The sequence below is a fragment of the Nicotiana sylvestris genome, chromosome 4 (genome assembly GCF_000393655.2).
Source record: "Nicotiana sylvestris chromosome 4, ASM39365v2, whole genome shotgun sequence".
Taxonomy (NCBI): Eukaryota; Viridiplantae; Streptophyta; class Magnoliopsida; order Solanales; family Solanaceae; genus Nicotiana; species Nicotiana sylvestris.
Genome location: NC_091060.1, coordinates 10,050,654 through 10,122,742, shown reverse-complemented (window position 1 = coordinate 10,122,742; position 72,089 = coordinate 10,050,654). Strand labels below are relative to the sequence as shown.

General features: G+C 39.5%; 2 protein-coding genes and 2 long non-coding RNA genes across 4 annotated transcripts in view; 2 read left to right on the top strand and 2 right to left on the bottom strand.

Moving 5' to 3' along the window:
- The window catches only part of LOC138889238 (uncharacterized), a 2,261-nt gene extending 1,709 nt beyond the window's left edge, over positions 1-552 (top strand). Inside the window, exon 2 of the mRNA XM_070172515.1 lies at positions 1-552. This exon is cut by the window's left edge and continues 44 nt beyond it. Coding sequence (XP_070028616.1) covers positions 1-552 — 552 coding nt within the window.
- A 43,856-nt stretch (positions 553-44,408) lies between these two features.
- On the top strand, positions 44,409-45,221 carry LOC138888973 (uncharacterized). Its single transcript, XR_011406498.1, has 2 exons — positions 44,409-44,584; positions 44,668-45,221. It is a non-coding gene; the product is annotated as an uncharacterized lncRNA (long non-coding RNA).
- A 922-nt stretch (positions 45,222-46,143) lies between these two features.
- LOC138888972 (uncharacterized) lies at positions 46,144-46,820 on the bottom strand. Its single transcript, XR_011406497.1, has 2 exons — positions 46,652-46,820; positions 46,144-46,569 (listed from the first exon to the last, which is right to left on the bottom strand). It is a non-coding gene; the product is annotated as an uncharacterized lncRNA (long non-coding RNA).
- A 1,806-nt stretch (positions 46,821-48,626) lies between these two features.
- LOC104224076 (uncharacterized) lies at positions 48,627-49,679 on the bottom strand. The gene is made up of 4 exons (XM_070172514.1): positions 49,668-49,679; positions 49,475-49,574; positions 48,898-49,174; positions 48,627-48,814 (listed from the first exon to the last, which is right to left on the bottom strand). The coding sequence occupies exons 3-4, from the start codon at positions 49,133-49,135 to the stop codon at positions 48,627-48,629; spliced, it is 426 nt and encodes a 141-aa protein (XP_070028615.1). The 5' UTR covers positions 49,136-49,174; positions 49,475-49,574; positions 49,668-49,679.
- Positions 49,680-72,089: the final 22,410 nt, after the last annotated feature.

Here is a 72,089-nt window from a genome sequence, read left to right as displayed (position 1 = left end):
GTTGAACAAAGTGCAAGTGATGATGTGAGAATTGAAATTGATGAGGGTGAGGAGGAGACTCAAGAGGCCGTGAACCCGTCTAGGGAACACGTCATTGATATGACCGAACCGATGGTGCCAAAAGCCAAGGCACCCTTGCCTAGACCTCCTCCGCCATATCCTCAAAGGTTGGCCAAGCAAAAAGGTGACAACCAGTTTAAAAAATTCATTGAGATGATGAAGAGTTTGACTATAAATGTGCCCTTGGTGGAGGCACTTGAACAAATGCCGGGATATGCAAAGTTCATGAAGGACTTGGTTACTAAAAAGAGATCGATGGAGTGTGAGACAATCAAGATGACACACCAAGTGAGTTCCATTGTACACTCCATGGCTCCAAAGCTAGAGGATCCCGGAGCATTCACAATACCATATACCATTGGAAGTGCCGATTTCGTAAAAGCCCTATGTGACTTGGGGGCAAGTATCAATCTCATGCCATATTCGGTCTTCAAGACCTTGGTTATCGGACAACCTTGTCCAACTTCTATGAGGCTTCAAATGGCCGACTGATCAATGAAGCGGCCTTTGGGGATTATTGATGATGTCCTTGTTCGTGTTGATAAGTTCATATTGCCGGCCGATTTTGTGATCTTGGATTACGAAGTGGATTTCGAGGTGCCTATCATTATTGGAAGGCACTTCCTAGCTACGGGGAAGGCCTTGGTTGATGTGGAACCGGGAGAATTGACCTTCCGTATTAGAGATGAAAAGGTGGTGTTCCACGTGTGAAAATCAATGAGGCAACCAAATAGCACCGAGGTATGCTCGTTTGTTGACATTGTCACGGCGGTGATAGTGGATGACACAAGCGCAATGGAAAATGTTGAGGACCCACTTGAGGCCGTGCTATTGAACATGGATGTTGATGATGATATTGGAAGGGTGGAGTGTGTGAACGCATTACATGGCATGGGCTCGTATTCTTATGAACCGAGGAAGTTATCTCTTGATCTTGAAAATCGCAAAACTCCACCCACCAAACCATCTATTGAGGAGCCACCAGTGTTGGAGTTGAAACCACTTCCTCCTCACCTCAGGTATGAATTTCTTGGTCCTAATTTCACTTTGCCGATTATTCTTTCTTCTTGCTTGACTAACGTGCAGGTTGACGCCACTTTGGCGGTTCTTCAAAAGTGCAAGCGGGCGATTAGATGGACCTTGGCGGATATTCGGGGTATTATCCCCGCGTTTTGCATGCACAAGATAATACAAAGGAGACTCAATGAGGCCATGTAAGAGGTGGGCAAAAAGGAAGTCATCAAGTGGCTTGACGCCGGCATAGTGTATCCATTTTCTGACAGTTCGTGGACTTCTCCGGTACAATGTGTGCCAAAGAAGGGAGGAATGACGGTGGTGACCAATGACAACAATGAACTTATTCCGACTTGTACTGTGACGGGTTGGAGGGTATGCATAGACTACCGGAAGTTGAACAAGGTGACTAGAAAGGATCATTTCCCATTGTCGTTCTTGGACTAAATTCTTGATCGTCTTGCGGTCCGGGCTTTCTATTATTTTCTGGATGGGTATTCAGGCTATAACCAAATTCTCATTGCCCCAGAAGACCAAGAAAAGACAACCTTCACATGTCCTTATGGCACATTCGCCTTCTCTCAAATGCCATTTGGATTATGTAATGCACCAGTGACCTTCCAACGATGTATGATGGCAATCTTCACCGACATGGTGGAGGACATATTGGAGGTCTTCATGGATGATTTTAGTGTGGTTGGCGACTCATTTGGTGAATGCTTGCAAAACATGGATCGTGTGTTGGCCCGATGCGAAGACACAAACTTGGTTCTCAATTGGGAGAAATGCCATTTTATGGTAGAAGAAGGAATTGTGTTGGATCACAAAATTTCAAAAAGAGGGATTGAGGTTGATAAGGCGAAAATTGAGGTTATCTCAAGGCTCCCTCCCCCTACTTCTGTCAAAGGGGTGAGGAGTTTTCTTGGACACGCGGGTTTCTACCGAAGATTCATCAAAGACTTCTCTAAGGTAGTTAACCCGTTGTGTAAATTTCTAGAAAAAGATGCCAAATATGTGTTCGATGAGAGATGTATGGAGGCTTTCGAGCTTCTAAAGCAAAAGTTGACGACTACCCCCATCATTACCGCACCAAATTGGAGCTTGCCCTTTGAGCTCATGTGCGATGCTAGTTATGTTGCGGTGGGGGCGGTCTTGGGCCAAAGAATCAACAAAATGTTCCATCCGGTGTACTACTCAAGTAAGACAATGAATGAAGCTTAAAAGAACTACACGGTCACCGAGAAGGAATTGTTTGCCATTGTTTTTGCCATGGAGAAGTTTCGCCCAAACCTTATGGGGGCCAAAGTGATTATTCATATCGATCACGCCACCCTTAGGTACTTGATGACGAAGAAAAATTCAAAAGCGAGGTTAATGAGATGGGTGCTTCTTCTTCAAGAATTTGATTTGGAGATTGTTGATAGAAAGGGTAGTGAAAATCAAGTGGCGGACCACTTGTCTCGATTGGAGGAGGAAGGGAGGCCTTTGGACGGCCTTGAGATAAGTGATGCTTTTCCAGATGAACAACTCCTCTCGGTTTCAATTCTAGACATGCCATGGTTTGTCGACATTGCCAATTATCTTGTTACCGGTGTGGTTCCGTATGAGCTCTCTTCTAACCAAAGGAAGAAGCTCAAGCGGGATTGTTTGGACTGCTATTGGGATGAGCCATATCTTTTCAAAATTTGCACCGATGGTGTAATTCTCTGGTATGTTCCCGAAGAAGAGCAATTGAGTATTGTGGAAGCTTGTCACTCTTCGCCCTATGGTGGCCATTATGGCGGGGTGAGGACGGCGTCTAAAGTGTTGAGTTGTGGTTTCTATTGGCCTTCTTTGTTCAAGGATGTCAATGACTTTGTGAAAAGATGTGATGAATGCCAATGTGCCGGAGGGATTTCGAAGAAAGATGAGATGCCCCTTAACACGATTCTAAAGGTTGACATTTTTTATGTTTGGGGGATAGACTTTATGGGACCATTCTTAAGTTCTTGTGGCAACACCTACATCTTGGTAGCGGTTGATTATGTGTCAAAATGGGTTGAGGCCATAGCTTTGCCAAATAATGAAGCTCGAAGCGTGGTGGCGTTCTTGAAAAAGAGTATCTTCACGAGGTTTGGCACTCCACGTGCTATCATCAGTGACGTGGGTTCTCATTTTTGCAACCGGGCTTTTGACTCTTTCCTAGCCAAGTATGGGGTAAATCACAAGGTGACCACTCCTTATCATCCTCAAGCGAGTGGCCAAGTTGAGGTATCCAACCGTGAGATCAAGAGTATTTTGTCCAAGACTGTCAATGCAAATAGGACCGACTGGTCGAAGAAATTGGATGATGCTCTTTGGGCTTATCGTACAGCTTTCAAGACTCCGATTGCTATGTCTTCGTATCAGTTGGTGTTTGGGAAGCTTGTCATCTTCCGGTAGAATGGGAACATAAGGCTATGTGGGCCCTGGAAAAGTTGAACTTAGAATGGGATGTCGCTGCAAATCTCCGGGTTGAGCAATTGAATGAACTTGATGAGTTTAGGTTTCATGCTTACTCCAGCTCGTCCTTGTATAAGGACAAGATAAAGTACCTTCATGACAAGTATGCCCGAGGGAAGGAATTCAAAGTTGGTGATATGGTTCTTCTTTTCAACTCCCGGTTGAGGTTATTTCCGGGCAAGCTGAAGTCTAAGTGGATCAGCCCATTTGAAGTGGTTGGTGTAACTCCTTTTGGTGCCATTATCTCAAAAATAAGAATGGTGAAGTTTTCCGTGTCAATGGGCATCGTGTCAAGCACTATTTGGGCAAGATTGATGACAGCCACATGGTGGCACTCATTCATTTGAAATGACTGTGATGGTAACATACGTCGTGCCGCGACGTTAAATCAGGCGCTTCTTGGGAGGCAACCCATGTCTTTTTCTTTTTCTTTGTTTTTCTGTTGTAGAGTAGGATTTTTGAGCTGATAGTTTGTGAAGTGCTGCAGGGATAATGTTGAACCAGTGCAGGGCAAAAGTGCAAAATGGTCAGTCTCTGAATATTGCCTACGCTGCCACGCAGCAAAACAGTGCTGTCCGCGTAGATTTGAGCAGCTGAAGGGTTAAGGCCTAGAAGACCCAGCGCGGCCGCGTGACATTTCTGCGTGGTCCGCGCTGGAGGACCCATAATTACATGCTCTCTGACAAAGTTCCCACGTGGCCGCGCACCAAAGCAGTGTGGTCCGCGTGGATTGAACAGCTAATATGTAGGATGCAAAATCCAGCGCGGTCCGCGTCCCTTTTTGTGCGGTCGCGCTGGTAGGTAGGTACTGGGTCCCAGGGCTTTTCTTTAAATAGAGGCCTTGGGCCTCATTTTAACCTTTCGCCAAATTTACACCTGAGCTATTGTTTTCACTGTTCATCAAGACTAATTGTGCACATAGTTGAAATCTCATTAATCTCTGGTAACAACTATCATTCATTTCAATCATAGTCTTATTTTTGTTTCGTTTAATTGTTTTCTACTAGTGTAACTTCTTACTTTCGTCTTTTTCTTCTTAGTTTAACTGTTAGCTTAGATTTTTGTGTGTTTTTGTTTAATCATGGGCATGAAATCTTTTTAAGTAACTGAGTAGGGACACTTTGGACCCAAAAAGGTGAACAAAAATTGGATTTAATTGAACAAACACCCGGCTTAGTTAAATTAGCCCTGCGCAGCCGCGCAGCGTTTGTGCGCGGTTCGCATGACTCTGGTTAAGAGATGATGAACCTCTTTGCGCCGTCCGCGTGCCAGTTGTGTGCGGTTCGCGTGAGCCCAGCGCGGCCGCGGTCCAAAACAGTGCGGACCGCGTGTGAAGAGTTCAGAGAGGTCAACATTTGGGTATTTCAACTGCGCAGATCGCGTACCATTTCTTTGCGATCCGCGCTGAACCAATGCAACCGCGGTCCAAATCAGTGCAAACCGCATCGGTTTATTTAGAAAGGTATGTGTGGGTGTCAGTATACTGCGCGGACCGCGTGCCTTTTGGTGCGGTCTGCGCCCCTCTGTCTGTGTCACTGTGTCTGCACTCTTTGCATTCAATTGAACTGTCTACTTCACCTTATGTGCTTCTACTAACAATGTTAGACATGTATTCCTTGCAGACAATGGTTCAAAAACGAGCGGGCAAAGAAAAACAACCCGAGAGAGGTGGTTCCTCCTGAGGGGGGAAAAGCAAGCGGATTGTGAAACTCACTCCTAAAACTAGGGAATTGATAAAGAAAACCCGGAAGATAATCCGGGAAGGTGATAGAGCTGCATCTCATTCCACGGGGAGTGAGTATGCACCTTCACGGAGCATTACCTCGGAGTCTGCCCCCACCCACATGTCCACTTCATTTCAGCTCCATGATTCCCCTTCCCCGGATCATGGTAATGTAGCCTCCTCCAAAAGTTGGTTAATGTCATCTCAGACTCGTCTGATGAGTCCGTAGTGAGAGAAGAAGAGCAATACTCCACATCTCCCACAGCTTCATTATCAGGGGAGAGTGGAGGGTATGCTGAGGGAGGTGAGCCACAGGTCGGGGGGATAGAGCGTACTAGAAAATCGGAGGCATGGGCAGACATGTTTGTTAGTATGGTTGCTTTCCACAGATTCCAGGAGTGGTGGCCCAAAAGGAAACTGATTCCGGAGAGGCAGTTCATAGATGCCGATCTTGTCCCTCTCAACCCTCATGTGCAAGCACAATTCCGCACTAGAGAGTGTTGGGGCTTCTTCAAAGAACGTGTTGAGATGGCGAATGAGAATATGGTGAAGGAGTTTTATAGCAATGTTCACCATATAGTTCGGGACTCAAAAGCAACTAAAGTGAGGGACAAGACAATTATGTTTGATGGCAAATCGTTGAATAAATTCCTGGGGTTCGAAGAAGAGGATGAATTGCAATATTTAGAAAAGCTAGCATGAAAGAGGAGGTTCCTTCTTGGTTGGCTGAGCACTTGGCAGCCCCGGGTACAGTCCCAGTCTGGTTGAAAGCACAAGAAAAGATCTTTAGGAATACCCTGAACTTTGAAGCCAAAGGGTGGTTGACTTTCGTGTGCAGTCGAGTTGACCCGTCTACACATGATCACTCCATTCCCCTTCCTCGTGCTGTCTTGGTAGCATCTATCATGGTGGGTTTCCTTCTGAATGTGGGTAATATTATGTCGAGAGTGATTTCTACAGTTGGTCAGGAGACCCAAACAAACTACCCCTTCCCAAACACACTCTTTTTGTACTTCAAAGAATTGAAAGTGAAGAAAAAGAAATATGATGTCAAGGTACCTCCGGTGGCCCCGTACTCATGGTATAGTCAGTTGGGTCCAGACAACCCGAAGAGGGGCAAGAAGAATGTGGCATCCACTTCCACCGCACCTGGCCAGTCTAAGGAGCCAGCAATCATTGAGCAGCCCAGTGAGCCTTCCACCATTCCTGCTACTGATGAGGCATTGCCTCCAGGTCTGTCATCAGCAGCTGGTCCTTCTATTGTAGCTGACCTGGTAGTCCCTTCATCAAAGACTCACCGGTTCACCACAAACCATCTCACCCATTCCCTTGCCAGTTTGAACAACTGGATGTCAGCTGCGACATCCAAGTTGTCTACATTGACCACTACTGTACAGGCACATGGAGCACCAGTTACTGTTGAGATTCCTTCCTCCATTGAGTATGCACTGAAGAAGATCCTGGCCAACCAGGAAAAGATGATGGCGACCCAGGATGCCTTGACTAAGGCGGTTGGGGCACATGGCAAAGCGTTGGAGAAATTGGCTCGGGAGCACAAGAAGCTGAGGAAGCAGAAGGCTTCCAAGGAGTCAGTGACACAGTTGAGAGTGGATGTGGACAAGCTCATGGCGGATCAGTTGCCACTTGATTTACTATTTGGGGATCCAGCTGTAGAGCCAGCAGTAGCACATGTATAGGAGGAGGAGCAGAGGCCGAGGAAGAAGAGGAAACTCCCTAGCACTAAGGGAGTTGTGATTAAGGTAGCACCGGTTCAGGAGAGTCCCTCCACTGCCCCACCAGTTGATAAGCCAGTTCTTAAGCAGACACCTGTCCCAGCAGCACAGCAGCAGCAGGCTGGGGACTAGTCTGAGGTCCGCGCCAGTATAAAGGACTTAGGGGCCACTGACCAGCACAGGGTGACAGATGAGGCTTGAGGGGCCTTTCTATATTCTTTATTTCATTTTGGTGCTTATTTTGATAGTTAGCATTGGGGACAATGCTAGCTTTTATTCGTGGGGGTGTGGCCCTACTATTTTGATTGACTGTTGGATTACTGTATATATTCTTTTACTTTCAACACATTCGTAGTTGTAGATGGCTTGTATATAACTATTCATTCTAGATGCTCTTAAACTCTATGTATATATTCATTTCCCCTAGTTGTATATTCTACTCCCCTTTTGTACATATTCATTCGGTTTTCATTTTTGTTTTCTATTTTTTGTTAAAATTTTTCGTTTTAGTTGCAAAGTTAGGCTCGTAGCCTTTTTGTTTTGTTTTGGCGTTTGCAATAAGTCCTTGTTTTCTTAATGCCACGGTTCTTTCCAAGGGTAGAGTGTTGTGCGAACCAGGTGGCTCTTCCCAATGATAGATGGCGTGACAACCTTCTTAAGGGTTTGAGTCCGTTTTTGATTTTTCTTTTTGATTTTCAAGTTTTTGTAGTTAAGGGTACCTCAGGCAAAGCTTCACTTGGGCCTAGCACATTTGCCTTTGATCCTATGGTCAAAGACATTATGTTGTGTGTAGGATGGTGAAAGTTGTGGCCTTGAGACTCTTGTGTTGACCAAACAATCATCATGTGGTCATTTTGGGCCATTGTGCGCTTGAATCATATCTAAGGTCGTTGTGGACCCTCGACTCCGTCTTTGGCAATCCTTGAGTGTGTGTAGTGAGAATTCGAATCGTGGGCCCAAGTACCGAGCCGATGGTCTAGAACTTGCCCTGAATGTTTGTTGAGGCGAAATCATAGGTGGAACTTGACTTGAGATGTGATTATAGGCTCTCCTTGATCCAAAATGCAAAATTTGAACAATTTCCATGACCTACCAATGAAATAATCCCTAGTTCAACCCTTTTGTGCCTTAAACCTTTTTCTTTCATGAACCAAGCTACAAGCCTATACCCGTTCTTAATGAGACCCTCTCTTGGCACCCAAATCTTCCCTTGAGTAAATGGAAAATGTCTAAGTTTGGGGGGGGGAGAGACAAGAAAGGCATCAATGTGGTAAAAAGGTGCAAAAGTAAAAGAAAATGAAGGCAATGAAAAAGAAAAAAAAGAAGACAAAAATGAATAAGAACCAAAAAGGGAATCCAAGGACAACAAAAAAGTGAAAAAGGTGTGGAAAAGTGGTAAAAAGGAGAAAGGGTTTGAATTTCAAAAGAAAGAGTGATAATGTGTCTCTCTAACCCCTTGAAAGAAGTGAATTACTCAATTGAGTCAAGAAAGTGTGCCAAAATAAATCAAAAGAAGTGTTTAAGGGAAGATTGAACCCATTTGAACAAAAACATGTCCTACCTTTACCCAAAGCCTTCACAATGACTCCTCAAAAGCCCTATATGATCTTGAGATGAGAGAAGCCTACATTAGTGGATACTTACATAAGGGGAAAACATATGGTACTTAGAGCCGGACTTAGGGCCTTTTCTTTGTGAGAGATGAGAGTGAAGTCCATTCACCTCGATTTGTGTGCAAATACTCTAAAAAGGTAAAGTTCACTTAGGGAAAGTCAAGGATGTGTGAGTTTGGGTTCCACAATGACCAAAGAAATTGAGAAATGTTCCTTGATAAAATGTGTCAACTCTTGATGCTCTTGTGTCACACTTGATACACAAGTTTTCAAAGTTTAAATGTGTTAATGATGCATTCGCATTGAGGGCAATTGTTAGTCCCAATAGATTCTTGTTGAGGTTACTTTAGGATAAATAGGAATTACTTGGGTGTTTTCCATTGAGGGGTAGGTCTCATTTTATTTCCTTGAGGACAAGCAAAGGTTTAAGTTTGGGGGAGTTGATAACTGTGATTTCTACATGTTTTATACCCATTCTTACCTAAACTTTGTGCATTAACTGCCATAAATTAGTCCCAAAATGCATATAAGTTGTGCTTGATTGCAGGTTTGAGCGACAAGATGACAAATACAAAAGATCGGCTCAAAAAGGAGTGAAATCTTCCAAGTGTCAAAAGACAACTGAAGTGGGGAACAAAATGACCTGTGCGGTCCGCACTGATGTGTCACGCGGCCGCACAGGAGAGTTCAGAGGCTGGGTTATTTCAAGGTCAACCTGCGTGGTCCGCACTGCTTTGCCACGTGGCCGCGCAGGATAGTTCAGATACCATGCAATTTCCAAGTCAACCTGCGCGGTCCGCATTGCTTTGCCACGCTACAGCGCAGGATAGTTCAGAGACCATGCAATTTCTAAGTCAAGATGCGCAGTCCGCGCTCCTTTCCACGCGGTCCACGCCCAAGAGTGTCAGAGACTCAGTCATTCAAGGCAAAAGCCCACGCGGCCGCACACCTAATCAGTGCGGTCCGCGTGGATGAAGTTCAGAGAGGGTGGGTTTGGACCAAAATACCTTACGCGGCCGTGTGTCACATTTGTGCGGTCCGCGTCCCCAGTGTTAGAAGCAAGATATGAAGACCCAAACCCTTACGCGGCCGCGCGTCATTTGTGCGTGGTCCACGCCAGACCCTCAGGGGTATTTTGTCCGGTTTTTCTTGTGTAGTATAAATAGAACATTTTACTTTTTAGGTGCAGTTTTTTAGTTTTGGTTTTTATCAGATAGTAGCTGAACTCGAGACTTCATAGTTTTAGCCTATTTTGGGCAATTTCTTCTAGTATTAACGTGGATTTGAGTAGATTAACATTGTAGTTAATTATTATGTCAATTTCATCTACTATTTCTTCAACTTCTGTTTCTATTATAGCTAGCTAAACCCATTAGCTAGGGTTGTGGCTCAACCCTAGTGTGGGTAATTAATGGGTGTGATTGTTTAGTGCATGAATGATGTTGGGTATTTGTTATTTGGATTAATCTTATGTTTTCATTAAGATTTGGTGGTTGCAAACACTAAGTCTAGCTTAGTGAGTCTTGACTCTTCTTGAGAAAGAGAGTCTATGACCCCAAGATTAATTCCAACAAGGAATTGGGATGGACCCATGAGAATGGTAGTCCCAATTAACGGGTTAAACCTCGAGAGAGTAATTACCCAACTTGAACCATAAGTTGCTTGGGCAAATTGGCCTACCCAATTGGTCTCGAGAGAGTCAATTGGGCAAAATCACTCTCTCTACCGAGAGGTGTGAGAGTGGGTGCAAAAGTGCAACGGTTATAGCCTAAGTCCCATATTCATCATTCTTGCATTAGGAATCTCTACCCGTTAGTTGACCACTTAGGTACATGCCACGACCCTAGTGCCTTTCTCTATATTGCATACAACTTAGAATCAATATCCTAGCCTAACTTAGCTTTAAACTTGTAGTTGATAATCAAAAGAAAATCAAAAAAGTTAGAAGATCAATTAGGAGCTAAAACATAGTCCTAGACCATACAAACACTCAACTCCAAATTGAAGCTCCCTGTGGAAAATTGACCCCGATAACACTATTGGGTAAAAGTATTATCGCCCACTCTTCCTTAGTTTGAGTCTACTGCGATCACCCAGCTCAGGTCCTAGAGGGGTTTATTGCTACCCTAGTACTCCTAGATGCCCTGGTTCACCTAGTGGGCCTTGTGCAGAGTGTCATCCGAGCAGGCTTACTTCCTGTAGCTGTCTCTCAGGCTGGAGGAGGAGTCCAGACTCCTGCTACTCGCACTCGGGAGCAGATGGCTTCCCAGTTCCAGAGTCTAGCAGTTTAGCCAGTTGGAGCAGTTCAGCCGGGTGTGGTAGCTCAGACTGGTGATGGAGCAGCTATGTTTGCCGATGCTTTATGGAGGTTGGACATGTTCACCAAGCTTTTCTCTATTACTTTCAGCGGTGCATATTCTGAGGATCGCCATGATTATCTAGACAGCTATCATGAGGTTCTTAGGAACATAGGGATAGTGGATACCAATGAGATCGATTTTGCTACTTTTGGCTTGTTTGGATTCGCCAAGACTTGGTGGAGAGATTATTGTTTGTCTAGACCAGTCAGATCACCAGCTTTGACTTGGGAATAGTTTACTCAGTTATTTTTGGAGAAGTTTCAATTTGAGCGTCTCCAGCAGGGTTCTATGACTGTTACTTAGTATGAGACCAGATTCATCGAATTGGCCCATCATGCTCTTATCATACTTCCCATCGAGAGAGATAGGGTGAGGAGGTTCATTGAGGGACTTATTCAGCTGATTCGACTTTAGATGGCCAAGGAGACTGGGAGTGAGATTTATTTCTAGGAGACGGCCAATGTGGCAAGGAGAGTTGAGATGGTTCAATCGCAGAGAGGTGGTCAGGGGTTTGACAAGAGGCTTCGTCATTCAGGCTGATTCAGTGGTACCTCATCTGGAGGCAAAACTTTGTATGGCAGAGGCCATCCTCCTAAGCCTTTTCAGTCAGTACTTTAGGTTTCTCACGGTGCTTCAGGTGGTCGTGGTTCCTATATGCAGTATTCTGATCAGTAGTCCTACAGTGCACTGCCGCTTCAGAGTTTTCGGGGTGGTCATCTAGGTCAGCAGTCTCAGCAACCAAGGGCTTGTTACACTTGCAGTGATATGGGTCACATTGCTAGGTTTTGTCCTCGAGCACCGAGTAGCTCTCAGCATCAAGGTTCTTGTGACATGGTTCAGGCACCGAGTGTTCCATAACCCACCCAGCCAATTAGAGGTGGGGGTAGAGGTGCTAGAGGTGGAAGTAGAGGTGCTAGGGGTGGAGCTCAGGCCGCTAGAGGTAGAGGCCATCCAGCACCAGGCCATCCCAGAGACGTAGTTTTGGGAGGTAGGGCCCAGCCCCAATGTTATGCTCTTCCAGCCAGGATCGAGGCTGAGGCTTCCAATGCGGTTATCACAGGTACTGTTCTAGTTTGTAGCAAAGATGCTTCAGTTTTATTTGATCCGGGATCTACGTACTCCTATGTGTCATCTTATTTTGCATTGTATCTGGTCATTTCTAGTGATTCTTTGAGTGCTTCTATTTATATGTATATACCGGCAGGTGATTCATTTGTGGTAGATCGAGTCCATCTTTCATGTATAGTTGTGATTGGAGGTCTGGAGACTTGTGTAGATTTACTTTTTCTGGTCATGGTTGATTTCGATGTCATATTGGGGATGGACTGGTTATCACCTTATCATGCTATCTTAGACTGTCATGCCAAGATTGTGACCTTAGCCATGTCAGGTTTACCTCGTTTAGAGTGGAAAGGGACTCCTGGTCATTCTACCCGTAGTGTTATCTCTTATGTGAAGGCTCGGCGTATGGTTGAGAAAGGGTGTTTGGCCTATTTGGCCTATGTTCGTGATTCTAGTGCTGAGGTTCCTTCTATTGATTTTGTTCCCGTTGTTCATGAATTTCCTGAGGTATTTCCTTCAGACTTTCTGGGTATGCCACCCGACAGGGATATTTGACTTTTGCATTGATTTGGCACCGGGCACTCAACCCATTTCTATCCGCCGTATCGTTTGGCCCCGCCTGAGTTGAAAGAGTTAAAGGAGCAGTTGCAAGACTTGCTTGAAAAATGTTTCATTAGACCTAGTGTTTCGCCTTGGGGTGCGCCGGTGTTGTTTGTTAAGAAGAAGGACGGATCGATGCGAATGTGTATATATTATCGGCAGTTGAACAAGGTTACAATCAAGAATAAGTATCCGTTGCCGAGGATTGAAAATTTGTTTGATCAGCTTCAGGATGCGAAGATATTTTTGAAGATTGACTTAAGATCTGGCTACCATCAGTTTAGGATTAGGGCATCCGATGTCCCTTAAACAGCTTTCCGCACTCGGTATAGGCATTATGAGTTCTTAGTGATGTCATTCGGGTTGACAAATTCCCCAACAACCTTTATAGATTTGATGAACCGAGTGTTCAGGACTTACTTGGATTCAGTCGTGATAGTCTTAATTGATGATATTTTGATCTATTCCCGTAGCCGGGAGGAGCATAAGCATCATCTTAGAGTGGTTCTTCGGTCTCTGAGGGATAGTCAGTTGTATGCCAAGTTTTCGAAGTGTGAGTTCTGGTTGAGTTCGGTTGCATTCCTGGGTCATGTTGTATCCGCAGATGGTATTCAGGTTGATCCGAAGAAGATTGAGGCAGTCAAGAGCTGGCCTAGACCAGCATCAGCTACAGAGATTCGGAGTTTCTTGGGATTGGCAGGCTATTATCGTTGGTTTGTGGATGGGTTCTCATCTATTGCAGCCCCGATGACCAGGTTGACCCAGAAGGGTGCCCGTATTAGATGGTCTGACGAGTGTGAGGCGAGCCTTCAGAAGCTCAAGACAGCTTTGACTACGGCACCGGTGTTGGTTTTACCCACAGGTTCAGGGCCTTATATAGTTTATTGTGATGCATCTCGTATTGGACTTGGTGCGGTGTTGATGCATGATGGCAAGGTTATTGCCTATGCTTCACGGCAGTTGAAGATTCATGAGAAGAGCTATCCGGTTCATGATTTGGAGTTGGCAGCCATTGTTCATACGTTAAAGATTTGGATGCATTATATGTATGGCATGGCATGTGAGGTGTTTACGGATCACAAGAGTCTAATGTACTTGTTCAAGCAGAAGGAGTTGAATTTGAGGCAGAGAAGGCGGTTAGAGCTGTTAAAAGATTATGATATCACCATCTTATATCATCTGGGAATGGACAATGTGGTGGCCGATGCTTTGAGTAGGAAGTCAACCAGTATGGGCAGTCTTTCTTATATTCCAATTGGTGAGAGACCGCTTGCCTTGGATGTTCATGCTTTGGCCAATCAGTTCGTGAGGTTGGATGTTTCTGAGCCCAACCATGTGTTAGCTTGCACAGTCGCTCGTTCTTCCTTACTAGAGCGTATCTGTGATCGGCAGTATGATGATCCCCATTTGTGTGTCCTCAAAGACACGGTGCAGCACAGAGGTGCCAAGTAGGTTACCTTAGGTGATGATGGAGTTTTGAGATTGCATGGTCGAATTTGTGTGCCTAATCTAGATAGACTCCGAGAGTTGATTTTAGAGGAGGCCCATAATTCCCGGTACTCTATTCATCCTGGTGTCGCGAAGATGTATCAGGATTTGCGGTAGCATTATTGGTAGAGAAGAATGAAGAAGGACATCATTGTATATGTGGCTCGGTGTTTGAATTGTCAACATGTTAAGTACGAGCAATAGAGACCTCGGCGTTTGTTCCAGAAGATTGAGATTCCTGAGTGGAAGTGGGAGCGTATCATTATGGACTTCATTATTGGTCTCCCACGGACTCAGAGGAAGTTCGATGCAGTGTGGGTTATTGTTGATAGGATGACCAAGTCAGCACATTTCATTCCTGTGGCAGTCTCCTATTTTTCCGAGAGGTTAGCTGAGATCTATATCCGAGAGATAGTTCGTCTTTATGGTGTGCCCGTGTATATCATTTCGGACCGAGGTAAGCATTTTAGCTCCCATTTCTGGAGAGCAGTTTAGTGAGAGTTGGGCACATAGGTTGAGTTGAGCACAATGTTTAATCCTCAGACGGACGGGCAATCCGACCGAACCATTCAGATTTTGGAAGATATGCTCCGAGCTTGTGTCATTGACTTTGGAGGCTCGTGGGATCAGTTTTTTCCTTTAGCAGAGTTTGCCTACAACAACAGCTACCAGTCGAGTATCTAGATGGCTCTGTATGAGGCTTTGTATGGTAGGCGGTGTCGGTCGCCGATTGGATAGTTTGAACCGGGGGAGGCTCGGTTGTTGGGTACGGATCTAGTACAGGATGCCTTGGAAAAGGTCAGGATTATTCAGGATAGGCTTCGTAGAGCTCTGTCTAGGCAAAAGAGCTATGCCGACTGCAAGGTTCGAGATTTGGCATTCATGGTCGGTGAGCGGGTATTGCTTCGAGTGTCGCCTATGAATGGCGTGATGAGATTTAGAAAGAAGGGCAAGCTTAGCCCTAGGTTCATTGGCCCGTTTGAGATTCTTGATCGAGTGGGAGAGGTGGCTTACAGACTTACGTTGCCACCGAGCTTACCAGACGTGCATCCAGTATTTCATGTGTCCATGCTTCGGAAGTATCACGATGATCCATCCCACGTGTTAGATTTCAGCACTGTCCGGTTGGACAAGGACTTGTCTTACGAGGAGGAGCTGGTAGCTATTCTAGACCGGCAGGTTCGTCAGTTGAAATCGAAGGGTTTTCTTTCTGTTCGTGTTCAGTGGAGAGGTCATCCCGCTGAGGCATCGACCTGGGCGTCCGAGTCTGATATGCGGAGCCGTTATCCCCATCTTTTACCCGACTCAATTACTTCCTTCTTCTGTCCGTTCGAGGATGAACGGTTGTTTTAGAGGTGGAAAATGTGATGACCCAAAAGGTCATCACTTGTTTTAAAAGTAAATTCTGCGTTCTGAGGACTCAAAAACCTCTTTCGGCATCACCTCTATTTGTGTTCACTATCCGGGTGCGTAGCCGGAAAGCCATTATGTGAAAATCCGTGAAAATGATGAATTTTGACTTTAAAATGAATTAAGTTAACTTTGGTCAACATATTGGGTAAACAGACCCGGACCCATGATTGGACAGTCCGTAGGGTCCGTAGGAAAATATGAGACTTGGGTGTATGTCCGGAATCGAATTCCGAGGTCCCAAGCCCGATAAATGAATTTTTTTAAAAAAAATTATTTTCTAGAATATTTATGAGTTTTTGAAAGTAAAATGTGTTTAAAACTTGATGGTATCGGGCTCGTATTTTAGTTCCAGCGTGTGGTACAAGTCTTATATGTGATTTAAGATGAGTCTGTGAAATTTGGTAATAAACGGACTTGAGATGACTCTAATCGGATCGTATTTGAGAAAATTGGAAAATTTGATGTTCTTAAGAAATTTCATGATTTTGATTCTAAATTCATATTTGTTAATGTTATTTTAGTGATTTCAATGCAAGAGCGAGTCTCTATGATGTTTTTAGGTTGGTGTGCATATTTGTTTGGAACCCCGAGGGCTCAGGTGAGTTCTGGATAAGCACGGGGTGAATTTTGGACTTGGAAAATTGTAGGTTTTCAGTTGGTGTGATCAGGTCTGCAGTGGCTCGCAAATGTGACAAACCTTCGCAAATGCGAAGAATGGACCTAGCAGCCTGAGTCGCAAATGCGACTGTTTTCTCGCAAATGCCATTTCGCATTTGCGAACGGTCTCTCGCAAATGCAATGATGACTGGAAAGCTGAGTGGATAGCATATGCGACATTTTCTTCGCAAATGCGAAAGTCCAATTTTTTTCAGGGGTTCGCAATTGCAAACCCTGGTCGCAATTGCGACATCAGAGACCTATAAGTTCATAAAGACGCCTTTCAACCATTTTTCACACTCTTTCAAAATCAAAACACCCTAGGACGATTTTTCAAAGGCAACTTCTTCTACAAATCGATTGTAAGTGATTTCTAATTAGTTTTCTTCAATCATTAACATCTTTTCACATGATTTCAACTCAAAATCAATGATTTTCATGGGGGAAATTGGGTATTTTGGGTAGAACCTAGGTTTTTCAAAAATTGGGGATTTGGACCTTAATTTGAGGTCTGATTTCAAAACAAATTATATATTTGAGTTCGTGGGGGTATGGTTAATCGGGTTTTGGTTCGAACCTCAGGTTTTGACCGTGTGGGCTCGGGGGGTGATTTTTGACTTTTTGGGTAAAACTTTAGAAAACTTATTTTCATGCATTAGAATTGATTCATTTAGCGTTTATTGATGTAATTAAGTAACTTGTGGCTAGATACAAGCGAATTGGTGGTGGAATCAAGAGGTAAAGTGATAGTAGAGACTTGAATTGTGTTCATGGCATCGAGGTAAGTGTTTGGTCTAACCTTAGCTTGAGGGACTAGGAGTCGAGTCCTATTTGTTATGTGGTATTTGTCGAGTACGGCGTATAGGCATGGTGACGAGTATCTATACGTTGGTGTCAAGCATGCCTGTGGGTCTTATATTGTGACTATTATGGCTTCGTTGTATTATTCATGCTTTGATGATGATTTTTATTTTTCGGCAAAGTTTGTGGAAGTAATTGTGATATTTGAATATTGAGGAGCGTTGACTCAAATTGTACAATGAAATTGAAAGTATAAGTGGTAATTTAATCCTTTAGAGCATTGGCTCAAGTTATGAAGTGAGTTGTGAAGTAAAATTGAGAAAAAGAAGAGAATTATTACGTGGCCTCCCTTGTCGGGATATTGTTGCTTTTGATGTTATCTCCCTTCCTGGGATGTTGATGTTTCTTTTGATGTTGTTCCCTTGTTGAGAGTATGGTGAGGACGAGAGTAAAAGCACGAAGGGTGATGCCGTGTACATTTCCATTATTTGATTGCTTTGGTGAGGACGAGAGTAAAAGCATGAAGAGTGATGTCGTGCACTTAGTGATTCCTGATTCTTTGTTGATATCTGAGATGTTATTTCTTTTAATTACCCGTTGTCTTTCTATTCCAAATTGATAGTTCCTCGCAACATGATACCCCCCATACTTGACTGTATATTACTGTTCTTCCTTTCCGCTGTATTTAGTTAAATTGCACATGTTTATTTGGTAGTCTGGTCCTTGCCTCGTCACTACTTCGCCGATGTTAGGCTAGGCACTTACCAGCACATGGGATCGGTTGTGCTGATACTACACTCTGCACTATGTGTAAATCCCGGAGCAGCAGCTTTTGGACCGTAGATTGGGTGGCTGCCTTCAGTGTATGCGGAGATCCAAGGTAGTCCTGTAGGCGTCTGTAGGTCCTGCCTCTCTCTCTATCCCTTTACTCCTATTTCATTTGCTTAGTTCAGAAATAATGTATCTTTTATCTTTCAGACTTTTTATATAGTATTCCTAGATCATTTGTGAAACTGTGACACCAGTTCTGGGTGGTTGAGGCTCAAACAGTTGTATTAGATACATATTTTAGATAGTTTACTGTATTTCTTCCGCTTATTGTAATTTTCGCTGTCTACACGTTATTGCCTTATAATTGTTAAGGAATATAAAATTGGTAAAATGTTAATTTGTTTGAACAATCGGCTTGCCTAGGTCACATTAGTAGGCTTCATCACGACTCCCGAGGATGGAAAATCCAGGTCGTGACAATACTGTATCATAGCAAATCTTTATATTTGGGAGGTTTCCTAGAAAGGATCATGTAATCTGTATAATTGTGTGGACCTCTTCATAAAAGGAACCAAATATAACTGTAGGTCCATACTCGAGGGAAAACTGTAACTGTATGCTAGTTCTACCTTCCCATTAGCGATGGCTATAACTGTACTCTATAATCGGCAAATACAAGGTGCAACAGGTCTAACGAACCCGTTGTTAGTTACGGAATCCTTCAAAGTCTTATCCCATTTATACTTGTCTTTATAATCCGTCAATAGTCATATGAAAATACTTTTAAAACATTACATGGCCTTTTAGTTTTTATCAAGTGATGTAATTTCATTCGGTAATAGTAATCATATCTCAAGTAACGGTAAAACATATCTAGTAACAATGAGAATATTTATAACAACTATAATCATCTCAAATAATTATTTCTGTATCATATTGAGTAAAGGACTTGTCCCACATGCGAATTCAAAATAATCGATAACATGTTCATATTAAAAATCATGTGTAGATCATGTAAGTTATGAAAATACAAATTGCGGTAAGGTTACTACTCACAGTACTTGTATCGAGATACCAAACACTTCATCTCGAGCAATCTGTACAATTTCCTCTGATTAATCTATAATCACATTGTAGACAATTAAAATTTTGTCAAATTTAAATAAATAAGAAATTTGGATTTACCACAAATTAAATATATATTGGTCCAATTACGTAACATGGACTGGTATAATTGGGTTTGTTATTTAAATCCAATTAAATTGATTTAAATAAAGGTCCAATATATTATTGGGCTAGCCCGTCAATTGGTCTTCTATCAAATGAGTCGGCCCATAAGCCTCAAGCTCAATGATCCACTAGGGTTTTCCTTAATATTACTCCACCCCACACCTATATAAATGGGTCAAAGGAGAAGGCTAAGGGATAAACAAGTAAGCAGAAGGAAAGGCTAAAGAAGCTCTGAAGAATAGCATCAAGGTCTTCATCCATATCTGCAATCGTCGTCTATGGTCAAATTCCAAAGATGAACTCAAGTCATAGGCGGGTGACTTCAAATCTTCCGTTCGTGATAACCCAACATCAAATCCTGGTTCGTGACGAGCTGCAAATTGATCGTGACGTACTACAAATCTGAAATCCGTCAAGTTCAAAATCAAGCCTTCAAGCTCTTGAACCATCATCCGTAATGAGAAGAATAAGAGGGCTACATCTCTTTAGATTTAGAGATATTTTAGAGATTGTAACCCCATCACTTGAAATTGAATATAATATTTGTCGCTATATTTCCTGTCTTGATTATTATTTTTCAGGAGCGAAATTTAGTTGTTACAAATTTTGGCACGCCCAGTGGGACCATCTCTACCTCTCGTCTCTTCTCAACTCTCAACATTCAAGATCACTAAGATGGCTTCAAAGAAGATCGAAGTTGCTGACTCCAAGTTTTCTTCTGACGTTGAAAGTATCCTGAACGTTACTATGGGGAGTCTTGGGACAATCACCCGGAGCAAGGCGAGTGTCTTGGGGCAACAAGAACTCCAAGTGTCATCTGCACCAATGCATGCTTTGAGATCTTCATCATTCGAAGAAGAAAGGTCCTCTGCTAGAAAGTCAGAGAGAGGAGATAATATTGCAGAAGTTGTGGAGAAAGCTCTTGCTCAACTTACTTTATACAATACCAAGAGTCAGCTTGCCCAACCTGATGATGAAGTCTTATGTGTTGGCTCTACGCCAATCTCACCACATGACATGTTCCAAACTGAGTTTAATCCATGGGAAGGTCTCGGTTATTCTTTATCATCTGCAATAATCATGGAGGCAATGATGACTAGCACTTCGACAATGGAGGAGCAACTTGCAAACCTGACAAAGGCGATTGATGGGTTAACAAAGTATGCTTAAGATCAAGATGTCCGTATCACAAAATTGACAAGCATAGTTGAAAGCATGATGGATGGAGAATCAAGTCATGCACCTGGAAAGCTTCCTGAAGTCCACGAGAAGGCTGATCCTCCAACAAAACAAGTGTCATCCGCCAAAGAACTTCATGTCTGCTCAGAAAGATCAATTCCCATAGAACAATTGAAGGAATTTATTATGGGAACTATCAAGGATAAGTATGAGGTCACTTCAAAGTCTTCTCTTACGTACACAAAGCCGTATACTGCAAGAATCGATAGCTTGAAGATTCCTGGCGGCTATCAACCTCCCAAATTTCAATAGTTCGACGACAAGGGAAATCCAAAGCAACATGTTGCGCACTTTGTTGAGACATGCAACAATGCAGGGACTTATGGAGATCACCTTATCAAGCAGCTCGTCCGCTCACTAAAGGGGAATGCTTTTGATTGGTACACCAACCTCGAGGCTGGATCCATTGATAGTTGGGACCAATTGGAGCGAGAGTTTCTTAATTGCTTTTATAGCACGAGGCGTACTGTGAGCATGGTGGAACTTACAAACACTCACCAACGAAAAGATGAACCAGTTATTGATTTTATCAATCGATGGAGGAATGTGAGCCTTAACTGCAAAGATAGGCTAAGCGAAGCTTCTGGCATAGAGATGTGCATCCAAGGAATGCATTGGGGACTTCATTACATCTTGCAAGGAATTAAGCCTAGGACATTTGAAGAACTTGCCACCCGTGCTCATGATATGGAGTTGAGCATGGCTTCTGCGGGAAACGAAGGGCTGCCCATCTATGAACCTCGCAAGGGAAGAGATAAGCAAGAAGTCTAGAAATGGAGCAAGTTCGTACCCAAAAATGAAAGCAAAGAATCCATGAACGTCAATGCCTCTCCTTTGAAGTTTACTACCAAGACGAGCAAGAAATAGAGTATAAAAACAACTTCCTCTCAAGACAATGCAAATCGGAAGTTGACTCTCAAAGAGATGCAAGAAAAGGAGTACCCATTTCTAGATTCCGATGTGCCTGCAATATTTGAAGAACTCCTCGAGTTAAAGCTTATTGAGCTTCCAAAGATGAAGCGACCAGATGAAGTTAGAAAAAGCAATGATCCGAATTACTGCAAATACCATTGGCTTGTAGGTCACCCTCTTGAGAAGTGCTTTGTTTTCAAGGACAAAGTTATGGATTTGGCTCGTCAAAAGAAGATCGAGCTCGAAGTCGAAAAAGCAAGCACAAACCACGTGTCCATTACCTTTGGCTCATTCGATCCGATTGAGATATACACCTGTGAAGGGAATGAAGATGAAGAATTGTTGGAGGATGACAAAGTCCGAGTTGATCAACCTGATGAAGAAGGATGGACCCTGGTGACTCGTCAAAGACGCCATAAATTGAGTCTACAAAAGGGATTAACGAATCAACCTATGAGGAATAAGATGGTGAGAAGACTAAAGAAGCTACAAATTGTTAAGAACCCAAAGAAGGTGGAGATAGAGACACACCATCAGCAAAAGCCACGCCACCCGGTGACTTTGGGAGAATTTTTGCCGAGTTGGTTTCGCACGAGGATTTTTGACGATGATGACAAGGCCTTGTGCTGTAATGCTGATAAAGAAGAAGAGGAAAAGAATGAAGTCAAGTAAACACTCTCACCATTACTGTCTTATAGTCTTGTTGAGTCCTCCTTCCAAGAAGCAGATGTCTGTAATACAAAAATCACCTTCACTGAAGACGATCTCCTACTTGGTGAGATACCACACAATCGCACTTTGTTTATGGTGGGTTATGTGCTCGAGAGGAGGATAAACAGAATCTTGATAGATGATGGATATGCAGTTAACATTCTTCCCATTCACATAATGAAAGAACTCGACATCTCAACTGAAGAACTTTCTGAAAGCCGACTGATGATTCAAGGATTCAATCAAGGAGGACAAAGGGCCATAGGAGCTATCAAGATGGAAATTGCCATGAGAGATATGCAATCAACTACATGGATGCATGTGATCGATGCAAAGACTTCATACAATTTGTTGCTTGGCAGGCCGTGGATACACGAGAACAAAGTTGTCCCATTGACTTACTACCAATGTTTGAAATATAATAAAGATGGAGTCGAAAATAAGATAGTTGCTGATGATAAGCCACTCTATGAAGGCGAGGCATACTTCGCTGATGCAAAGTTCTACTTGAAGAACCACATCATGAAGGGTGTAAAAGTTGATGACATCACGAAGGCCAAAGGCAAGAAAATAGCTCCTTTATTTTGTTACGTCCCAAAAGTGAAGAAAGATGAAGGAGAATCATCAAGCCTCCAAAAAGGTGCACTAAGAGAATTAACCATTCCTATCAAGCAAATTGATACCATAAAGTTATCTTCAAAGCTACTGGAAAATTTTGTGGCCCCTAACATGCCTCAAAATAAGGCACTCCCTACGAAACGCTCAAATGAAGGTTTTGATCTGAATGCTTACAGGTTGTTCGCAAAGGCTGGATATGACCCCAATGAACCATCTAAGCTAGGGAAGCTCCCACCTGAAGCTACTAGGAAAGCAAACATGATGAAGGATAATGAGCATGTGGTGAAGCAATCATGTGAGGGTCTAGGTTACAAACAACCCCCACCAGTTCGCATCTCCATTAGAAGAGCACGTATTAACTATATCACGACGAAAGATGAACCCGTGATCCTAATAAAAGGCCTTTTGTCTTTGATCGACTTGGAGAACCAACTACAAGAACTTCTATATTTGAGAGGTTGGGGCCATTGAAAAGGAAGAAGAACAAGTCCCAAAGAAATTATGAAAAAATAAGAAAACCTTTGCCATCTAGAGTCCAAAGTATCTCCAAAGAGTGTTAAAGCCTGGTCCCTTCCAGAATGAGGCGACAATCAGAACTTTTGATTTCATGCGGAGAGGTACTCAAAGTGAAGACTCGCACAGTGGTCCACACTAGAGAGCATGACGAAGATGAAGAAAGTGTAGGATCTTCATATCACATTACTGCGAATGAGGAGCAATACACTTCATCCCTAAGGAAATTTGACGAATATTTGGGAGATGCCTTTTGATGTGTCCATATATCTTTTAATGATGGTGATTATCAAAAAGACGAAGATGTAGAGGACGCTCCTGCGGAACTAGAAGAAGGAATTAAAATGGCTGTTGATGCATTGAAAGAAGTCAACCTTGGCACTGCAGAAGACTCCAGACCCACCTATGTAAGTGCCCTATTAACCACAGATGAAGAAAACACTTATGTGGAACTACTCAAAGAATATAGAGATGTCTTTGCTTGGAGCTACAAAGAGATGCCTGGTTTAGATCCTAAGGTAGCAGTTCATCATCTCGCAGTCAAGAAAGGAGCTCGTCCTGTTAAGCAAGCTCAAAGACGCTTCAGGACAGAATTGATCCCATCAATCGAAGCCGAGGTCAATAAACTCATCAAAGCTGGTTTCATTAGGGAGGTTAAATATCCTTCATAGATTTCAAGCATTGTTCTTGTGAAGAAGAAGAATGGCCAAATTCGAGTTTGTGTCGATTTTAGAGACCTCAATAATGCATGCCCTAAGGACGAATTTTCGCTCCCCATTCCAGAGCTTATGATTGCTGCCACCACCGCGGTGATGTATTTCATGGATGGATCATCTGGCTACAATCAAATACGTATGGCACCAAAAGATGAAGAGCTTACTGCGTTTCGCACTCCTAAAGGCATTTATTGCTACAAAGTAATGCCTTTTGGCTTGAAGAATGCTGGTGCCACATATCAAAGGGCAATGCAGAATATCTTTGATGACATCCTCCACAAGAATGTGGAATGCTATGTGGATGATTTAGTGGTGAAATCAAGAAAAAGAGGAGACCACTTACAAGACTTAAGAATAGTGTTCGAACGACTCCAGAGATATCAACTCAGAATGAACCCGTTGAAATGTGCCTTTGGAGTTACTTCTGAAAAATTCCTTGGCTTCATTATTCGACATCGAGGGATTGAGATAGATCAAGCCAAAGTTGATGCCATCTTGAAGATGCCCGAGCCCAAAAATATACATGAACTGAAAAGTCTACAAGGAAAATTAGCGTACCTTAGAAGACTCATCTCAAATCTAGCAGGGAAGTGCCAACCTTTTAGCCGGCTCATGAAGAAGGGTATACCTTTTGAATGGGACCAAGCTTGTAGCAATGCATTCCAAAGCATCAAATCCTACTTGATGAAACCTCTAGTTCTGGCAGCCCCTATACCAGCAAGCCATTGATTCTATATATTGCAGCCCAAGAAAGGTCAGTGGGAGCCCTTTTAGCCCAGGAAAATGGTGAAAATAAAGAAACTTCCCTCTACTAATTGAGTAGGATGATGACCCCAAATGAGCTAAAGTATTCTCCGATCGAAAAGTTGTGTTTGGCGTTGGTTTTCGCAATTCAAAAGCTGAAGCACTACTTTTAAGCTCATGACATCCGTCTCGTCTCAAGGGCGAACCCGATCAAGTTTGTTATGTCAAAACCCGTCCTCAATGATCGATTAGCAAGGTGGTATCTCCAATTTCAACAATTTGAGATTGTGTATATCCCACAAAAAGCTGTGAAAGGACAAGCTTTGGCAGATTTCTTGGCAGATCATCCAATTCCTGATGATTGGAAGTTGACTGATAAACTACATGATGAGGATGCGATGGTCATCGAAGTTCAACCACCATGGAAAATGTATTTTGATGGTGCCACACATCGTGAGGGAGATGGTGCAGGTGTTGTGTTTGTCACTTCTCAAGGGGAAATCTTGCCATATTCCTTCACCGTAACACAACATTGCACCAACAACGTTGTGGAATATAAAGCACTCATACTTGGGTTTGAGATGGCCGTTGATATGAGACAACTCCAATTACATATTTTTGGAGACTCTGAGTTAGTGATCAATCAATTGCTAGGTAGCTACGAGGTCAAAAAGCTAGAATTGCGTCGTTATTATGATTATGCGCAGAAATTGATTGGATGGCTTGGCAATGTAACTCTTCAGCATGTGCCAAGGAAGGAAAATAAGAAGGCTGACGCCCTAGCTACTCTAGATTCAACATTGACTCTACCCGGCCAGGCACAAATCACTATCTGCTAAAAATGGATAGTGCCGCCAGATGAGAACGAGGATGAAGAAAGCAAGCTCGAGTGTTTGGTAGCCGTCACTGAAGCTGTGAAGATTGATTGGCGACAAACCATGATCGACTACTTATGTTATGGGATACTTCCAGAAGATCCAAGAAGAAAGACCGGAATTCGTCGGCGTGCCCCTCGCTTCCTTTACTACAAAGACACTTTGTATCGAAGATCATTTGAGGGAGTTCTCTTGCGCTGTTTAGGGGAAGATGAAACAATTCAAGCTATGCAAGAGGCACACTCTGGAGTTTGTGGATCACATCAATCCGGGACGAAGTTCCACTTCCACATTAAGAGGATGGGTTACTACTGGCCGACAATGGTGAACGATTGCTTAGATTATGCTCGAAGATGCAAGGCTTGCCAGTTTCACACAAATTTTATACACCAACCTCCTAAAATGTTACACCCTACTGTTGCATCTTGGCCATTTGATGCTTGGGGATTAGATATTGTTGGACCACATCCAAAATCTTCTGGAGGACATCTATACATCTTGGCCGCAACTGATTATTTCTCAAAATGGGCAGAGGCCGTCGCTCTCAAGGAAGTGAAGAAAGAGAATGTTGCAAACTTCATTCGAGTGAACATCATATATCGTTTAGGCATTCCTAGTTATATAATAACAGATAATGGCAAATCGTTCGATAACAAATTGATGACCAATATCTGTGAACTTTTTGGCTTCAAGCAACGTAATTCGTCAATGTATTATGCTGCTGCAAATGGACTAGCCGAAGAATTTAACAAGACGCTTTGCAACTTGTTAAAGAAGGTCGTCTCCAAGTCTAAAAGAGATTGGCATGATATAATGGAAGAAGCTTTGTGGGCATATCGTATGACTCATCGCACGCCGACACAAGAAACTCCTTATTCTCTTGTTTATGGAGTCGAAGCAGTTCTTCCTCTTGAGCATCAAATACCATCCTTGCAACTCGCTGTCCAAGAAGGTCTTACTGAGGAAAACAATGCTCGCCTGCGCCTTGAAGAACTTGAGTCCCTTGATGAAAAAAGGCTAGAAGCTCAACAAAGTCTTGAATGTTATCAAGCTCGTCTTTCTCGTGCTTTCAACAAAAAGGTTCGCTTGAGGTCCTTCCAAGTTGGCGATCAAGTTCTTGCAATAGGAAGACCTATTATGACCTTTTGCAAATCTGGGGGCAAATTCACTTCAAAGTGGGATGGTCCATATGTTGTGCAAGAAGCCTATTCAAGTGGAGCTTACAAGTTAGTTGATGCAGATGGCATGAGAATTGGCCCTATCAATGGGAAATTTTTGAAGAGGTACTATCCTTGAAGAATAAACACTCCTCGACGCACGAGCCTAAACTGCAAGTCATGAAGCTCCTTAATGCACGAGCCTAAACTGCATGCTGCTACGCTCCTTGACACAAGAATCTAAACTGCATGTTGCAATGCTCCTGACCCACATGAGCCTAAACTATGAACGACACCCAAAAAAAAGGGATTCCGCTAGGTCAAAAACCTCAAAAGAGGCGGCCTAGGCAAAAGTTAGGACACAAAAAAAACTCACTTATTTTGAACTACGTTATGACTTGATCCTCTTCACCGAGGTACATAGGCAGCTTAGAGTTTTATTCTAAGTTCAGTCGCATAAGCTTCAAAAAATAAATGTGTGGAATACATGATCTGGAACCTTGACTAATCCAGAAGGTCTTATGTCGCCAAGACTCCTATATGCATGCGAATCTGGATGTTCACTGCAGTCGCGTCAACTTCACGAATTTTCTGTTGGTAGACCGAAAAAGTTCTTCCATGAAATCCATAGATACTTCAGGCCTCTGAGTTTGCTTTTTAACGGCATGGACGGATTGCAATTCTGACACTCGAAGCTCAAGATACAATTATTTTTGCCAAAGGTATGCAAATCTAAAAATTCACTGCAGTTGAGTCGACTTCGTGAATTTTCTGTTCACAGTCCGAAAAGAGTTCTGTTATGAAATTTATATGAGTTTTAGATCTACGGGCCTTCTTTCTAATGGTACAGAAGGATTGTAATTCCGACACTCCAAGTTCAAGATACAATTATTTTCGCCGAAGGTACACAAATCTGAAAATTCGCTGCAGTTGAGTCGACTTCGTGAATTTTCTGTTCACAGTCCGAAAAGAGTTCTGTTATGAAATTTATACGAGTTTTAGATCTCCGAATCTATTTTTTGACATCACAAACGGCTTGTGATTTGGATGCTCCTATCTCGATATGTGATTTATTTTGCGCAGAGTGCGCGAAGCTGTGAGCTAAACACGGGCCAGACGTGTAGATCGACTTTGAAAATTAATTCCAGCTGATACAAAAGGAGATTCGTGCTAATTTTTTTGATATGTTTCATTCCTATGAGTCTAGTTTCGGTAGAAGCAAGCGGCTTATGATTTGAAGTCTCCTACAGCAAAATATGAATTCTTTTTCGCGAAACAACAAAACCAATATACAAGACATATGCTGAAATTTAAGAAGGAAATAATTGGGAGTAATAGAGGGAATCCAGGTCTCAAAGAGAAATATCACATATTAAAAAAAAATAAAGATACTTTTATTGTTCCAAGACATAAGTACTCCATTACATGATATTAGTTAATAAAAAAAATCGCAGGTCGAGAATCCTAAGCAAAAAAAGAGAGAAAAAAAAACTCTAAAATCATGGAAAAAGTTTGAAGCTAAGGATTTGTTGGCGGCTTGTCTCAACTGCCCCTTTCAGGATGTATAATTTCTCTGCTTCATCATCGGATAATGGATGATTGGCTTCAATGGTATAAATCTCCCCTTCAGTAACGTCAACGTTCTCTTGACTTTTAGCCAACTTCACCTGTTGTTTGTCCAAGAGTGCGACGATCTTCTTCTTTCTAGAGGCCAGGGAAGCTAGCTGTTGTTCAACATTCGCAAGACTGGCTTGAAGTTTTTCTATGGACACACTCACTTTTTCATATTCTTGTTTTGCATCATCGAGGTGTCGTCGTGCATCAGAAAGTGACTCTTGGTGAAATTTTTTAGTCATCTTGGACGATCTTAAAGCATCGTAATCTGCGTACGTCTTGAAGAAAGCCTCGACAAGAGCCTCTAAGGTAGAAGTATCAATAACATTTTCTTTCTTAATTTCCTCAAGACCCAAAGCAATACTTTTCTCCAACTTTGTGAAGCTATCCAGAGAATCAAGATAGAACTCTTCGATCCATTCACACAAGGTATGCCACATTCTATTAACAAAAGAAAGTTTAATACGAGAAATAGTCTCTTGTGGCTTAAAGTTTGGAGCATCAAGATGCAACGGACATGGAGTAGGCTCGAAGGTTTTTAGACGTTTTACTTGACTTGCGGCAACCTCCATCTTACTCGTCATGGCTGGCTTGGAAAGCACAACATCCTCTAGAAGAACGAGGTGCGGCTCTTTGGGTAGACTCAAATCTGTCGACGGAGCATTGTTTGCAACATGATGTTCAACACCATCAAATAAAGTGTGAGGACATTTTGCGGCCACACCGAGGGAATTTGGTCTTGTAACATAGTCTTCCACCGTATCTTCACCAAGTACGTCATCATACAACTCATTGACGCCCAACTACAAAAAAAAACAGCAAAATTTAGTGTTAAAAAAAGGGGAGTAAATTTGAAGGAAATAATATTTACTCGTTTCTCCAGTTCAGACAACGGCATCGTTGAGCTAGGCTCACCCTCTATGAAAAATCCAGTATCGATACTAAGAGCATCCAAGTCAGCAAATTCACTATGGCTCGTGTCCTTAGCCTTCTTCTTTGAACGATTCCAATGTATGTGGTGACTAACATCACTCTCGTTCGAACTGGAAGTGGCACTAACATTCAAAATCTCATTGGGCAAAGCAGAAGCTTGAGTCCTTTCCTCGTATGTTGGCACGACGTTGGTTGTCTTCGCAACATTTTGTTTGGTGAAGTAGGAGACGCTTTCCTTTTGCAAGGATTGTTCGTCACCTCTACAGTGGCAGTAGTTGTCTTGGAAGTCAACAAAACATGTTTAGCTCCTTTGTCCACATGGGCTTCCCCGCCCGTCGAAGGGGTAGACTTGGGTAAGACCTTGGTGCTTGGCGAAGGATCTTTCGATCTTAACTTGGACTTGGAAGACCCTTCGTGAGTGTTCTTTTGACGTTGATCATCTTTGGAGGATAAAGGAATATCATCTTTCCTTGGAACTTTCAAACTGATATGAGTACTTTGTCGGGAAGAGTGCACTCGACGAGCTGACCACCAATCTGCATACTCACGAGTCATTAGAGGTCCCTCTTCTGATGGACGCGTAGGGACAATAACCTTTGATGAACCTCCAAGATGAACATAGGATTCCCAAAATTGCACTAGCATTCTCAGTGAGCCGTTATAGGGTCGCTCTATGAGGTTACCAGGAACATCTTGACAAAAGCCGAATTGACGACTAAACCTATGCGGGCTATAAGATTCCACAATATGAATCTCGTCATGCCTAAGGGTGATGAAGCTTGAGCGAAGACTTATAAAAAAGTCACTCCAAGAATTCGATTGTTCGTCACGATCGGTAAGATGCAATTCCCTCCCTTGTAGAATAGCCAAATGGTGAAGCTGTCGCGCACTAACTTGTTGAAACAACTCACGAGCATTACTAAGGTCAAAATGCTTGGCCATCTTCTCGCCAGAAACCTTGCACATTTGTGGACCTCATTGTGGACGCTTAACACGATAGTAGGTGTCAAAATATGCTCCTATCCACCCATATACGTAATGAATAGGAAAGAGTGCTTTGCAGGCACCCAAATCTTGAGAAGTGGAGACCTCCTTTAAGCCATGATAAATACTTGCAAGGACTGGAACCGCCAAGGAAAACCTCTCTCCATGAGCCATCAGACTCGCGATTTTGAAGACACTAGCACGAATGTAGTCGATCTTCTTGTTGGGGAACACAAATTTGCAAAGCCAACATGCAAGGAAAGCCGCCAAATAAGTCCCAGCTCAAAGTGACTCCTCCATGCCAAGCTCAATAAAGGGGGCATTCTCCTCATTGGTTCGTGGTAGGAAGATCGTGTCAATATTCCCAGAAGGATTGTGATTCAATTTCGGCCTTGTAGTCCGATTCTTTGATGACTTTTGCGGAGGCTTGGCATACCTACTCGGGCCTCGAAACCAAAAATCCACCCAATCACGAATGGAGACCTCGTGGACATCATCCTTCATGAGTTTGTAGAATGCCGAGAACAGGTGCAGACAACTTCTTGGGAGGAAAGGTTTTCCTTGATCGTCTTCTTGTGTCAACTCCTTAGCCGAGGGGATAACTTCGTCGTAGAAAGACCCGTGCACCGGAAGGCCTCCGATTGCTCGCAAGTCCTACAAAGAGATGGAGAGTTCACCAATGGAGGTAGAAATTGTGTTGGTAGATGGACGCCAAAGCTCACAAAAGGCACGGAGGACATTCTCATTATAGTCATATGTGAACAACGAAGTAAAGATGGCGTCATAGACATTGATGCCATCTAAATTCAACTTGTTGCGAGCAAGAACATCTTCTACCCACTCCCAACATTTGGACGTATAGCGAACTTCACCAAAGCCGGAAGGAGGAACACTCCAAGTGGAGAGACGTCCATCGTAATCACGATGAAGAGGACTAGCAGACGCGGCCTTTTGATGGGTGGAGGACTTCAAAAGTAGGACCTTCATGTTGGTTGCTTTGCCCGAAAATCTGTCCAATGCATCCTTCATCTCTCTAGTTGACCATTCTGCAAGATCAAGGGAGGCGTCAAGCGGCTTTCTAGCGAGCAGGAAAGCACCAATCACCGGAGGATGAACTTTTAAAGTTAGAACTTGGGCGCGCGGATTCTGCTTGTCACTAATAATCTCAAGGTGTGGGTATGGTATATCATGGTCGATGAAACACATCCTTGCTGATGGAATACACAGCCCTATGTGCTGCTCCGAGAGTCTACAAAACAAAAGGGGGGGGGGAGAATCTATGAAAAAAAACAGCAAGACAGAATGGGGCAGCATGTCATAATACATTGCCTAAATTCGAGAAAACATCTGGGAATATATCAGTATATTATGATTATGAGTTTTACTTATGTCGTAGTTCCGGAAGTCTAGTTTCTGTCGTCGCAAACCGCTCGTGATTTCGGTGTTCCTACACCAAGATATGTTTTTTTTGGTTAGGACGCGCAAAACTGAAATGTCGAGCGTGACAGAACTTGAACTAAGATTACGAAGCTCACCTGGGATTATACTATACGAATTTAAATCCAAATTTTAGATATGTTGTAGTAATCCAAGTCTAGTTTCTGTAACCACAAACTGCTCGTGATTTCGGTATTTCTACACCAAGATATGATTTGTTTGGTTAAGGAGCGCAAAGCTGAAATATCGAGCGTGAACAGAACTTGAACCAAGTTTAGGAAGCTCACCTGGGATGATACGATGCGAATTTAAATCCAAATTTCCGATAGATTGCAGTACTCCGAGTCTAGTTTCTGTAGCCGCAAACCACTTGTGATTTCAGCATTCCTACACCAAGATATGATTCTTTTGGTTAAGACGCACAAAGCTGAGATTCCTGGCAGCAGCTGCAAAAAAAAAAATAACGTTAGGAGAATCGAGGGACAGGATTGAGTTGCCAATTATTGAAGAGTATCTTCAAAACCAACCAAAAGGTAATACTGTTGCTTTCATCAAAAATAGCGGAGGACTGCTGCTATAGCAATGATACAGGGAGAAAGTGGCAAATTTATAGGAACCAGCAAAGAAGAAATTAAGGAAATTCTTGATGTTCAAGCTACTGACATGTGCAAATAAGGAAATATCATGTGTAATTTGTATATGAATAGGTTTGAAACAAGGAAACTAAAGCAGAAAAGGAAAATTATTATTGGCTTAAATTGGGGTCGTTGGCTGTCATTAAAGTTTAAAGTAGCAAATGACCACTTAATATGGCAAAATTACTAAGGCTAGCAACTTGTCGCATGAAAAGGTCAAAAGACAAAACCTTTTTTTACGAGAAAGTGGGGAATGTTGTTACAATTTCTATGTTTGACATAGAAAAGTTACTAAGGCTAGCTAATTTGGAGTCTCTCCAATTCATAGGAGGAAACAACGAGTAAGGAAAATATATTATTTTAGCAACCAAATTGGAAGAGCACTATGTTTTGAGAGTTTTCTTTGAATAAATGTTCCAATCGCATCAAAGGAAAGCATATCGTGTGAGCCGGAATTCAAGTGAATAAACCAAATGTTTCTCGTAAATCCCGCGGTTTAAATTTTAATTTGTCCTGGGTGGATGTGTTTGACTTAGTTCAATATTAACTTAATTATTCTTTGATTAAGTTGATACTACATAAGAAAGGCCACCGAATTTATTTTCTCACTGGAGAAGGAGAATTAAGCTACAAGAGCCCAGCTTGCTATTAGGGGTTGTTTTGGCTCACTTTGAATGAAGTAAAAGAGTTGCCAATTCCAATCATTGATAACGTCAATTCACTCTTCGAAAATAGAACATGTAAACAATTATCAGTGTGGTGTCTTACGAAATGATGGGGGAAGTATTGTCATCATCAACGGTACTTCAAGTCTCGCCATTCATTTTCGCAAGCTTACATCCCGCCAAGCCTTGAAGTAAGGGACATTTTTAGACAATTAAAATTTTGTGAAATTCAAATCTATAAGAAATTTGAATTTTACCACAAATTAAATATATATTGGTTCAATTAAGTAACATGGACTGGTATAATTGAGTTTGTTATTTAAATCCAATTAAATTGATTTAAATAAAGGTCCAATATATTATTGGTCTAGCCCGTCAATTGGTCTTCTATCAAATGAGTCGGCCCATAAGCCTCAAGCTCAATGATCCACTAGGGTTTTCTTTAAGATTACTCCACCCCACACCTATATAAATGGGTCAAAGCAGAAGGCTAAGGGATAAACAAGTAAGCAGAAGGAAAGGCTAAAGAAGCTCTAAGGAATAGCATCAAGGTCTTCATCCATATCTGCAATCGTCGTCTGTGGTCAAATTCCAAAGGCGAACTCAAGTCATAGGCGGGCGACTTCAAATCTCCCGTTCGTGAACCCAACATCAAATTCTGGTTCGTGACGAGCTTCAAATTGTTCGTGACATACTACAAATCTGAAATCCGTCAAGTTCAAAATCAAGCTTTCAAGCTCTTGAACCATCATCCGTAAGGAGAAGAATCAGAGGGCTACATCTCTTTAGATTTAGAGATATTTTAGAGATTGTAACCCCATCACTTGAAATTGAATATAATATTTGTCGTTATATTTCCTGCCTTGATTATTATTTTTCAGGAACGAAATTTAGTTGTTACACACATCATATCAATCTCGTTTCAATTTTCTAGTTTAAACTAATTCATAACTAATTTAAAATACCCAACTATCAGGGTTCATGTTTGAGTCTTAATTTGAGGATTTATATTTACTCATAGAACCAGTCCATAATCTATCAATTTTAAACTATTATTATAATTTATTCCTTCAAAATTAGACCTATCAGTGCTTAAACCAAACCTTTATAGTCTTATTGTCCATAATAATTATTTATTTTACAAAAAAAAAACTGATATTGAATTCTTTATGAAATCGCATAGATATAGTGAAATAATTCATTGATAAGAAGAATATTAACTTCTTAAGTCGAAGGTGAACTTTATTACTTTCAATTTTAACTCAGAGTTGTTGTTAAAGTCTTTGTCCAAAACTTTCTTCTTCTTCTTCTTCTTCTTCTTCTTCTTCTTCTTCTTCTTCTCTCTTTCTCTGCTTTTGCTTTTCGTTTTCTCTAGAAGCTAAAAGCTTCGTTTCTTTCCCCAACCCTTTTCAAACCTTGACAGGTTATTTCCTAATTGGCTTCGACACTTTTTGTTTTACCCTTTCCTTTTCTTTTTTGTTTTTATTTTGTTTTGTGTTGTTTTATTGGCTTGTTTGTTATTTTTATTTGTAAATATCCAATATGTCCTTATTTAAAATATTGGGGTCGTACATCCTCCCTATCTTATAAAATTCAGTCCCCAAATTTAACTCAAGTACGTACCTGTAGATTGAAATAAATGGGGATACTTGACTCGTATAACATCTTCCACTTTCCATGTAGCTTTTTCAACTGTATGGTTTCTCCATAAGACTTTCACGAACACAATTTCTTTTGACTAGCTTTCTTACTTGTCTATTAACAATAGCCATCATCTTCTTCTCGTAAGACAACTTCTCATCAAGTGGTATAGTCGGTGCTTCAAGCACTTGAGAGGAGTCCGATATACCTTTTCTAAGCATAGAGACATGAAACATTGAATGAATAAATGATAACTCAGGAGGAAGTGCCAAACGATAAGCCACATTTCCCAAACCGCATCACACTTTTCATAGAGGAGACTCGTAGGAATACTTTGTCCATAATTGTGAACATTGAATCTCTTATTCTCTTATATGCATATGACTTTTGTCTGCTTTGAGCTATGAGAATCTCTGCCTGATTAATTAGACCTTGTCAATAGCTTCTTGTACTAAGTCGGGTCCCAATAAACTAGTCTCACCAGCTTCAAACCATCTGATAAGAGAACGACATCTTCTACCATATAATGCTTCGTACGGTGCCATCTGGGTGTTGGATTGGAAGCTATTATTGTAGGCAAATTCAACTAAAGGTAGATAAGTATCCCAACTATCTCCAAATTCAAGAATACATGCTCTCAGCATATCTTCCAAGATCTGTATAGTATGTTCAGACTGCCCGTCTATCTATGGATGAAATGGAGTACTAAAAACTCGTGTGCCTAGTGCTTCTTAGAAATATTTCCAAAGGAGTAAAGTAAATTGTGATCCTCTATCAGAGATGATGGATACTTGAACTCCGTGAAGTCAGACAATTTCGTTCATAAATATCTGTGCATATCTTACTCTACCATATGTAGTCTTCACTGGCAAAAAGTATACTGATTTTGTAAATCGATCTACAATCACCCATACAGAGTCATAACCTCTAAGGGTTCATGGTAGACCGGTAATAAAATCCATAGTAATTCATTCCCGCTTCTACTCTGGAATCTCAATTTGTTGTAGTAGTCTTGCGGGTCGCTGATGCTCAGCCTTGACATGCTGACAAGTTAAATAGTTAGAAGCAAAGTTAGCAATATCTTTCTTCATACCTTCCCACCAATAAAATTACTTCAAGTCATGGTACATTTTTATGGATCTAGGATGTATAGTGTATCTAGAGTTGTGGGCTTCTTCAAGAATAACCTGTCTCAACCCATCTACGTTTGCAACACATAGCTTGTCATCCATTCGAAGAACACCATCACTTTCAACAATCATATCCTTGCTTTTACCAGCTAAGGCCCTATCTCTGTATTTGCATAATCGCTCATTCTTATATTAGGTAGTCTTAATGCGCTCAACTAATGAAGACTTAGCCAAAACACAAGTCAACAATGCCTCTGAATTTTCGACACTAAATATGATACTTTTACCTTCTAGTCTCTGAATATATTTGGCCAAAACCCTCTTTGTAAGAGCTATATGTGTCAAACTCTGCTCAATGCATCAGCCACCATATTGGCCTTTCCAGGATGATACACAATAGAACAATCATAGTCTTTGATTAGTTCCATCCACCGACGCTGCCTGAAGATTTAGATCCCTTTGCTAAAAAATGTACTTCAAACTCTTATGGTCAGTATAAATCTCACAAGTTTCACCGTATAGGTAATGCCTCCAAATTTTTAAAGCAAATACCACTGCATCCATTTCCAAATCATGTGTAGGATAGTTTTGCTCGTGCTTTTTCAATTGTCTCAAAGCATAAGCTATAACGCGACCATTTTGCATGAGAATACATCCTAATCCCACCCTTGATGCATCACAGAACACCGTAAATCCTCCAGAACCCGATGGTAAGGCTAATATGGGTATGGTTGTCAGACACGTTTTGAGTTTTTGAAAGCTCTGCTCACATTATTCTTCGGTCTACTGGCCTTGCATTTTTCTGTATTAGTTTGGTTAGTGGCGCTGCTATTTTGGAGAAATCCTGCACAAAATGCCTAATAGCCTTCCAAGCCTAAAAAACTACGAATCTCTGTATGAGAAGTAGGTCTGGGCCATTTCTGCACAGCTTCTGTCTTCTTAGGATCTACCATAATTCCATCTTTGGATAGGACATGCCCCAGAAATGATACCGAGTCTAGCCAAAATTCACACTTTGAGAACTTAGCATAAAGCTGATGTTCTCGCAATGTCTACAACACAGTCCTTAGATGATTCTTGTGTTCACCTTGGCTACGAGAATATATTAGGATATTATAAATAAATACTATTACAAATCTATCCAGAAACGGCTTGAACACTGTATTCATTAAATCCATGAATGCAGCTAGAGCATTAGTCAGTCCTAAAGTAATCACAAGAAACTCATAGTGCATGTATCGAGTTCTGAAAGTAGTCTTAGAAATATCTTCATCTTTGATTCTAAGCTGATGATAACCAGACCGTAGGTCAATCTTTAAAAAGTGGGAAACTCCTTGTAACTGATCAAACATGTCATCTATACGAGGCAAATGATATTTATTGCATTGTTATCTTTTTCAACTGCATGTAGTCAATACACATTCTTAGGGATCCGTCTTTCTTCTTTACGAATAGTACTGGTGCACCCCATGGATATATACTCGGTCTAATAAATTCCTTATCTGACAAATCCTGCAATTCCTCTGGTGCCATCCGATATGGGGGTATCGATATGGGCTATGTGTCAGGTGGCAAATCAATACCAATATTTATTTCTCGTACTGGAGGTAATCCTGGTAAATCCTCAAGAAATACATCAGAAAATTCTCTCACTACTGGTACATTTTCTATACTAATTATTTCCCTTCTTATGTCACTTACAATAGCTAAGAGACCCAAGCAACCTTTCTTCAGAAGCCGTTGAGCCTTCAGAAAAGATATATTTTTGCAATTTTTTAGAACCTGACCCCCTTTTAGGACAAAGCTGGGCTCATTTGGTATCCCAAACTTAACTATCTTTGCATGGCAATCAGCGATAGTATAGCAAGAAGATAACCAATCCATTCCCATCAACATGTCAAAGTCAAACATATCAAGTATAATAAGGTCAGCTAGAGTATCTCTACCCTCAACCTGAATCCGTCAAACACGATACACATATTCAGCTAATAGAGACTCTCCAACAGGAGTAGCAACTAGAAAAAGATCATTCAATAGCTCAAGCTATCTATCAAACCTCAAAGCAAAGTACGAGGACATATAAGAGTGAATAGATCCCGGATCAATCAACGGAAGTGCATCAAAGGAACAGATAGAAAGAATACCTGTAACCACAACATTCAAGGCATGAGCATCCTGTCTAGTAAATGCAAAAACTCTCTCATGACCTCTACTAAAATTCCCTTGTCTTTGATTCATAGTAGCACGATCTACGGCACCTCGACCTCTATTTCATGTACCTGCAGCACCTGAAGTATTACGAGTAGTCTGAGTTGGTGTAGCTAACTGAACAGAAGCCTGGCTGAAATTACTCGAAGGTTAAGGGCAATCCCTCAAGTGATGTCCCAATTGGCCATGCTGAAAGCACTCTCCAGTCAGAACACGACACTGGCCCAAATGTGATATACCATATGTCTGGTAGACTGGAGTAGTGGCATATATCTGTCCAGAATTACGATGTCCAGATGATGATGATGGTCCCCTAGTACCTTGTCTGTAATGTGGTCTGTATGTGGACTGTGAAGACAAATGTGTCTCTATCTGGGAACTATGTTGTTGTTGTCCCTGATTTCCTGCTCTACAATTTTCACTAAAACCGCTATTGAAAGATCCTCCTGTCTTGATCTTCTTACGTAAATCACTGGATGTACGCTCATCACGTCCCTTGTTTTCAATTTTTCTAGCGAGATCGACTGCATCAGGGTAGGACAATGTCTTCCTCTGTGGGGCTACTGTAGTGTATAGATAACCAACCAACCCATCAACAAACTTCTGAACTCAAGTGTTTGGGGTAGGCACTAATTAAGGAGCATATTTAAATAGATTACAAAACTTGGTGTTATATGTTGAAACATCTATATCTGGAGTCTAAACCAACCTCTCAAAGTCTCTAGCATATTTTTGCCTCTTGAAGAAAATGACCCATGAACAACTTACTAAGCTCGTCCCATGTCAGTGGTGCTGCTCCTGCTAGCCTTCCTAGAAACACAGTTTCATACCATGTATTGGCCATATCCTCTAGTTTGTATGCTGCGAGCTCCACGGATCTCTCACTAAAATATCCAAGATCATGTAATGCCTTGAGTATCCCTTCCAAGAAACTTTGAGGATCTGCTAAATTATCGGAACCTGTGAACTTTGGTGATTTAAATTTCAGGAACTCTTGTAGGGATATCTCATTATTCCCGAAAGTCTGAGTCTGTGCATGTGCCTGTATCTGTGAAGTAGTCTGAGGAGCTGAAATTCCACACTGAGGATGCACCAACACCTCTAACACATTTAATAATCTTTCCATTACGTCTACATGTAAAGTAACAGTAGGTACACCAGCTGGTACTAGTGGTGGCATTCTGAACTCCTTGTTCTTGCACTTGATTTAGCATAGTAGCTTGGGGTTGACCCATGTTCACAACATCAGGTTGAGGAACGGCCTATCTTCTAGTCTGATGAGCCCTAACTTGACCATCACCTCGGGTAGTACCACGTCCTGCACCACGTCCAATAGATGAGGGTATGTGTGTCCTAGCCATCTGTGAAAGAAATACTCCAAAGTCAATCTCAAGTTATCTCAAACACACGATCAAAAAATGAAAGAAGGGAAAATATTCCTAGATGTTCAGTAGCCTCAAGATCATAAGTATGGGCGCCTGCATGCCCATGAACATGATTCTACTAAATATTGCTCCATGACTCGGGACTTAAAGCCTAAGCTCTGATACCATATGTAACCGCCCACTAGTGATATTGTCCGCTTTGGGCCTAGGCTCACACGACTTTAAAACGCGTCACTAGGTATTTAAGGTATGTTTACTTATATACCCACGATCTCTTCCGTGTTTTGTCGATGTGGGTTCGCCTAAGGTGTCACATACACCTCCCCTGGGGACTCAGTGTCCTCGATGAGGTTTGCCCCACTACCATTCAAGGTTGCACGCGGAGTGGCTCTGATACCATATGTAACAGCACAGTCCACTAGTGATATTGTCCGGTTTGGGCCTAGGCCCACACGACTTTAAAACGTGTCACTAAGGTTTAAGGCATGTTGACTTATATGCCCAACATCTCTCTTGTGTTTTGTTGATGTGGGATTCGCCTAAGGTGTCACACCTATAATATAAATATTTATTACGTCAATGCATAAAGTTAAAATCATTTACAATAAAACCAATTTTAGGTATTAAATCGGGTTATAAAGCAATCCGTAAAGGTTCATATCGATTAATAAATACAAGCACCCAATGATTACATTAAATCAAGTAATTTAATCTTAACAATTAAAAATTAAATTGATAATACATGCTTCTTGCATTTAGGTATGGCAAGCAGGACGGTGCGGTTGCAGGGCAAACCCGCATAAACTCGCGAAGATCTCAACCCGCCCCGCCCCGCCCTGCCCGCATAGTATTTTCACCCGCGTTCACCCGCCTCCCTACATACCTGCGTCCATCTGCCTTGCCCCGCACCGCATAAGTGTTTTATTTATTTATTTTGTTTACTTAATTATTTCCTTTTTATATTTGGCTGGAATTTTCAATTTAGTCAACCAAAAAATTGAAAGTTCTTTTGTTTCTTAAGTGCTGAATCTCAATTAAAAAAGAAAAGTAAGTATTTGCTACTCATTGTGAAAAACGCTAATGACCCCTAAATGTGTTAATTTAGTTTTCATTATATTAGTATTCACGTTACTGTAATACTATTTCTAATACCCTTAATAAATGTCTTACATCAAAATTCAGTTTCACAAAAACAAATTGTTATATGTCTTGGTTTTTATATTCTTTTCAGATTATGCAAATATTTCTAAGTAGTATTAACTTATTATCTTTGACAAACTATATCATAAAATTATTATTATTATAATAAGCAAATTGTTAATTTTTTTTTCCAAGGTGAATTAGCAATTTGTTGAGAAGCAAGTTTATGGGTGGGTGGAACGCAGAATAAGAAGAAAAATTCTTACACCTGCGTGAAAGGGCGAATGGCACAAATAGCCACTAAAAGCTGTGGCTTTTATTTTAAAGCCATTGTTTTCAATGTATTTAGACTTTAGTCACTCCTTTTAAAAAACTTATATCTGACTGGACGAAAATACCCTTCTGGTATAACTTATACCTACGCTATCAACACAAGCAGCAGTTACACAAAGAGAAGAAGTGAGCAACAGCAGCAGTTACCACAACGGCGATCAACTGAGGACGAACCACCATTTATCTTCCCGATTTAAAAAATTCAGCAATCTAATCCAAAAAAACGACATAGATAAACAGTAAGTTGTAATTTCATGTGTTTCTATCAATTTTTATTTCGCTATAGTTATACTTTTTTAGATCTGTATTGATTTGATTATATATTAGATAAGAATTTGATTTTTTTTGAATTTCTGGATTGATAAATTTATAGACACCGCCTCCTATGATAATTCTGTATTCCGGACATAGTGTCTTCATTTTGGAAATTGAATTCAAAAAAATAAGAACACTATGTCCTTAACTTTGATTCTACTGGCCTCATTTTGCAAATTGAATAAAAAAACTTAAGGACAAAATGTCCTTCACTTTGTTGATGTTCTTCTGTATACAAAGTCCTGTAGCTTGAGTTTCAAATTGTATGTTTTAATTTCTGGTTCAAATGTTAAGGACTGACAGTCCTTAACTCTTAAAGTCCTTAACTCTTAAATACATGTTTAAATGTTAAGGACTAGCAGTCCTTAACTTTTAATTCCATGTTTAAATGTTAAATGACAGACAATCCTTAGCTTTTAATTTCTGGTTCAAAAGCTAAGGACTGACAGTCCTTAACTTTTAATTCCATGTTTAAAACTTAAGGACTGACAGTCCTTAACTTTTAATTTTAATTCCATGTTTAAATGTTAAAGGACAGACAGTACTTAGCTTTTAATTTCTGGTTCAAAAGTTAAGGACTAGCAATCCTTAAGTTTTAATTCCATGTTTAAATGTTAAGGACTGGCAGTCCTTAACTTTAATTACATGTTTAAATATTAAAGGACAGACAGTCCTTAGCTTTTCATTTCTTGTTCAAAAGCTAAGGGCTGACAGTCCTTAACTTTTAATTCCATGTTTAAATGTTAAAGGACAGGCAGTCCTTAGCTTTTAATTTCTGGTTCAAAAGTTAAGGACTGACAGTCCTTAGCTTTTAATTTTAATTCCATGTTAAAACTTAAGGACTGGCAGTCCTTAACTTTTAATTTTAATTCCATGTTTAAATGTTAAAGGACAGATAGTCCTTAGCTTTTAATTTCTGGTTCAAAAGTTAAGGCTAGCAATCCTTAAGTTTTAATTCCATGTTTAAATGTTAAGGACTGGCAGTCCTTAACTTTTAATTTTAATTCAATGTTTAAATGTTAAAGGACATAAAGTCCTTAGCTTTTAATTTCTGGTTCAAAAGTTAATGACTAGCAATCCTTAAGTTTTAATTCCATGTTTAAATGTTAAGGACTGGCGGTCCTTAACTTTAACTACATGTTTAAATATTAAAGGACAGACAATCCTTAGCTTTTCATTTCTTGATCAAAAGTTAAGGACTGACAGTCCTTAACTTTTAATTCCATGTTTAAAACTTAAGGACTGGCAGTCCTTAACATTTAATTCCATGTTTAAATGTTAAGGACTGACAATTCTTAACTTTAATTACATGTTTAAATATTAAAGGACTGACAGTTCTTAACTTTAATTACATGTTTAAATGTTAAGGAGTGGCAGTCCTTAACTTTAATTATATGTTTAAATGTTAAGGACAGACAGTCCTTATCTTGGTCTTGCACTTACAGTACACCTGTTCTTAATTCTACAAGGATTGCTTTATAATGTATGTCCTTTGTTTCCCATTCTCTTGACTTGTAGGATGGAAACAATATGCATAATAGTTGCTTTTAATGGTAGATTGACTGAAGACTATAAATATCTTGATCATCAAACAAAGCTTTTCCTAGCACCCGAGTCAATTCAGTTTGAAGATTTCGTTAAACAGATTTTCGAGCTTATTGAATTGGATAGAGAAAAGTTTGAAATAGTGATATGGTTTGATATCAACCTTGGAACAAGCAAAGGAATGCTTGTATCCAAAGATTTAGATCTTCACACATGTATAGAGTTGCTAAAAACTCATTCACTCTTCAAGAGCTGTCGTTTCATAGTTGATATTTCGGAAAGAGTTTTTGCATCAACAAGCAATGAACATGCCAACACAAAAACTCAACATGACAATCAAGAGCGATGCCAACAGATAGTTGAAGTAGATATGGTTGAAGCTCAACCATTAAATGAAGAGGTGCATCAAACATTTGATTCTATTCAAGTAGAAGGACAAAGCATTATAGAGATTGACAACGAACAAGCTTTGGGTATTCAAGTCTTAGAGAGTGCACCAGTAATCGAAGTAGTTGCTGACAAAACCTGCACTCAAATAACTAAACGAAGATCAAATTTGAAACAAAAAGAATCCCCAACTACGATATTAAGAGAAAATGCTTCTTTGGATCAAATAAAAGTCGGATCAGTATTTGACAAGAAGAAGAGCATAATTAATTGTTTTTCTAATGTAGCAATCAAAGGACATTTTGAATTCAAAGTTGTTAGATCAAGCTCAACAAGATATTCGTTGACATGCAATGATGATAGGTGTCGTTGGTGTGTGCGTGCTTTCAGAATTAAAGACTCAACATTATTCAAGATAGTAAAGCTTGAGAAAAAGCATGACTGCTCTGTTAACACTAGGAAAGCAGATCAAAGGCATGCTACTTCAAAGTTGATTAGTGGTTACATTATCGATAATCTTCGGGACCCAAGATTTGAAGTTACACCAGCTTTTGTCATGGCAGAGATGCAAAAATTGCATGGACTAGACATTGGATATCACAAGGCGTGGCGTGCTATTCAACATGCTTCCGCTTTAATAAGAGGAAGTCCCGAAGAAAATTATGAATTATTGTGTTCATACTTGTATATGATGACAAGTAAAAACCCGGGAACTTATACTAACATAAAGATAGACGACAACAACAGGTAAACAATTTAGGACATGCTGTCTTTAGCCTTGTTAACTTTTGAGTTATAACCAGAAGTTGAGGACTGCCTATCCTTAAGTTTTGAACTTGTAATTAAAAGTTAAGGACTTCCAATCCTTAAGTTTTGAACTTTGAAATAAAAAGTTAAGGACAGCATGTCCTTAACTTTATAACTTGTAAATGTAAGTTAAGGACTGACTGTCCTAAACTTCGGGTATTTTAACCTTGTTTTATATTGTATTTTCAGGTTTTTTTATATGTTTTACGCATATGGATCATTGATAGCTGGTTGGAATCATTGTAGACCAGTGATTGCTATTGATGCGACTTTTTTGAAGTCAAAATATCGTGGTGTTTTAATGATTTCAGTTTCAAAAGATGCAAATAACCAAATTTTCCCATTAGCCTTTGGAATAGCAGAATCTGAAAACAACAATTCCTATGAGTGGTACTTTAGTCAGCTTCGCAATGCAATTGGGAGCCGTGAGAATTTGATTTTTTTATCAGACAGGCATCAAGCTATTGCAAATGGCATTGTAAAGGTATATCCTGAAAGCCATCATGGGATTTGCATCTATCATTTGGAGCAGAACCTAAAGCGAAGAAAGGTGAAAAGTGAGGTCATAAAACTTTTCCAAAGTGCTGCAAGAGTATACAAGCGTAAAGAATTTGACATATACATGTCAGATATTGCAAATGTAGATAAGAAAACTTATGACTACTTGATGGAAGAACCACCGGAAAGATGGGCACGTTCTTGTAGTCCACAACGAAGATATGACATGCTCACAACAAACATAGTTGAGTCGATGAATTCAGTGCTATTAGAAGCAAGGGAGCTGCCTATACTAAGAATGATGGATTTCATTCAAGTGAAGCTACAACATTGGTTTTATGAAAGAAGAAATAAAGCAGAAGGAACATTTTATGATGTTTCTTGTTGGGTAGAGGAGGAATTGAAGAACAGAATAGATTTAGCATTTACTTTGAACGTAAGTATTATGTTTTATGTTTATATTATGATTTTGACATTTTTTAACATAATGTACTCACTTATAATTTTTCAACATTGAAGGTCTTCCCTGTTGATTCATGGCGTTCTAGAGTTGAAGAAGAAGGAATAACTTTCTTGGTGGACTTAAACAAAAGAACATGTGATTGTTTTCAATTTCAACTTGATGAATTACCATGCATACATGCAATTGCAGCTATCGAGAAGAGAAACATCAAGAAGTCTGACTTTTGTTCGCACTGGTACTTAAAGGAATCTTGGCTGAAAACATATGAAAGACAAATACATCCTGTAGGACATACTGATTCATGGATTGTACCAGAGAGTGTTAAGTCACAAATTGTTAAACCTCCAGATTTCAAAGTGCCACCAGGTAGAAGGCAAAAGAAAAGGCATATTCCTGCTACCGAGCCATCAAAAATAACATTCAAATGTGGTCGTTGCAGAAGAATTGGTCATAATAGAACAACTTGTATATATTCTCCGGCACTCCATCCATTTTCAAGAAAGCATAGAGAAGAGTAGAAATATACACTTATGTTTATCGACTCTTTTAAGTTTTTGCTATAGATTGTATTCATTATTATTCTAATTTGAGCGGATGCCTAGATTTTCAATATTTATATCTTGTTACGTTCTTTTAATTTCTTTTGAGTTCAACAATTAAAAGTTATTAACAGGAGTCAGTAAGTTCAACTTGCAATTTTGAAAACGTAATGACTGTCTGTCCTTAACTTTGAATTTCAAGTTCAAAAGTTAAGGACATGAGGTCCTTAAGTTATAGTCTCATGTTAAAAACTTAAGGACTGTCTGTCCTTAACTTTGAATTTTAAGTTCAAACGTTAAGGACATGAGGTCCTTAAGTTATAGTCCCATATTAAAAACGTAATGACTGTCTGTCCTTAACTTTGAATTTCAAGTTCAAAAGTTAAGGACATGAGGTCCTTAAGTTATAGTCCCATGTTAAAAACTTAAGGACTGTCTATCCTTAACTTTGAATTTCAAGTTCAAAAGTTAAGGATATGAGGTCCTTAAGTTATAGTCCCATGTTAAAAACTTGAGGACTGTTTGTCATTAACTACAGGAGTCCTTAAGTTTGAAATACAAGTTAAAAACTTAAGGACTGTCTGTCCTTAACTTTAAATTTTAAGTTCAAACGTTAAGGACATGAGGTCCTTAAGTTATAGTCCCATGTTAAAAACTTGAGGACTGTCTGTCCTTAACTTTGAATTTTAAGTTCAAACGTTAAGGACATGAGGTCCTTAAGTTATAGTCCCATGTTAAAAACTTGAGGACTGTTTGTCATTAACTACAGGAGTCCTTAAGTTTGAAATACAAGTTCAAAAGTTAAGGACATGAGGTCCTTAAGTTATAGTCCCATGTTCAAAACTTAAGGACTGTCGGTCCTTAACTTTGAATTTCAAGTTCAAAAGTTAAGGACATTTGGTCCTTAACTTTGAATTTGAAGTTCACTTACACTTAGTCATGAACAAATACTAACAAACTCAATGGACAAATCAACAGTTGAGAGAAACAACGAAATAAATAACAAAATGCCTTGACATAACTTTTGAAATTGTAATTTTGCATAGCTGTTACAAAAAATTACGCTATGCCAACAAAACAAAATATAAGTGCCTTTTCACAAATTTACAGAATATTTCAGAACTATCCTAAACTGGCATAATTCAGATGTCACCTTTACAGCAATTTTATACAAAAATAACACCACAATTTCTTTACAACTCCTTTGGACAGAATGTTTCATTTTCACTCTCATAATCATCACCAACATTTTCTGGTGGAGTATCATAACCAGAATTTCTTTTCCATTCACCATGTGCCCAAAGATTTGCAGCAAGTTCTTTTCGAAAGTCTTTTATGTCTTCGGGTTGGAATTGCTGCACGTCCTTTCCAATCATCAGCAACTCGGCAAATTTGATCAGGAATGCACCACAATCAGTCCTAAGAGAAATGTAAGATATGCAGTGAATTAAACAATAAATCTTAAGTACATATAAATAATATAACAAATAATAACACGTACGATCCAGTTTGGTGTGGTGATCTTTGCCACTGTATATCAAATTTGTTGAAGACATTCCCAAAAGACTTGTGATTTTTGTCAAACTGTGAGAACTTTAGCAAATGGGGGATCATGCGTGCATACATTTGCATGTAGTTCATTCCTGCTTCATATGGCTCACTGTATATGGAATCATATACATCAATGTTTTTTTGATTCAAGTCCAATACTCCCAACAAAAAGTGTGTCACAGCTTCATCATCTTCTGAAGGAAGCCGACATGGAAAAAAGATTTTGTCAACCTCAGTCCATGCAATTCCACATCTACGGCTGTCCCCCCACACATATGGTGTCAGAAATAACTGATTATCACCAGCACACCAAAACTCATCACTAGCATCTTCACTGAAATCTTTATACACAAGTGCCATATAATTATCAAAAAGAACATCAGTAGTTGTGCATCGAAAAGGATGATCGCGAGGGTGGTAGCATTCCTTCTTTCTCAGATAATAGAGAGCAATGTCAATATGCTTCATAAAAAGGCAAAAAATAAAACAAATCAATAACAAATCAGTCATAAAATAATAAAAAAATGATAAATTAATAATAGAAAAAATAAATGCCTTGTGAATTATCTAACCTTATCATCAAGAACAAATTTGCTATCTGAAAGCTCAAGGAAAAACATTTTGCTACTGATTTTTTGATGATACAATTTGTATGGTTTTTTCCTCACACTATTATTATCAGCATATAAATCAATTTGTCCCCTGAAAATTTTGAAAATGTCAAGTTAGAATTTTGAAAACTTTAATCTATAAGTTAAGGACCAAGTTTCCTTAGCTTTTGAATTTGATACTCAAACTTAAGGACTGCATGTCCTTAACTTATGAATTTTGAATTCAAACTTAAGGACAAGAAGTCCTTAAGTTTTAAACTTGAATCTATAAGTTAAGAACAGTTAGTCCTAAAATTAGTCTTACAATCACAGAAGTTAAGGATGTAGTGAAACACATTAAGAGACTTACTCTTTTTTGCGACTTCTCCTTTTCTCCTTGCCCAACCACACAATGAATTTCTTCACTAATTTTTCATCTTCTTTGACATAATGAAAAATACACCAACGAGTATAGGTTGATTTTATCCAACCTGAACTCTTCAGAGTATTTTGATTGTCTGCCTTGGAACTTACTGCTTTTCCTTCCTTATCAAAAGGAGATTTCAACTGCCAGCTTAACTTCTTGTTCCTTTTACCTCGACCAAGTTCTTCTTCAACATTTCCTTCACCCTCCATAGTCAAAGTCGCATCAATGTCCATTTGTATACTTGGAGGAGTAGGAGTAAGAAGAGAAAATGACGGACCATCATAACCAATACTGTCTCTCTTTCTTTTCCTTGTATATTGGTTAAGATCGTCATCATTGGTGTCCTCTTTGTTTTCCTCTGCTGGTGACACTATATATATATATATATACATACATATTCATATTAGTTTTCTGCAATAGGTCAAATGAAGAGACAAAAATTCAATTGTACATATAATAATTAGGGCACAATCAGTACCTGTCTTCTCCGCAGTACCTTCTTGTGTTTTTTCAAGAGACAACTCAGCTAAAATATTGCGTGCAGCATTTTCTTTTTCTTGCAATTCCATATTTCTTTATCTTGGAGTTGTTCACCATGATCTTTAGATGCTTGTTGACAAGATTCTGCAAAAATATTTACAACAGCTAACATGTTAATAATCTTTAATTAAAACAAACATATATAAAATTTAAAAAGCACTCCCTAACCATTTGCAATATCCAAGATCATTCCAGCTACATCATCATCATCACATGTTGCATCTATAGATTTTGAACCTCACTTCTGCCTATGTCTTGAGATTGTAGTCCAGTTTTCTCTTGATACTGCACTCCAGCTTCTTCGCTTACTGCTTCAAAAGATACAATATATAATGAAATAAAGATACAATATATAGTGAAAATTTTATCTAACCTTGACTGGCACAAGTTTGAACTCCAAATTTTTCTTTGTATGACAGCGGTGTAGAGAGATCATACGTTCCTTCTAAGCATTTGCATACAATCTCGCTGACACTTGTCCCCAATGGACTTGTTAAATCCTCCTGTGATTGCAATCCACAAACTCTACAAATTTTCTCCGGCACTCCACAAACTTCTGCATGCACATGCATAGTTTATATGTATTAATCTATTGAATATACATTTCAACGAAAATAAAAATCAAAATCTATATCTAACCTTTCCCAATATCAGTAACATTTTCAGTTTCATCATCTAGATGTGCATCTCTAAATTCTCTTTCATACTGACCCTCTGCATGCACATCCATATCATCACGTTCAACACCACCTGCATCTTGGTTGAATATGCCAGTACGCTCAGTAGCACGACAATGATCATCAACTCCATATTTTCTAATTGGAACACTAGATTCTCTATCTGTGTTCATCTGATCAGCTTTCCCAAACATGTTCATCAAAGTATCAAGCTTTGATCCTAGAGTTTTCTTTAAATCCTGAGAAAGCAACTAAGTTACAAAGAGAAGGACATGTTTAAAACTTAAGGACAGGCAGTCCTTAAGTTTGAACTTAAAGTTCAAAACTTAAGGAAATGCAATCCTTAAGTTTGAACTCCAAGTTCAAAAGTTAAGGACAAGAAGTCCTTAACTTTGAATTCCAAGTTCAAAACTTAAGGACATGATGTCCTTAAGTTTCATTTCAAAGTTCAAAAGTTAAGGACAAGAAGTCCTTATCTTTCAATTCCAAGTTCAAAATTTAAGGACACAAAATCCTAAAGTTGGACTAACTGAAATTACCTTGATTTCGTTCTCAATCTTTTTTTTCTGATACAACAATTTTCTGATTAACTCTGGTAACTTCTGCTTGCAAATCCTTCTTAAAACTCTCTGATAATCTCTGAATCAAAAAACATAATATAAAAAAAAGGTGTTCGTAAGCAAGAAATAATCAAATAAAAAACTAATACTATTCAAAGGCAGAAATACATACTCTAACAATTTCCTTAAGTACACAATTCGTCAAATTGTGTGGAAGAAGACCTTGAGCCTCGATCTTGTGAAACTGGCTCCTCCACACAAAGAGGCTCTGTATCTTCTTCTTCCACGGGAATAAAGGGTGACACCTCAATCAACTTAAATACCTATTATATAAGAAAAACTAAACATAAGTATACATAACTAAAACAAATAAACAAAAAAAGAGATAGTAATTACATTAACTTACTTTTTCATTATGGAAATATTTTCTACAAAGAGCATCAAATTGTGGAGACTTCATTTCAGAATAACATAACATTCGAGGATAACCAACTTCTTTGAAGTTCACAAATTGTTTCTCTTGGAAAATAGGAAGTACTTCCATAATCCAGACACAAAACGCAAAAGGAAAGCCAACTAAAGTGTAGCTATCAATATCTTTTTCTTTCTCTTTCTCCTTCTGAACATCATTCTCATTTGATTTCAAGCAACTCTTCAATGATTTTAATAGCGTCTCATAAGCAAGAGAGCCCCAGTTGAAGGAAGCGCAAAGTGCATCATCATCAACAATTTTCATTATTTGCTCCGACACATTCCTATTTTTCCTCTTGCCCATCAAAACCGACTCAACAAAATAGAGTGTTGCCAACTTCAAAGCATCATCATCACTGCCAGCAAATGATGAAGTTGTACCATGTGGGCGACTAGAAATAAAACTATACAAATCAGCCAACTCAATTTTGTCCTTTCCAGGGAAATAGACTCTTAAAAGCCTATTCTCTTTCTCATTTAAACCTTTCATGTCAAGCGACGAATAAGACTTCAAACCAGTAATAATATGGAATGCATCACGAGTAAACTTAATATCGCGGTCAAATACCTTGAAGGTCATCGAATCAGGTTCATTACTAACAATTTCAGAAAGCAATACACAGTGCATAAGTTTACCCGAGAACTTCACACTTTGTAATCTGAAGAAGTTGCCAAAAATACTTTCCCTCAATTTCTTCCATTGGCTATTCGACAGAAAACTTTTAATTGTTTCCTTATATTGAAAATCTCCTTTCCAATATACCAGAAAATTACGCCAATCGTCAAAATCAAAAAAATGATCGCCTTCCATTATAACACTAGAAAAGAAGGAAAAACAAACAAAGATTAGGACTTAACTTAAAATTTCAAGTTTAAAAGTTAAGCAAATACAATCCTTAACTTTAAATTTTAAGTGCAAACGTTAAAGAAATACAGTCCTTAACTTATACTTTCAACTTCCAAAGTTAAGGACACTTAGTCCTTAACTTCAAGTTTCATGTGCAAAAGTTAAGGACAATAAGTCCTTAACTTTAAATTGTAAATGCAAAGGTTAAGGAAAATACAGTCCTTAACTTATACTTTCAACATCCAAAGTTAAGGACACTTAGTCCTTAACTTCAAGTTTCATGTGCAAAAGTTAAGGACAATCAGTCCTTAACTTTAAATTGTAAGTGCATAGGTTAAGGAAATACAGTCCTTAACATATACTTTCAACATCCAAAGTTAAGGACACTTTGTCCTTAACTTCAAGTTTCATATGCAAAAGTTAAGGACAATCAGTCCTTAACTTTGAATTCCAACTACAAAATTTAATGTCCTTTCTTCCTTACATTTAATGAACACAGTTAACATATAATGCTAATTTTTGAAATTTCACACATACTTCACACGGCATTGAACCAACTTACAAATAAAGAAAAACAAAAATGCATAAAAAAAAATATATTACCAGTCGCGATTGACAGAAGATGACAGAGAAGATGAAGGAGCAGAAGTTTAACTGAGATTGCAGTTTGCATACGAGGAAGATGAAGAAGCACAGAACTCTGAACGAATGAAATAAGGGTTTTCGTCGATTTTGGGATTATACAAGAAATAGAGAAAGGGTAATTGTGTCTTTTCCCCCTTAGTAGTGGCTATTTTTAATAAGCATTTTAAATAGTGGATAAAAATTAAATACACCCTTATTTAGTGGCTACTACACGCCATTTTTACCAAGAAGTGAATAAATGGGTCAACTTAATTCTTTCAGGCAAAACATACAAAGTCCATAGGCTGGCCCATTTGTTGTATATTAACTTAGTCAAATAAGCTCATCAAAAAATTTGTTTTGTTTCCCTTTATAATACTAAGTAAATTAGTAACTTGGTCACTTTTTAATTAATTTAAACGCTAGGTAACTAAGAGGCGCGCTTCAACTTTTCATTCACGGATTCGCATGCGTGGTGTGATATTTAACATTCAATAATTTAATTCACTAATCTCATACTATATCTATAGCTTTAGTTAATTTCTAATCCTTTCGCCATACTCACGGATTCACTTGCGTAGCCCGATAGTAACTTTTTAATAAATAATTTTCTCAAAGAACAAATATAGTAATTTTCTGAAAATAATAGCGTGCTAATAATCCTTTGTCATAACTGCGGATTCACTTGCGTAGCGCTGTTACGACAAAATTAATAAAATTTATCTTGGTCGCACATTCGCTTTCGTAGTGCGGTTAGGACAATTTTATATTATTATATCATTCTTTTAATAATTTTAATAAATAAAAGCGGATAGGTAAAACATGAAAATCATATAAGTCACAGTTTGTCCAAAATTAATTCAAGCCAAATTTTAAGTCAAATAAAGCGTCCGTGCTAGAACCACGAGACTCGGAGAATGCCTTGCACCTTCTCTTAGGTCAACAGAATTCCTTACCCGAACTTTATTTTCGCGGACCAATAAAAATAGAGTCAAACCTTCCTTTGACAAGGGATTCAAATAAATGGTGACTTGGAACACCGGAAAATCAAGTGGCGACTCTGTAAATAAATATAATCCCTACTGAAATTTGTCACTTCAATTGGAAAAACTCTTTACCCCACATTCCATAACACATGATATCTTCTTTTGGGGTAGAAAAGGGGTGTGACAAGTATTACTGCTGGATTGGTGAGGATGCTACCGCAGTGGCCTTGAATCTCCTTATTGAGAGCGAGATATTCGCACCTCAACCTGAAAAATATTTATTTATTTTTCTCATCTTATATTTTAACTATAATTACTTGTAATTTCACCTACACTTACGTAACAGATTTGTCCAAATTGAGCTATGCTTTTCAGTAAAAATTGCACGGGGCGCCCTATTTGGTCGCCCCCATCTAATCTATACCCATTTTTTAAAATAAGTTTTAACTTGTACCCACTTTTTAAATAACTTCAACCCCTTTTTTCCTCCTCCTCTTCCTCCTTCATTTTCTTTTTCTTCTTCTTCTTCTTATACACTAGGCTGCCCTTTTACTTTATATAAAGCCAATTACAATTAACAAACTATGAATTGACGACTGAAATAGAAAACAAATAGTAACATGCTATTACACTGAAAATATAAAAATATTTATATGATAATTGTAATATAATGTAATTCCTTAAATAATTACATGACTCATCATCAAAGTTTGACAAAGATACTCTTTCCATCTAAACAGCTAAAGTATTAATAATACAATAGCTTACTGAAAATGAAAACAAAAAGGTATCACTAGTAGAATACAAGATGAAAAGAATTTCTAAGTAGACCATCTCTTCTTGTGAATATGTTTAATCTTAAAGAAGTGTCTCTTGAGTCTTCAGACTACACTATATAAATACTCCCAACTCATACATTATCCTAATTAGCTGAAGTTCAGTAAATATAGAACAAACTTCATCTAAAACATGTTGAAGTTCAGCAAATAGGGAACAAAACTTCAGCTAAACTACTAAAATGCTTAAGTTCAGCAATTACAAGCAAAAACTTCAGCAAATAGAGAACAAAACTTCAGCTACTAGAATGCTTAAGTTCAGCAATTACAAACAAAAACTTCAGAACACTTGGTTCAACAATTTTTACTACTTCAGGCCTGTCTACTAGAATGCTGAAGTTTGCATGATTGCTTTTGCTACTTCAGGCCCGTATGTCTGAAGTTACGCGAAAAGTGGGTACGTTTACAATTTTTTTTTGCAAAGCGGGTATAAGTTAAAACGTGACTCAAAAAGCGGGTATAGATGCAAATGCCCAGCTTTTCTTCACCAAGTTATCTGTTTAATAGCCTCATTCTTTTTCTTGATATTTTCTTTTCCTAATAACTTTACTCAATTGTGTGAATCAAAAGAGATAATATTCAAAAAAGTTAGTCTAAATGTTTTGCCATTTATAAATAAAAATTCAAAATAGCAAATTGAATTAAGTTAGAACGGACCGAATATATCCATATTGATTTTATGTTTGTTTGATTTAATTTTCGGTCAAACCATTAGTATTCAATAACCTCTAGCCAGCTAATTTAAATTTTTACTGTATAAGAGCCATTAAAAGGGAAAGAGCTTCATAGCATTTTTTTTATTTTAAATTTCCACCATATTTGAGGTATCGAAGTAATTTGTCTCACAACGTGATATCTCACGACGTCGTGGCGTAAGGGAAACGAATAGTAACATTCGAGGACAAGGAAGGCTTAGAGATTTTTATATTAAAATGAGTGCAAACCACGGCATTTGTTGCTTTTTTGTATTATTTCATAGTTTTCTAACGTAAAAAGTTACTCGTAGCATAAAACGTTTTTGTTGTCTTCCAGTAAAGAAACTAGCTTCAATAAACGAACTACTATATGTTGAAGATTATTGAAAATATTATATTTTCTACTTTGTTGGATTCCAAAGATACTCCAGTAAATAATCGCATGTTGGAAACTTTAATTTGTTTCAAACCAAATTACGAGAAATGTATATTTTTAGATGCTCTAAAAAATAATAGCCGGCGAAATGTGAAATTGATATTTTTTGTATGTATATGTATTATATACATAATATATACATATTTTATATACTTTTTGGCTAGTGCATGCGATTAGTTTCAGCCGAAAGCAGACCAATTTTGTATTTTTGAATTATTGGCACTGAAGTGTATACTTAACCAATGACATATTGCCATAAGAATACTTTTCCAAAATTTCGTAGTTCGATAGCATACAAGGGCTTGGCTACAATTGATATATATACACATACGGAAGTCATATAACTCTGCAAATTAAAACTTATATATATATATACTGGCACTGCAATATTTTTTTTTTTTATATTATCAAGTCGTCTTAAAAATATCTGCAAGTAACTCTCCATAAAAGATAAAATTTACGATCTTGCAGACAAGGCAGGTTATCAACTACAACATCAACTATACTATTTATACCATAAATGAAAATGAGTTAAACTAAAATCTGAATGACCTCACATGTCTATGCACATATTCACATCTTGGAACCCTAGCTATAAATAGGATAGAGGGTAGTCCATATAATAAGCACCAAGTGAAAAGATCCAAAAGAATTCACATTATGAAAGAAATTATGGTTTTCAGTTCACTATTAGCCTCAATAGGGTACCTTGAAATCTTTGTAGCAATCTTTTTCTTTCTTATATTCTGGGCTTTAGGAAATAATGGCCTACCAAGAAATTATCCATTTCTTGGAATGTTCCCAGGCCTTCTTCTCCATATACAAAAAATCCATGAAAGTTCTGCAAAACTTCTTCCAAGAGCTGGAGGTACTTTCTTGTTGAAAGGCCTTTGGTTTACTAACACTGATACTCTTTGCACATTGGATCCTGCAAATGTGCATTATATCATGAGTACAAATTTTTCAAATTTTCCGAAAGGACCAGAATTTAAGAAGATTTTTGATTTTTTAGGTGATGGAATTTTTAATTCTGACTTTGATTTATGGGAGAATCAAAGGAAATATGCTAGAGAATTGATCATTAATCAAAGATATCACAAGTGTTTGGTGAAAACTATTGAGAACAAGGTCAAAGATGGCCTGATTCCAATTCTTGAATTCATGGCTAAAGAAGATAGGATTTTTGATTTGCAAGATGTTTTCAAGAGATTTACTTTTGATACAATATGTAAAATAGTCACGGGCTTTGATCCTGGTTGCCTCTCTCTTGAATTCCCAGATATTCCCTTTCTTAAAGTCACGGAAGATATAGATCATGTTATAGTCATACGCCATTTATTGCCAGAAATTATTTGGAAGTTGCAAAAAAAGCTTGGAGTTGGGCCTGAAAAGAAACTAAGCAAAGCTGTGGAAGTTGTTGACCAAGTTATAGGTAAATATATATCGATGAAACATGACGAATTGAACAAAGGAACAAAAATTAAGGAAGACGAAGAAGAAGAAGGAGGAGGAGGTTATGACTTACTAACATTATGTATAGTCAATGATGGAGAAACAAAAACAGGGTTGAAGTTTGATAATAAATTCTTGAGGGATACAATATTAAATTTCCTGACCGCTGGACGCGATGGAGTTAACTCCTGCCTTACTTGGTTCATTTGGCTAGTTTTCACACATCCTGAGGTTGAAAAGAATATAAGGGAAGAACTTAGGACAATCATCCCAGTGGAAGAAGCCGAAAAATGGAGGCTTTTTACAGTAGAAGAGTTGAAAAATGTTGTTTATTTACATGCTACATTGTGTGAAGCATTAAGGCTATATCCCCCTGTTCCATTCCAATTCAAGACTCCACAAGAACCTGATATTCTCCCAAGTGGTCATCATGTTCATCCCAAGATGAGAGTGATGTTTAATTTGTATGCGATGGGGAGGATGGAATTCATTTGGGGAAAGGATGCTTCGGAATTCAAGCCAGAGAGATGGATATCAGAGCGTGGAACGATAAAACATGAGCCATCTTACAAGTTTTTGTCTTTCAATGCAGGACCAAGAACATGCTTAGGGAAAGGAACGTCTTTCACTCAACTGAAGGCTGTGGCCGCTGCTGTTATCCATAATTACAAAATTAAAATGGTGAAAGGTCATGATGTTTCCCCTAATTGCTCTGTTATCCTCCACATGAAATATGGTTTTAAAGTTAGGGTTAAGAAAAGATGGGCATAGTACTTTTATGTTGCACGTTTTTTTCTTCATCTTTTTGTTGTAGTATAATGTTTTCTTGTATTCATGTTCAAATAATGGGAATGTCATTATCCCAATTGGGAAGAATAAATGCATGGTTTTGTTCCTATACATTAATGTGTAGTTGATTATTTGGTACAAAGAGACGATTATTTCAACTGTTACTTTTCTATTAGTTCTATACTATTTCAAACTCACCTTATAATAAAATTTATTCATCACATTTATGAGGGCACATAATTACGAATAATAATTACTATGTTTCTACTTCTCAGTGGTATGTAAGTGAAAGGGGAGTTAGACAAATTTCAACGATTTGTGGTTATATGTAAATATATATATCGATGAAACATGGCGAATTAAGCAAAGGAACAAAAATTAATGAAGGAGGAGGTTTTGACTTACTAAGATTATGTATAGTGGATGATGGAGAACCAAAAACATGGTTGAAGATAGTAAATTCTTGAGGGATACAATATTAAATTTCTTGGTCGTTGTGCGTAAAAGAGTTAACTCGTGTTTTACTTGGCTTATTTGGCTGGTTTTCACACCTCCTAAGGTTGAAAAGAATATAAGGGAAGAACTCAGGGCAATCATCCCAGTGGGAGAAGCCAAAAGACGGAGGCTTTTTACGGTAAAAGAGTTAAAAAATATTGTTTATATACATACTACATCGTGTGAAGCACTAAGGCTATATCGCCTTGTTGTATTCCAGCTTAAGACTCCACAAGAACATGATATTCTCCCATGTGATTGCCATGTTCATCCTAAGATGAGAGAGATGTTTAATGTATATACAATCGGAAAGAGAGAATTCATTTGGGGAGAGTATCGGGAAAACGTTAGATATGAAAGAATGATATTACATTAAATAAAAAAGAGGAACTATTCCTAATTTTTTCTCTCCGTACAACTGAACTCTACAAAAATAGAACGGTAAAATTTCTCCCCTTTTGGGAGAGTGGTGCACACGCACCGTCGAATGGGGACGCCGACCGACCTCGGGCAGGCATGACCGGTGAAAAATTTAGCTCCTTCAGCTTGGCCTACCACCAATGAAGAGTCAAATCCTCAGAAGATCGACTATGCTACTATAGCAGCAACTCTTGCAAAACTCAAAGGTGCTAGATTGGGCGACCTAAATGTAAAAGCTAGGGTTTCAACCCATGACGGAATTCCGACAGTCATCTTTAAAGCTAGCGACTACTATGGAGTGATGGCACAAGAGTGTAAATACACAATTATTGGTAAGTTTCTGAGAACAAGACCTAATATTGAACAAATTAAATCAACCTTCGATGAAAAAGTGTCACTCAAAGGCGAGGCAAAAATTGGGGTCTCCTATTTTCCAACAGTGTTCATAGATGTAACCAACAAAGAAGATTGCAAAATGGTTTGGTTTAGAAGGTCAATCAAAATTGATGGAATGGTTATGTGGCTTCAAAAATGGTCCCCTGATTTCAAGCCGGAAGAGGACTCCCTTATAGTGCCAGTTTGGGTTCTACTGCCGGGTCTTCCTTTCCATTGCCATGCTTGGCACTATGTTAAACAGATATTGGGACCAGTGGGGGTACCATTATCGATGGACATAGCGACTGATTATAGGACAAGGCCAGGGATGGCTAAAGTCAGAGTCGAAATTGATCTTAGAAAACCTTTAATTAACTCTGTATGGGTGGCCCAAGAGAAAGAAACTAATCCGCTAAAAGGCTTCACTCAGAAGTTGGAATATGAAGGAGTACCAAAGTATTGTAAGCACTGTAGGATTCTGGGGCACTCTGTTGTGCAATGCAGGGCGCTGGAGCGAGAAAAACTGAAGGAAAAAGAGAGCAAAAAACAAGATGCTGATGAATCCACTAGTAGAGGAGATAATCATAGGAGTTACACAAGGGAGACACACAACAATCAAACACACAACAAAGAAGGAGCAGATCAAAACAACCCAAGAAACACAAGGAAAATAGGAGGAGCAAACTATGCGAGGCATGGACAAACAAGCGAAAAAGTGGTCACAAATAAGAACAAAAAAAAAAGGGAAAGGAAAAGAAAGAGGAAGAGACATGACAAGTACCTAATACTAAGAGGAACCAGCAAAAGAGAAAAAAGTAAGCCATAAGGGCAAGGAAAGGTGATCAGTCTATTGAAAAGAAAGAGAGGATGCAGGAGAATAATTAAGAAGGAGAACAAAACATCAAAGACAGAACCAGTTGCAAAAAGAAAAAGCACAATAAGAAAAAGATGCCCCGGAAAAAGGGTATAGTGTTATTTAAACCAGCAATAACATATGGCCAGTGCAAAGCTAACAAAGAAATCAACAAGAGAATCAAGCAACACACACATAGAAAAGATAGCAACCGAAATACTAGGTAGTGAGGCAGTTTCACAATAATAGGTCACGAAGGATACAAATGCTCGAACAGACAAGTTCATGGAAGAACACTCGGCAAACCAGTCATCTACTAAGGAGCACATAGCTAACCAATCTTAAGAGGTTGTAAAAAGCAGCAACACTGATATAGACAATGAAAGACACATAATTACAGAAAGGAGAACCTTGAGTTCATAAAACAAGGAGTATGTAAGTGATTGGACGAAATGAATGATAGAAGAGATCAGGATGCCCATGATAGTCACAAAACAGGGAGAAGGGAACACAACCGACATCAATATCCTTCCAGTAGCATAGACACAATAATAAGAAATCAACCTTATATCAAATTAGTGCTAGAACTATTCGGAGATGACCAAGACAAAGAGGCCACACAAAGTGATCAGAACAACCACGAGGATAGAATTGAGCAACAAAAAACTACTCGACTTCTTCAAATATCAATGATGACAAGTAAAGAGGTCGCCCTGAGAAGATACAAGAGATAATCAGAGCAGAGGAAAATTCATGTCCAGAAGATGGGAAAGGAAAAAACAGACAAAGAAGGACAGGGAAAAAATCCTAAACAAAAGACATTTTTTTCAAAAGAGGGAAGTAACAAAAACAGGGTACTCAAAATCAAGTTTCTAATGATTAGTTTCATATTCTAGAATATTAGAGGTGTTATGTCTAAAATGGCCATACATCATTTAAAGAACTTAATAAACATTAAAAACTGCGATTTTGTGGCTATATTTGAGCCTTTCTTAAATGGCAACAAAATTGGGGGTTACAAAATATTTTTGGGCTTTCAACACTGTTTGGCTAATACCAGTGGGCAAATCTGGTACTTTTGGAATTACCAGGCAAATTTTGTTGCTTATGAAGACCAACAAGTTACTCTTTGCTTTAAAGGAAATTGTATTAGTGATGATGGTTATGTTACGACAGTGTATGCGAAGTGCAGTGCTACAGAAGGAAAAGCTTTATGGAAAGGTTTAGAGAACATGGCCAATATTATTAATGGCCCTTGGTGTACGAGTGGTGACTTTAATGTTATTATGGATTCGGGGAAGAAGTTGGGAGGCAGTCCTTATAGAGCTTACAAAGTCTCTGACTTTGTTACTACCATAGAAATATGTGGGGACTTATGGATATTGGCTATGTGGGATCTAAACATACTTGGTGCAACAATAGATGTCCAAGGAAGAGAATTTGGAAGAGGTTGGATAAAATCTTGATCAATGACCAATAGGCTCAAAATTTCAACAAAACTATGTTAGGTATTTGGTGAGAACAGGTTCAGACCATCGACCTTTACTTATGAAATGTCGGAATGACCAATAAGAGGTTATCAAGTATTTTAGGTTCCTTAATTTTTGGGTACAACAACCTGGTTTTATGGAAGTAGTTCAAGAATTGTCGAGCACCCAGGTAGAAGGCAATACTATGTGGAGATTAAAGACTAAGTTGCAAACACTGGCCAAAAATCTCAGTCAATGGTCTAGAGAAAACATAGGTGACATATACGAGAAGTTCAACAATTGGGAAGTTAAAGTGCAACAACTAGAAGAGTTGGATATTCAAAAAAATTTGGAGGAGAGCAGGGAAGAGCTTTAACAAATCTCACGCGAATTAAGTTAAATGGCTTGTCATACAGGAGAATATTCTAAGGCAAAAATCCAAAGTTAAATGGTTTCAAGTGGGTGACTACAACAACAACTACTTTCACAGTGTCCTCAGATATAGGAGAAGAAGACTTCACATACACATAATCAAAAATCATAGAGACAGATGGGTGAAAGGAGATGACAAGATTTCCAAGACAGCTGTGAAACATTTTGAGAAACTTTTCAATCTCCAAGCTCCCACAATGAATAACTCAATCCTGAACTGCATTCCTAATATCATCTCTACTGAAGAGAATGATTATCTGACAATTGTTCTAAACATTAATGAGATTAGGGATGTAGTTTTCAACCTCAGTCAACATAGTGCAGCTGGTCTAGATGGTTTCAATGGTTTTTTTTAGATTTGTTGGGAAACTATCAAAGATGATATAGCTACTTTTGTCCAGACCTTTTTTAATGGTCGCAACCTTACAAAATTTTATTCCCGCTCTTGCATTGTCTTAATTCCTAAGGTTGAGTACCATACCAATTTATGAGAAATGCCCACAACCTAATCAACTTTAGTACTAAAATCATTTCCAAAATCCTTGCGGGCAAGTTAAGCAATCTTCTACTAAAGTTGATCTCAAACAATTAAAGTGGCTTCATGAAAGGTCGACTAATTACAAAGAATGTGATGCTAGATCAACAGATCATACATGTCACGACCCTAAAACCGGCCCGATCGTGATGGCGCCTATCGTGAAAATAGGCCAGCCGACACAACTCCCTAATTAATTATTTATCAATAAAGTCATTTTTAAGTCTTTACTCGATCAAATATTTCATAATGAAAGTCTAAATAAACAGTGCGGAATAAATACACAAGCCCGACATCGGAGTGTCACAAGTCACGAGCATCTACTAAGGTCTGAATACAATGAAAAGTCTAAAAATGTACTAAATACAGTCTAATGAAAACAAGAGGGAGAAAAGCAGTGCTGCGGATATCGGGCAGCTCCCTTGCTAACTCCGATAACTCTGCCACTAAGCAATCAACACCTGCTACCGAGTTCAGAATTACCTAAATTTGCACACAAGGTGCATGGAGTAATGTGAGTACTCCAACTCAGTAAGTAATAAAGGTAAATGAAAGCTAAGCAGTAAGAAAATACATAAGCTACGTCAAACGCTACAACACATGCAGGGTATTTCCAACACAGTACCTAAATTATTTACTTCGTAAATCATGCTCAATTTCAGTAAAAAAATTTAAAACAATTTTCAATAGTTCAAACGAGTGATAAACAGTGAGTAAACATGATAGAAACATAAACAGTCCCTCGGGCAAAACATGTATTATAAACCGCCCTTCGGGCATAATCTCAATAGAACCAGCCCCTCGGGCTACCTCGCAATCACTCGCAATCAGCCCCTCGGGCATAACAAAACTAAGAACCACCCCTCGGGCAATAACATGGAACAACATCAGACCCTCGGGCTATATCACATATCACACTAGGTACCCGTGCTCACTGGGGGTGTACAGACTCCGGGAGGGGCTCCTTACGGTCCAAGCGTAATATCAAGCCATCTCGTGGTATAATCAATAAGCCCTCGGCCTAATATCAAGCCACCTCGTGGCATAACAACTCCGGTCCACAACCTCATAATCATAAATTAGTACAACAATGCTGCGGCGTGCAGCCCGATCCCATAATAACCTCACAATAGAGGCCCTCGGCCCTACTCAGTCAGAAATCTCTAAAAGCCACTTGGGCACAGTAAAATATGATGCTCAGCTTAAAATATCATTTAAGATGTCAAAATAGAGTAAACATGGCTGAGTTATGAAACAGTAGAATATAGCGTGACTGAGTACAAGTATAAAGTCAAAACAGAGAGGAATAGTTGTAAAAATCCCCTAAGGGTCCAAAACAGTTGGCACGAGGCCCAAATATGGCATTCAGCCCAAAACATGATGATAGCAAATAATTTTCAATCAAATATGCAATAAAACAGTCATACTGGACAAACTAAGTTGCAATCCTCAATGGTGCTCGACCCCACGCTCGTCATCTAATGTGTGCGTCACCTCAAAGTAGAATAAGGATGTGAAGTTCGGGGTTTCATACCCTTAGGATTGACATTTACAAATCATTACTTACCTCAATCCGGTCCAAGCTCTAGCCCGCAATGCCTTTACCTATCGACTCGGCCTCTGATTGCTCCAAATCTAGCCAAAAGCAGATTCATACCATCAAAATATGCTAAGCGAACAAAGCCCACTCGAAAATATCCAATTTATACCAAATATTCCGAAATTGGCCAAACTCGACCCCCGGGACCACGTCTCAAAATCCGATAAAAATCACATTAATAGAATCCTTATCTTCCCATGAGTCCATACATACCAACAACATCAAAATCGGATATCAATTGGCCCCTCAAATCCCCAATTTATACTCTCCAATTTCAAGCCCTAATTCCCCAATTTAGGCTTTGAATTCCACAAATTTCATGTTTAAACAAGTAAGAATCAACATAGGATCGAGTATAGAGTTCAAAAATCTTACCTCCAAGTGTTTCCCTTCGATTCCCTCTTCAATCCTTCTCAAAAGCTCGAAAAGTCGTTCAAACAATGGAGAAAATAGACCAAAAATCGCGAAACCCACATTTAAACATTCTGCCTCAGGTAAAATTTCCTTCTTCGCGAACGCGATCACCCTCTCGCGTTCGTGTAGACCAAATTCAATGCCTCTCCACTTTTCCCTTCGCGAAAGCGGACGATACCACGCGAACGCGATGCTTTGCCATTCCAGCCTTTCGCGAATGCGATAATAATCTCGCGAATGCATAGCTCAAGAGTCTGGGGTGCCCAACGACCACACTCCTCTTCGCAAACGCGACCCCAATAACGTGTCCGCGATGCACAGGCTGCCTTCACCTTCTTGTTTGCGTCCTCTCCTTCGGGCATGCATAGAACAAAATCATCATCACCGAAAATACCATTCGCGAACGCGATGCACCCTCCGCGAATGCGATGAACAAAAATCTCCGCAACAAAAACCAACAAAATTGCCAAGTTCAAAGACCAAAAATTGATCCGTTAACCACCCGAAACTCACCCGAGGCCCCCGGGACTTCAACCAAACATGCCAACATAACCCATAACCTCATTCCAACTTGTTCCAACCTTTGAAATGCTCAAAACACCAAAATCATATCGGATTCAAGCCTAGGAATTCCAAAAACTTCCAAATTCCGCTTTCGATCAAAAAGTATATCAAACCTCGTCCGAATGACCTGAAATTTTGCCCACATGTCACAATTGACAAAATAGACTTACTCCAACTTCCGGAATTTCATTCCGACCCCTATATCAAAATCTCACCTATCAACCGAAAAATGCCAAAATCCCAATTTCGCCAATTCAAGCCTAAACCTTCCACGGACCTCCAAATTACTGAGAATTGTTCATCCAAATTCATTTCGATTATCCTAAAAACCAAAACTGACGATTCATATAAGTCATAATAGATCACGCGGGGGCTAGTCATGCCCGAGAACTGGCAAGCAAAGTGCAAAAGCTCAAAATGACTGGTCGGGTCGTTACATCCTCCCCCACTTAAACATAAGTTCATCCTCGAACATGCCTAGAGTTGTTCCGAAAGCCATCAAATCACTGTGTAACCTTACCATGCACATACACGGGGGTGATCTCATGTCACCCTATCTTATATAGGTCCGATAACACAATGTAACTGTGGTTTTCACAATCCAACCTAGCCCATAAACCTTATAACCATATTTCCACTTCTGAAATCATCTACAAGATCAGAATCTTGCATCTATACTCTGAATAAGTCCGAACAAGATGTAACAAACCATACCTGCAACCTCAGATTCAATTGCGTTATCTACCACATAACTCAACCACTCACAGCGATAACTTCTAATCATAGCAGTTGCTCAAAACAACCGAATATCGATAATAAGTCTCTTATCAAATAAAGCCTCATTCTAACACTTCCGTACACTGCTAATGATAAATGAAACACGTAGAAAGTCTTAACCGTTCCCCAGATCAACCATTCGTGAAGCTACTTCCCCTTTGGCAAGAACCATAGCGAATTTCTAAGCCGAACATCGATATTATCCTTCCAACACGTTGAAACCGAATCCGTTTGTATTTATTCTAGATCCCAACGATCTCATCTAATCCAACACAACTACTCTGGAGACATGACACATCAAAACCATCTAAAGCCACAACTCGTGCAATCCTCACACCAATAAGCAACAATCTGAACGTACTCAAATTATGAAAAAATGACTCAAATGAAAAGAGCTGTACCGCAAGCTCGCCAGTACCACCCCAACACAATGCTGAGAACCTGTCACACATCGTAGAAACAACACACCCAAATCAACCCGAAGGGTCATACCTCCACATAACTTTGCTGCAATACGCGACCCTATCCAAACACTGGCCCATATGAAACACCTCAAGTCACTATGCTCAAAATCGATAACCACACACAATTCGATGTCTAGAAATGAAGCAAGTAATCGTAAACACGATGAAGCAATTGACCTAAAATTACACAAACCCGAAAGGACACGACCGATATGACATCCGACGAGCAATACCCAATACTCTTCCCGCTCGAATTCCATTGAGAGACCCCAACAAAACTGCACCACATGTGCCTATAACCAACAAATCCCAACACCTCGCAACACGGAATGGTAACTCATAGATCTCCCCGGATCACCAATAAGCTCAAAAGCAATCGAGTCAACACATCCCTTAACAACACAACTTGGAGTCAACCAAGCCGACTCGATATAGAATAGCACATCCATATTGGCCTACCAATGAACCCCTTATCAAAGAGTTCCTGAAGCTGCTCCTACAACTCCTTTAACTCCACTGGTGCCATACGATACAGTGCTAGGCACCAAATCAATACCAAAATCAACAACCCTGTTCAATGACATGCCCGAAAGCAGGAAATACATCCGGAAAATCCCTCACCACTGGATCTGAATCAATGGTAGGAGTCTCTGCACTGACATCCATCACGAAGGCCAAATAAGAAAAGGCAACCCTTCCCAGCCATCAGCTGGGTCTTCAAAAATGAAATCACCCTACTGGGAACATAATCCGTTGAACCTCGCCACTCAATTCGTAGCATCCCCGGCATAGACAACGCCGATGCCTTAGTGCAACAATCTAGAATAACACGACACGGAGACAACCAATATATACCCAATATCACATCATGTCTAACATACCAAGCCACAAAGGATCCACTCGGGTCTCCAAACCCTAATAGTCATCACATAAGGCCGATATACGCGACCCACACCACATAACCTGTTTATGAGAACTCTCAGTCTCCAAATCCGTATAGCACAAGAATCACCATATCCGATCGCAATTCGGCCATTCGAATACATACCAAACCTCTAATACCCAATCATTCCAGGATAGATACACTAAAAATTCTTCTATGCCACCAAATAAACTTGAATATCAACAGTCGATCCAACAATAGAGAGCCGCGATACCAATGATGTATTATTAACTCAATCACATTGCCTTTTTTTGTTACGTATGCCCTCATAAAGCCGCACAAATTAGTGATATCATTTACCTAGTCATCTCAAACTGTCCATGCTGCCTAAGAATTTATGACCTTCTTTCCAGAACTGAACCGCGACCTCACACATGCAAATCTTAACCCTATACAACATACCACATATACCATGACATCCTATGATAAATATGAGAACTTCATAATCCACTCCGATCTACAAGAAACTGTCCATGCTGCCTAAGAATTTATGACCTTTTTTCCAGAACTGAACCGCGACCTCACACATGCAAATCTCAACCCTACACAACATACCGCATATATCATGCCATCCTATGATAAATATGAGAACTTCATAATCCACTCCGAGCTACAAGAAACTATGTACTCAACCAGCCAAGAACTTTCCATTGATCCCATCTAGAAGAAAATCACTATACATCCCATGCTCCTCACACTCGTAGAAAATACACATCTCTAACCATGGTAGAAACCATCAAGAACTCTTCGAATTCCATTTGCACAAAACTAAACCGTCAGGACTGAATCCTTTTAACTCAACCAAGCTATGCAGGCCACTAAAACCCAAGTGCATTGCCGCGAAACACCTGTAGAAACTCATTACCTCGTAAACACCCAAAGAACTAATCATACCCTTACCATGCCGATCCGACCTACTACTAAGCTATCCAATGTATACAAGTTCCTTCTGATTTACCCTCAAATTGATACTTCTCCTTACCATAATACCTTAATTCCTCAACCCACACTCACCACACGAGACCCAAGCACAAAACCACACCGTCTAAGGCTCATTAGCCACGGTATACTCTCTTAAATATTCCCAAAAGCACCATATTCAAAATACCTACCGTGAAGAAACTTCCTGTGAATCCAAATCCATTACCTTCTCCTTCTTGATACAAATATATAGAATTCACTAATTGATATAGAAATACCACAAGTCTTGACACCCTCAAATGCAAACCTCAGTTCCTAACCACTATACGACCTGAAGATTCCCAATTACTACATGTAGATTTTGAATCCTTCAAAACCATTCTGGGGAGTCATCCACTCTACTCAACCTCAATAGAACTGATCAAACGGACCGAACGATCTATGGTCTATTAGCACTCCGACACCGCAGAAAGTAACCTCACCTTATGCAACCAAACAACTTCCTATTCTATGCACTATACATCCTTTACCAATTAACAAGTCAAGTCATTCCGTGAATCTCATACATCCATAAATCATAACATAACCTTTATTGAAATTTCCTTTACTCGAGCCATCCTCAGTCTCAACCTCCCTAAGCCTTAACTTATTCACCCGTATGCCTCAAACTGGAACCAACACAGCACATAACCATGCAATCAACTAATCAATAGCATACTCCCCCACTTGGCTCGAAGCCATAAATCAAAATACACACAATAACTCATAATGCATATACCCAATTACTGCCATAATACCATAGTGAGATTGAACTCAATCCTTCATAAGCTCATGAAACACAGACCATCTAGTACTTTAAATCTTCTGCAAATCTCGCATTCACTCTTGTAAAAATCAAGCCCACTCCTTTAAGTGACCCAAATTCAAATCGCAACACATATTTTTCACTGGTTAACAGAGATCTTCCAACAAACAACATAAGGATCACACAAACTGTAGAACACTTTGCAGGAGGTAACCCACTTGCTTCGCCTCAAACTAACATATCCTTATATCCTTCCACTGTCATAAACATTATGCAGTCACTGAATCTTCTTGAGTCTGAAATCATATCACAACATGAAATCTACTTCACTTCCCACTAGAAAACATGAAAAGGTCCTTCAGCATGCCCACAACTCAGGCTATACATCAAATCACAATGGAAATCAAGTATTGGATAATGCTTACTACCTCTAAGAAGACCCTTCTTGTCTCGTTCAAATCATATACACACATCTCGCAGTCACCTCATACTCATCACGTAGTTATCCAGTCATTACCCCCACTAATAGGGACACTATCGGACATACAAATCCAAAAGTACGTGCTCACACAATCAATGCCTCAGTACTCAATTTATGGGCAAAACCCGGTCTCAAGTCCTCCAGATTGGCCCAACATCAACACACACAGATCATATCTCACCCCTCGATCAGAGAATCACAAGCCATCGATGCATATCTGATACTGAGCGCTCATACGCGCATACGAATGCATGGAAAGAATTCAAAGAGTTACATTCCAAGCTGAATCAAGGACGCACGATAAGAATTCAAGAATATGAAGTTTTTCCTAAAGGTTCTACAGCCTCCGGAGGATAAGTATAGATGTCTTTGTACCAATCTGCGAGACTCTACTAAACCTGCTCATGACTTGTGAGACCTATGTAAACTAGGCTCTGATACCAACTTGTCACGACCATAAAACCAGCCCGGTCGTGATGGCGCCTATCGTAAAACTAGGCCAGCCGACACAACTCCCAAATTAACCATTTATCAATAAAAGTCATTTTTAAGTCTTTACTTAATCAAATATTTCATAATGAAAGTCTAAATGAACAGTGCAAAATAAATACACAAGCCCGACATCGGGGTGTCACAAGTCACGAGCATCTACTAAGGTCTGAATATAATGAAAAGTCTGAAAATGTACTAAATACAGTCTAATGAAAACAAGAGGGAGAATAGTAGTGCTACGGATGTCAGGCAGCTACCTCGCTAACTCCGATGACTCTGCCACTGAGCAATCAACACCCGCTACCGAGTTTAGAAATACCTGAATCTACACACAAGGCGCAGGGAGTAATGTGAGTACTCCAACTCAGTAAGTAATAAAGGTAAATAAAAGTTGAGCTGTAAGAGAACACGTAAGCCACGTCAAATGCTACGACAAATGTAGGGTATTTCCAACACAGTACAGAAATCATTTACTTCGTAAATCATGCTTAGTTTCGGTAAAACCTTTTAAAACAATTTTCAATAGTTCAAACGAGTGATAAAACAGTGAGAAAACATAATAGAAACATAAACAGCCCCTCGAGAAAAACATGTACCATAAACTGCCCCTTGGGCATAATCTCAACAGAACCATCCCCCAGGCTACCTTACAATCACTCGTAATTAGCCCCTCGAGCATAATAAAAATCAAGAACCGACAATGGGGTTATAACATCAAACAACATCATCCCCTCGAGCTATATCACATATCACACTAGGTACCCGTGCTCACTGGGAGTGTACAAACTCCGAGATGGTCCCCTTACGGCCCAAGCGCAATATCAAGCCATTTCGTGGCATAATCAATAAGATTTTTGCCTCATATCAAGCCACCTCGTGGCATAAAAACTCAGACCCTCGACCTCATAATCATAAATCAGTACAACAATGTTGTGGCATGCAGCACGATCCTATAATAACCTCACAACACAGGCCATCGGCCCTACTCAGTTAGAAATCTCTAAAAGCCACTTGGGCACAGTAAAGTATGATGCTCAGCTTAAAATATCATTTAATATGTCAAAACAGAGTAAACATGGCTGAGTTATGAAACGGTAGAATATAGTATGACTAAGTACAAGTATAAAGTCAAAACAGTAAGGAATAGTAGTAAAAATCCCCTAAAGGTCCAAAAAACAGTGGGCACGAGGCCTAAATATGGCATTCAGCCCAAAACATGATGATAGCAAACAGTTTTCAATCAAATACACAGTAAAACAGTCATATGGGATGGACTAAGTCGCAATCTCCAATAGTGCATGACCCCACGCTCGTTATCTAGCATGTGCGTCACCTCAAAATAGCACAACGATGTGAAGTCCAGGGTTTCATACCCTTAGGACAGACATTTACAATCATTACTTACCTCAATCCGGTCGAAGCTCTAGCCCGCGATGCCTTTGCATCTCGACTCGGTCTTTAAATGCTCCAAATCTAGCCAAAATCATATTCATACCATCAAAATATGCTAAGGGAACAAAGCCCACTTGAAATATCCAATTTATACCAAACATTCCGAAATTGGCCAAACTCGACCCCTGGGCCCACGTCTCAGAATTCGATAAAAATCATATTAATAGAATCCTTATCTTCCCACGAGTCCATACATACCAACAACATCAAAATTGGATATCAATTGGCCCCTCAAATCCCCAATTTATACTCTCCAATTTCAAGCCCTAATTCCCCAATTTAGGCTTTGAATTCCACAAATTTCATGTTTAAACAAGTAAGAATAAACATAGGATCGAGTATAGAGTTCAAAAATCTTAGCTCCAAGTGTTTCCCTTTGATTCCTTCTTCAATCCTTCTCAAAAGCTCCAAAAATTGTTCAACAATGGAGAAAATAGACCAAAAATCGCAAAACCCACTTTTAAACATTTTGCCCCAGGTACAATTTCCGTCTTCGCGAACACGAACACCCTATCGTGTTCGCGTAGACCAAACTCACTGCCTCTCCACTTTTCCCTTCGCGAACGCAGACAATGCCGCACGAACGCAATGCTTCGCCATTCAATCCTTTCGCGAACGCGATAATAATCTCGTGAACGCATAGCTCAAGAGCTTGGGGTGCCCAAAGACCTCACTCCTCTCCGTGAACATGACCCCAGTAACGCGTCCGCGATGTACATGTTGCCTTCACCTTCGCGTTCACGTCCTCTCCTTCGTGAACACATAGAACAAAATCATCATCACCGAAAATACCTTTCGCGAACGCGATGCACCCTCCACGAACGCGATGAACAAAAATCTCCGCAATAAAAACCAGCAAAACTGCCAAGTCCAAAGACCAAAAATTGATCCGTTAACCACCCGAAACTCACCCGAGTCCCAAGGGACCTCAACCAAACATGCCAACATAACCCATAACCTCATTCCAACTTGTTCCAACCTTTGAAACACTCAAAATAGTATCAAAATACCAAAACCAATGATTCACATAGGTCGTAATACATCACGCGGGGCTAGTCATGCTTGAGAACTGACGAGAAAAATAAAAGCTCAAAACGACCGGCCGGGTTGTTATAATACAAGGAATTAGCACAGACAGCAAAGGTGGTAACATGGTAATCAAGCTTGATATGGCCAAGGCATACGATAGATTATCTTGGATCTTTTTAGCTTTAGTTATGAGAAGGTTTGGATTTGTAGAATCTTGGATTGATATCATCTTGAGTTGATGTTAGAAGCTTGATATTCTATTGTTATTAATGTATCAAGAAAGGGATTCTTTACATCATCACAAGGGCTGAAGCAAGGTGACCCTCTGTCACATTCTTTGCCTATCATAGACGAATAAGTATTGTCCAGATCCTTGAATAAGCTTCATTCTGATCTAGATTTCACTCCCTTTTATATGAATCAAAGATTCCCTCTAATCAACCACTTAGATTATGCGGATGATATTGTGATCTTCAGTGCTGGCAATAACAAATCAGTCAGACTGATTATGCAACAAGTAAGCAATTATGAGAGAGCCTCAAGGCAAAAGGTTAATGGAGACAAAAGTTTCTTTCTCACAGATCCAAAAGCTAGAGCACAAAGAATCAAAAGGATGAGAACAACTGCGGGCTTTATGGAAAAAAGTTTTCCCTTTAACTATCTAGGCTACTCTTTATATGTGGGTAGGAAAAAACGCTATCATTTTGACCCAATGGTGACCAAAGTGGCTAAGCGATTGAATGGGTCGCAGGGCAGACTTCTTACTTGTGGCGGTACAATTGTCCTTATTAAAAGTGTCCTCCAATATCTACTTATTTACATTCTTTCCGCTATGAGTCCTCCAAAGGTCACCCTAAATTTGATTGAAAAGCATTTGGCTAGGTTCTTCTGGGGCACTTCAGCTGATACAAAGAAGTATTATTGGAGTGCTTGCAGG

Coding starts and splice junctions, on each gene's coding strand:
- LOC104224076 (XM_070172514.1), bottom strand. CDS start 49,135: ATGAACATGTTTGGGAAAGCTGATCAGATGAACACAGATAGAGAATCT. Junction 48,815..48,897: donor TGTTACTGATATTGGGAAAG/GTTAGATATAGA, acceptor ATGTGCATGCAG/AAGTTTGTGGAGTGCCGGAG.